Source organism: Corylus avellana, chromosome 1, assembly GCF_965113065.1.
Source record: "Corylus avellana chromosome 1, dhCorAvel1.hap1.2, whole genome shotgun sequence".
In the NCBI taxonomy this organism is placed as follows: Eukaryota; Viridiplantae; Streptophyta; class Magnoliopsida; order Fagales; family Betulaceae; genus Corylus; species Corylus avellana.
In genome coordinates, this window is record NC_142490.1 from 16,908,406 (window position 1) to 16,977,000 (window position 68,595).

The 68,595-nt window shown below is 35.8% G+C and overlaps 9 protein-coding genes and 6 non-coding genes across 24 annotated transcripts in view; 11 read left to right on the forward strand and 4 right to left on the reverse strand.

Moving 5' to 3' along the window:
• Positions 1–639: 639 nt before the first annotated feature.
• SUF4 (zinc finger (C2H2 type) family protein) lies at positions 640–8,862 on the reverse strand. The gene is made up of 7 exons (XM_059583238.2): positions 8,511–8,862; positions 6,671–6,771; positions 3,555–3,681; positions 2,901–3,325; positions 1,938–2,092; positions 1,804–1,857; positions 640–1,065 (listed from the first exon to the last, which is right to left on the reverse strand). Exons 1-7 carry the CDS (start codon positions 8,702–8,704, stop codon positions 994–996), a joined length of 1,128 nt encoding a protein of 375 aa, XP_059439221.2. The 5' UTR covers positions 8,705–8,862; the 3' UTR covers positions 640–993.
• A 231-nt stretch (positions 8,863–9,093) lies between these two features.
• SETH1 (phosphatidylinositolglycan synthase family protein) lies at positions 9,094–15,619 on the forward strand. Of its 4 annotated transcripts, none has more exons than XM_059584651.2 (2): positions 9,094–9,172; positions 14,437–15,619. In XM_059584651.2, exon 2 carries the CDS (start codon positions 14,629–14,631, stop codon positions 15,538–15,540), a length of 912 nt encoding a protein of 303 aa, XP_059440634.1. In that variant the 5' UTR covers positions 9,094–9,172; positions 14,437–14,628; the 3' UTR covers positions 15,541–15,619. The 4 variants fall into 4 exon arrangements, with proteins under 4 accessions (XP_059440634.1, XP_059440638.1, XP_059440637.1 ...); XM_059584655.2 differs by having other exon boundaries at positions 9,110–9,172; positions 14,517–15,619; XM_059584654.2 differs by lacking the exon at positions 9,094–9,172 and adding an exon at positions 12,274–12,383.
• On the forward strand, positions 9,792–9,883 carry LOC132173186 (small nucleolar RNA snoR69Y). Its single transcript, XR_009439277.1, has one exon. It is a non-coding gene; the product is annotated as a small nucleolar RNA snoR69Y (small nucleolar RNA).
• Positions 10,339–10,432, forward strand: LOC132173188 (small nucleolar RNA snoR69Y). The gene has a single exon (XR_009439279.2). It is a non-coding gene; the product is annotated as a small nucleolar RNA snoR69Y (small nucleolar RNA).
• On the forward strand, positions 10,894–10,985 carry LOC132173187 (small nucleolar RNA snoR69Y). The gene has a single exon (XR_009439278.1). It is a non-coding gene; the product is annotated as a small nucleolar RNA snoR69Y (small nucleolar RNA).
• Positions 11,441–11,534, forward strand: LOC132173189 (small nucleolar RNA snoR69Y). The gene has a single exon (XR_009439280.1). It is a non-coding gene; the product is annotated as a small nucleolar RNA snoR69Y (small nucleolar RNA).
• On the forward strand, positions 12,002–12,093 carry LOC132173191 (small nucleolar RNA snoR69Y). Its single transcript, XR_009439282.1, has one exon. It is a non-coding gene; the product is annotated as a small nucleolar RNA snoR69Y (small nucleolar RNA).
• LOC132173192 (small nucleolar RNA snoR69Y) lies at positions 12,542–12,633 on the forward strand. Its single transcript, XR_009439283.2, has one exon. It is a non-coding gene; the product is annotated as a small nucleolar RNA snoR69Y (small nucleolar RNA).
• A 479-nt stretch (positions 15,620–16,098) lies between the features above and the next one.
• On the reverse strand, positions 16,099–19,255 carry LOC132171664 (uncharacterized). Its single transcript, XM_059583037.2, has 3 exons — positions 18,946–19,255; positions 18,506–18,615; positions 16,099–16,418 (listed from the first exon to the last, which is right to left on the reverse strand). Exons 2-3 carry the CDS (start codon positions 18,600–18,602, stop codon positions 16,198–16,200), a joined length of 318 nt encoding a protein of 105 aa, XP_059439020.1. The 5' UTR covers positions 18,603–18,615; positions 18,946–19,255; the 3' UTR covers positions 16,099–16,197.
• Positions 19,256–23,290: 4,035 nt separating this feature from the next.
• LOC148588007 (uncharacterized) lies at positions 23,291–27,985 on the reverse strand. Its single transcript, XM_088513773.1, has 3 exons — positions 27,319–27,985; positions 25,857–26,011; positions 23,291–23,566 (listed from the first exon to the last, which is right to left on the reverse strand). The coding sequence occupies exons 1-3, from the start codon at positions 27,860–27,862 to the stop codon at positions 23,291–23,293; spliced, it is 975 nt and encodes a 324-aa protein (XP_088369899.1). The 5' UTR covers positions 27,863–27,985.
• Positions 27,986–30,712: 2,727 nt separating this feature from the next.
• On the forward strand, positions 30,713–39,514 carry LOC132171206 (GTP-binding family protein). The gene is made up of 8 exons (XM_059582464.2): positions 30,713–31,381; positions 32,727–32,816; positions 34,565–34,710; positions 37,668–37,823; positions 37,939–38,005; positions 38,253–38,360; positions 38,476–38,615; positions 39,055–39,514. Exons 1-8 carry the CDS (start codon positions 30,875–30,877, stop codon positions 39,137–39,139), a joined length of 1,299 nt encoding a protein of 432 aa, XP_059438447.1. The 5' UTR covers positions 30,713–30,874; the 3' UTR covers positions 39,140–39,514.
• Positions 39,515–41,388: 1,874 nt separating this feature from the next.
• UFO (F-box family protein) lies at positions 41,389–43,216 on the reverse strand. The gene has a single exon (XM_059583947.2). The coding sequence runs from the start codon at positions 42,882–42,884 to the stop codon at positions 41,562–41,564; it is 1,323 nt and encodes a 440-aa protein (XP_059439930.1). The 5' UTR covers positions 42,885–43,216; the 3' UTR covers positions 41,389–41,561.
• A 9,284-nt stretch (positions 43,217–52,500) lies between these two features.
• On the forward strand, positions 52,501–54,073 carry LOC132168509 (UDP-glycosyltransferase 43-like). Its single transcript, XM_059579504.2, has one exon. The coding sequence runs from the start codon at positions 52,569–52,571 to the stop codon at positions 53,994–53,996; it is 1,428 nt and encodes a 475-aa protein (XP_059435487.2). The 5' UTR covers positions 52,501–52,568; the 3' UTR covers positions 53,997–54,073.
• A 618-nt stretch (positions 54,074–54,691) lies between these two features.
• POLH (Y-family DNA polymerase H) lies at positions 54,692–62,101 on the forward strand. 6 transcript variants are annotated; one of them, XM_088512334.1, is made up of 15 exons: positions 54,692–54,919; positions 55,646–55,766; positions 55,858–55,969; positions 56,079–56,249; positions 56,975–57,139; positions 57,236–57,339; positions 57,572–57,691; positions 58,084–58,207; positions 59,547–59,660; positions 59,742–59,957; positions 60,334–60,442; positions 60,526–60,656; positions 60,935–61,234; positions 61,389–61,497; positions 61,604–62,101. In XM_088512334.1, the coding sequence occupies exons 1-15, from the start codon at positions 54,844–54,846 to the stop codon at positions 61,891–61,893; spliced, it is 2,262 nt and encodes a 753-aa protein (XP_088368460.1). In that variant the 5' UTR covers positions 54,692–54,843; the 3' UTR covers positions 61,894–62,101. The 6 variants fall into 6 exon arrangements, with proteins under 6 accessions (XP_088368460.1, XP_088368462.1, XP_088368461.1 ...); XM_088512336.1 differs by having other exon boundaries at positions 54,693–54,879; positions 61,604–62,100; XM_088512335.1 differs by having other exon boundaries at positions 54,886–54,969; positions 61,604–62,100.
• A 2,464-nt stretch (positions 62,102–64,565) lies between these two features.
• LOC132168510 (Haloacid dehalogenase-like hydrolase (HAD) superfamily protein) overlaps positions 64,566–68,595 on the forward strand; it is a 5,344-nt gene continuing 1,314 nt past the window's right edge. The window contains exons 1-2 of one of the 2 annotated variants that reach the window (XM_059579505.2): positions 64,566–64,759; positions 68,001–68,394. In XM_059579505.2, the coding sequence (XP_059435488.1) occupies positions 68,137–68,394 (258 nt within the window). In that variant the 5' untranslated portion in view covers positions 64,566–64,759; positions 68,001–68,136. The remainder of the gene's footprint in view (positions 64,760–68,000; positions 68,395–68,595) is intronic. The other variant, XM_059579506.2, reaches the window with a different exon arrangement.

The window sequence follows — 68,595 nt, forward strand, 5'->3', positions numbered from 1 at the left end:
CAATAGTGATTTTAATAGGCATATCATTCTTAGTAAGACACAAATAAGCCTCCTAAAATTACTCAAATGCATCGGCTAGGAAATTATATTAAGAAGTCAAGCTATTTCTACATCCATTTTAATTCATTTCTTTGTATCTTCATTTACTCAGTTGAAATTCACATAATTCATTTTTGGAAAATCATTCAAGTTTAGTAGAATGAAATAGGGAAACACAATTATCACCCTTGAACTTTGATGTAAGTATCAATTTAGTCTGAATAATTTAGCCCCTTCACATTATATTTATGACAACCCAATGTTTTATCAAGTTCATAAAATAAAAAATAAACAATAAAGACCCTCTTCTGTGCTCAGATTGAATTGAAACAGATACTCCTCAAGACCAATCTCTATGCCCAGATCTAAAATATATTCCTTTAAGCAACCGGCAATCCCATTGTTCTATTAATCTATTTTCTTGGGTATTTTTTCTTTTCCAGCCGCATGTATTCTTTTGAAGAAATTTTTATTTTTATTTTTTCTTTCTACACAAATAGCATTAATGAAGATCTAAGTAGAAAGATGATAGAAATCCTACTACTAACATTAGACTAACAAAAAACAATGCCAAGACCACAGAAGAGAGAGAGAGAGAGAGAGAGAGAAGGCTATCTCTTCATTAATATTAAACGACAAGGGGGCAAGTAATTGTTTACAAAGATCCAATAATACATATGTATTCAGAGGGCTTAATTAGATGCGATGTCAAGAGGGGTTCAAGACTAGATCCTAAAACGTTTAACCCAAAATTAAAGAGAAAAAATTGTTATTGCAACTTCTCTGGAGACCCCTCCCATTTCATAATTAACAAAATTTACTGCTCCAACCTCTCTTGCAAAGAATACAGCACAAATAAATGTTGAGCGGGTGAGAATGAAGACCAGGGCTGCGTCTTGTACTTCAATGCATCGACAGAAATGTTCCAAGAATTCACCATGGCCTCCATTTCATCTAAAAGGCCATTCGACCAGCAAGCCTGCTTTCCGATATTCTTCTGTCTATGGCTGCATCAATTGAGCTCATCTGCAACATAAAATCACAATAGGGTTGATCAGAAAGGAACCCTCACTGTCAACCACTTGGACAAACCAGATAGGTCATAAAGCTTGGTCCTAAGCAAGATATACCAAACTTTGCAGAAGAAGCTGACCTGGCCAAGTCTGAATTCACTGTTCGATCATAAAACAAATTGTACGAATAGGCAAAAATCTGATGGGTAAGATCTTGTTCCACCCAAAACCCCACATTTCGGAATCAAGCATAGGGAGAATGAATAACAACAGGTAAATTCAAATTTTAAAAGAGAAAATACATACAAATTGTTCTTAACTGACTACAAATGCTAGTTGAAGAATCCTGGAGTTGATTCCAGCAAGCTTGACAAAATTGTTTTTTTGATAAGTAGCTAGCTTGACAAAATTGTAATTACTAATTACCAGCAAAAATAATGTAAGTACCTACTTGCATTTTTCGATGCCCAACAAGGGTGGTGTCATTGCGTGCAAACCGAAGATGGCAGTTTATATGCCCATCAACCGAATGGGTGGGAAGAAGAAAAATGGAACAATTAAATGGTTTAACATATTCTTAACCAAGTGTGTTGTTCTTTTAAAGAGGAAGCAATTGAAGATTCATACAGAAAATACCTCTAAATAGGAAAGAAAGCGTAAAGAATTGAATCTGAAAACACGAAAAGTAAAGCCTACCCATTGGGTTAGATGCGAAACCAACTCCATATATGAAAGAGGTAGTATAACTTACCTGGCTAGTTTCATCATGCACCTGATACTTCGTTAGGGACATTCTTCTTTCCTCCTGCAATAACCAGATGTACCAATTTAGCAATGATAATAGTCAAAAGCATCCATAATGGGCATTTGGAGAAAACAACTAACCATGGACATTGCCTCATCATCCCAAACTAGATAGACTTCATTAGTGGCTGGCTGGGTAGCAGGAGCTTTGTTTGCAATTACTGGGGGTGGTCCAATTGAAGGACCACCAGTATTTGGACCAGATGCATAAGAATGTGAATTGCTCAACGGCCCACCTAATGTAAGTTCAAAAAAATACATTAAATTACAGAGATTCACAAAATCAACATAATTATAAACTATGAAGACACCAATTAGGAGTGAGATGTATTTTTGGGCAAGTCCACACCAAAGCAGCCAAACACCTAATTATCAAAGTTCAACTTCTTGACATGGAATCCGGTGAAAATTACCAGCCACCTTATAACCAAAACAAACCAAATTGAAGTAGCATTGTGGCCCAACTAATGCACAACAGCAGCAAAGTTATTCCTATCGTAATAGTTGGTTGATTTCACATTTAATAGGTGATGATTTTGTAGGTATATGTGTAGACACATGCACACGCATGTGCACAGGCGCGCGCGCACACACACACATATATACAGAGAGAGAGAGAGTCAAACTCATAATGGAATAACAGTATTTAGATAGATTTCTTGTAGATATAATTAAATAAAACAAAGGAGATACCAATTTTTGACTCCTATGTATGGCATTGTTAAGTCTCCAAACTAAGAGATACAAGGTAGCGGTTCAATTAAACATGATTGAATACACACGATTGTTTCCACCAATGTAAATTAACATCTAGCCATGCCAATACCACTCAAACCACATGCCTATATATTATGACATAATTTCATGATTAATCGTTTATTTTCAATTTATTTTAATCACAACCTAACAATTTATTACAGTATTCTGAAATTTTTGTAAAACTCAATTCGAGACCTATTTCCAAAATCAACCACTATGAGAATCGATAGAAAGCCAGAATTGAAAAAACCAATTTGCAGAAATCAATTGTAAAACATATCCAACCTGGAATGTTAGGTGCTTGGTAGTTACTTGTCACCAAAGCATTAGCACCTGAATGTGGATCAATTGAGCCTTTATGTTCTGCTGGAGAGCTTGACATAATACTTGTTGAAAGCATAGGAGCAGAAAAAGGTGAACTTTGAGTAGGTATATTATTGTTCACAATAACAGGGAACAATGGTTGTGATACAGGGGCAGAAGGGGTGGACACGGGCAGTCCTGGAGGAGTTATCTGTGAAGGCTGTAGTGCAGATGATGCGGGTGACTGCAAAGGAGGCCTCGCATTCTGCACAGGAAACAATGGTTGTTGTGCGTAACCCAATGGGGGAGGAGGAGGAACTGAAACTGCTGGATGCTGTGGGTACCAGGGCTGGGGACGAGGTGGAATTGGCCAAGCAGCAGGAGGCACTGGCATTGCAGAACTGTAACTGTAACCAAAGCCCCCAAAGAAAAGAAAAATAATCAAAATGTGAGCTAATCATGTATGCATTAATCACATATCTTGCAAAGCACAGAACACTGTTTTTTGCTTTTTTTCTACAAACCACCATGAAAAGTGAAAATTTTGAGAATGCGGGATCTACTTCACTAGAGACCAAATGCAGCATAATTGTGTAGCATAAAAATCTTGGGAGAAAAATCTAATAGAAAACATACATTGGCTGAATTAATCCCAAAGTAGATTGAGGAGGATATCCAATGCCCAATGATCCTGGCACAACACCGCCAACGAGTGGGGTGGATGGGATATCCAATTTAGCTGCTTTTGATGCAGCCTCTTCTTCTGCAAAAAAGTCATGAATGTCAGAAGGTAATCATAGTCTATTACTGGGTTTAACTTCCTAAATGCAACATCTTCAAACTCACCGCTAATGTGTAAAAAGAACCTCACTATTTGGAACATTTTAATACTGGATGTAATTTGACGAAAAGGAAAGATACACATGGTAATAACTAATCAAATGCACAAAAGAATTATTTCCTCTGAAACCACAACTGCAAACTATAGGGTCATTTTGCCTGAGAGCAAATGAACTGATCTGTAGTTTGGGAGTTGCAATTTCTTATAATTTTCCCGTCTTTTTATTGCGCATGTTGGTGTACACTGGGATAGGCTACTACTAAAATAGAGGAGAAGGGAAGGAGATGAAGCTCCCATCAACCTTTAGTGTCACCAATTGTTTAGCAGGTGCTTCCCTACCACCATCCTCTTAAAAATTTCACCACCCCCACATGAATGGATTCATGAGTTGATAGTTGGAGTACCGTTTGCCCCTTTCAAAATGCATCCTCCTTTCAAACTGAGCAGCTGACCAAGACATGCTTCCTAATCTTTCAGCCCAATAAACTGAAGGGTCATTCCAATTTAAATGTTATATAGGACCTGGAACACCAAACTACGGCATGCTCCTTCTACATATATGGGGATGAGTTCTTCGGCTGGTTAACATACCCACCTTTTAACCCAAAAACACATTACTCAATCATTTATATTCGCATAACCTAGGACCAGACCGGACCTTTCAATACCCACACAAAATCACACATCTCAAGTAGGGTCAGCTCAGTTATTGAATTGCCCTTGACTAGATTTTGCGCTAAACGTAAACCACATGCTATGTTCAGATGTGACCCCTTACTGCCTAATTTCTAACGTAATAAGGCCTCCCACAACCAAGCCACAACAATAACAATTATCAAAGAAGTATTTTGAGAATAGAGAAGAAAACTGAGAGAGAGAGAGAGAGAGAGAGAGAGAGAACAAGAACATTATGTTTCAGATGGAAAACCAAGCACTGTGGAAGAAATTTTTTTTTTTTTTTGATAACGTAGGAGAACTTTACTCAGATTAATTGCACGTCGCAAACGCATACTATACAACAATCCTCACCATTAATCAAACTCCTACGTGTAACTGACCCCACCCGCCAGAACCAGTTACCAGGTAATCCAGGAACTTTCACCCCTAACGGGTTAAGCAGTTTATCCTCATGCCCAGGAGGAAAACAACAACAACAATGTGTACAAGTCTGCCAAGCTAACAAAAGCTTTCTGCGAAAGAATTATTTGCCAATGGGCTACAGAGAACCAAGAAAAGATTTTGCAGTGCAACGATCCCATGTAAATGGGAAAAAAAAAGTATCAAAACTCAAGCAATAAATATCAATTTCAACCATCTTACAGAAGTTCCAAGATACAGAAACATCACAGAATATAGCAATTGTGTTAATACTGGAATTTACATAAAGAAATAATTACAGAAATTGTGAATAAAACAAGGAAATTCTTGAATTAACTTTTTCAGCTCTTAAATTACATTATAGAGCATGCTTTAGTATCATATTCCTAAAAATTGTTATATCTATGATAATTCACAATGTTATATAGTACATGCAAAAATAAAATAAAACTGTTGATTAATATATTGATGATATAACTCAATAACATTTCACTAATACATTCAACCATTCATGATTGGATATCATATTTAGATATAAACCATTACTATTAGAAATCAGTGTCAGTGATCTTATTAGATGACGGCACTACCACATAGGCAATCCTAATTAAGAATAACCAAAATCAGAGCTATAACCACAAAGTGCTATTGCAACTATTTAAATGGGCTTTATCAAGGTATAAGATTATTTCAATTGGCTCTAACCTACAAGGCGGACTTTTTTTTTTTTTGATAAGTAAAAAGATGAATTAAAGAGCGCAGAGGGGCGCAACCCAAGTACACAGGGTGTATACAAGAGAGCGACTAAGAGGAAGAAAAAGAAGAAGAAAACATAAAAAGAAAGTCAGGGAAGCTAATCACTATAGGCGCTAGCCATCCAGCAGTCCAAGTGAAAAGAGTGTACAAGAAAAAGTGTACAATGTCCTCTATATTCCTAGATGAGTCCTCGAAACATCTAGCATTTCTCTCACTCCAGATGCACCACATGAGGCAAAGAGGAACCATCTTCCACACAACAGCACTGCGAGACTTGCCACCCACCCACCAAGAAGCATACAACTCCCTAACACAACCAGGCATCACCCAACACAAACCAAACCGAGAGAACACGGCATTCCACAAGATACGCGCAACCCCACAATGAAGAAAGAGATGATCAACTGACTCCCCATCCGATTCACACATGCAACAACGATTTACCACTACAATACCTCTCTTCCGAACATTATCCAATGTTAGAGTCTTCCCAAGCACGGCCGTCCAAACAAAGAAAGCCACTCTTGAAGGAACCTTAGTGCGCCAAATACTTTTCCATGGGAAAGGGATGGGATTTGTAGAAGCAAGGATCTTGTAATAAGATCTTACCTACAAGGCGGACTTATAACACAAGGCCTGCGAAACTGTGCTAAAAGCAAGCAGCAAACAAAACAGGAAAGCTACCCTATTCTTACGCAGAAATAGGAGATTTAAGTACTAAACCCAATCCATTCAATTGGAGACTTGAGCAATTCCTATTTTTGATAAACGACTTGAGCAATCCCTATTACATATCAAATGCTTGCCCTTGATTTTGCAACCCATGAATCCAGTTTGAAAACCCAAGTATTCCAAAGAAAATGCTTAACATTTCATAGGCTTAATCAGCCAACAGCTAAGTTCCAAATTTAAGATTTGATGGTACAACATAAGAGGAAAATATAGGAGAAAGAATAGGTTTCCCAATCACTATAATTATGATAATGCAAAGTACACTAAAAATGTAGAAAGCAACGAGATAATAACATATTTTTCCACGTTTTTAAAGGATCCTCACCTTCCTCTCCATAGTGAGCAGCCAAGACATCAGGTGGGATTCCTTGCATTCCATATATTTCAATATCTGTGGACTCTCTACCAGGTTTTGCATTGGGAACTCTGCAAAAAACAACATTATCATCACAAAAAGGATCAGTAGAATGGCAACATAATTGACCAGAGACAGCTTAACAGTTTCAAAAGATAACTAAAAAACCAATGTAAGGTATCTTCATAGAAATACTCAAACCTTTACCAACAAAAACCTATGGTGGCCATCTCCAGTTCTATTCCTCAATTCCACAAAACACCCATTCACAACTACCATAAGTGTTAATTTCTGAAGCAACCCATTGTTCTTGGTTGTTTCATACTAATTTAATGTTACTTCCTCCTCTCCAATGCATGCCCCAGATACATATTTAAACAAACAATGTCGAAGCAGCCAATACCAGCCCACGTACAACCAACAATTAACCATAAAAATATTCCTACTTCCCTAGATAATTAAATAACTTCCGACTGTACCCCTTTTTTTTTATACAAGTAATCGAAGTGTGATGAAAAATGGAGATTGGAATTGGCTGCCAGCTAGGCCGGAAGAGCTGGTTGCAATTCAAAGCCGTTTGTCTCTAGCGGATTTGGGTGTTCATGATATGCCAATTTGGCAGCCTTTAAAGAACCACAAATATTCTTGTAGGGACACATGGGAGGCTCTTAGAGAGAAGTTTCCTAAAGTTGGATGGCATAAACTGGTATGGTTTTCTTTTGCTATTCATAGACACTCTTTCTTCCTATGGCTGGCTATTATAGGGGGCTTATGTACTGGGGATAGGTTGCTAAGTTAGGGTATGGTGGAGGATATGAAGTGCGTATTTTGTCACCATACTATTGAAAGTAGGGAGCATTTATTTTTTGAGTGTGATTGGAGTAAGAGGTTATGGAAAGAAGTGATGCTTAAAAGTTTGGTTAGTCCTATTTGGCTCGATTGGGATGAGGTGGTGAGGGAAGGCATGGAAGGGGAAAATTTTGCAATGCACTGTGTGTAAATTGGCTTTTGGGGGCAACTGTGTATCACATATGGAAGCACCAGAATAGTATTAAATTTTGCAACAGGGTGAATTCTGAGGAGCACATATTACAGCTTATTTGTTGGGAGATTAGTACAAGAATCATGGGGAAGGGCAAAGGAAATTTTAAGCATACTATTGAAAATGTCAAGATTTGTGAGAATTGGAGCAGTCCTCTAAGTATCTTGGTTCAAAATGGGTGACAAAACTCTTTTTTTTCTTTAATGGGTGGTAGTATTTTTTTTAGCTTGTGATTTTTTTGTAGGAGACCATTTGTAATTGTTTGAGTTGGGTTTGGTTTTTCGTTGTTTGATGTAAAGAACTGAGTTTCCAGCTAAACAAAAAAAGAAGTATCATTAAAAGCGAATAGCACTACTCAGGTACACGGACAAACACCTAGGTAGGAGGAGGAAAAAGAACAGGAAATATGAAAACTAAGCACCAAAGGAGCTACAATTGCAGCTGTCCAAAGATAAACAATAGAAAAGATAAAAGAATCCCGCTTTCATTATCTTGCACCCAAGACTAATCGAGTTAAAAGCTACAATTTTGACAAACACAACTTGATCGATTAAAACCCCCAATAACTCGTACAACCAAGAAAAATAAAACTTTACAAAAAATCAACTAATAGGGCAGTTCAACACCGATTCCAAGAGACCCCAAATCAATTAGAGCCCAAATTTTCTCGTTAAAGGCACTATTTGGCCATTCAAATAAAACCCTTTTTAGAGCAGATCATGTGTGTGCGTGTGTAATTAGGGTTTGGTAAGAAAGAATGGAATTTACTTGGTGACGGACTCCTTGTGAACCTGGAGGACGTGTATGGCCATGCCCCCGGCGGTGGAGAGCTTCTTGTGACAGACATGGCACTTGAAGTGCTTGGCCTTCTGGTGCTGCACCAGAATCTTCTCGTCCTCAAACTCCCTGTCGCAGTAGTAACACCACACCTTCGACGACGCTCTCTTCTTCTTCTTTCCCATTTTGTTCCTTCCCTTCTCTTCTCTTCTCCTTCTCCTTCTCCGATTTCAATGATCAACGCGTCCAATTTAGGGATTTGGGGTGCGTCTCTGAGTCCCTCTCTCTGCTATTCGCCCTTCGGCAAAGACAAACTAGTTGATGTATCTACAATAGCAAGGGATTTATGGAGGTGATTTTATTTTATACTCTATTTTATTTCCTTACTTTTTACTATTCCATCTCTGACCCGGAGAAGGATTTCTCGCTGGAGCTGCGTTTCATGGGTCCCAGTTTAGAGTACATGTATACTTTATAACAGGATTCTGCCACGTCAGCATGTTCAACCTTGTCCCACGTAGATTTATCATATTTTTATTTTATTTATTCTTTAAAGTTCCAAAATTAGGTTAAGTTTTCACACAAAATTCATTTGGCTATAAGTTCTCTGCAAATCATTCAGCCCGCCGCTCATCAGGAAGAGGAAGAGTGAGGTAATTCTCCTCTTCCTCCACTCTCATCGCTCTCTCTCTCTCTCATGTTCTTTTCAATTTCTTCCTCTTATTTGTCAATTTTCTGTTCCAAATCTGCTGCCATTGGATCTGTGCAGTTGTGTAGTTGCTGATTTAGCAATTGTGTACCGGTTTTTTTTCTGGAGTCTTGTAATGGTTTGAGTGTTTGATATAAAATCAGCCGATTCATCGAAAAGTAAAGGAATGGTTGAGAGTGCATACTTGATTGTTGTGTGTTCTGTTCTGGAAATTTATGGTTGTTGCAAAATGGGATAATGTAGTCGAAAGGATTAGTATTTCTAGTTTTTCATTCTACAGTAGCTTAAGAAACCATCTATTTGCTTGCCGAGGCATATGAGTGTATGAACAATAGCTAGTGCAACTTGGTAGCAGACTAACCATTAATGCTTCTTTACTAGACAGTAACCTAGCATTTAGCATAGGTACAAACTAGCGCAATTTGGTTGCTTTACTTTGTCAAAATATATTAAAGTGTTTGTATATGATATCAAACAATTAAAGTTCTCTAATTGTATTTTTGTACCTATAATAAAAACTCCTCAAGTGTTTTATAGTTTTAATGGTAATTTATTTCTGGGTATTTCTGGGATGATGACCAATGTTTAATCCCAGCTCTATGAGACCTTTTCAAGGTCTGGGAATAGAACTATGAACATGTATCTGATCCGGAAACTATTTTTTATCTTACTTCTCAGTTTTTATTTTTCTAGTTTTATATGTTTAAATTTACCAAGTATTACATTAGAGTCTACCCCTTCACTTGAATGCTTATGGTGCGTTTGTCCAGATGTTTTTGACAAGTTTATCTTTAATTCTTTATCTTGTTGATTCTTGTAAAATTTATTTTCTTGATTTTCCTCGGCTGAAGTTTTAAAAGGGTGTCATTTGCATCTGCTTCAAAACTTCTTTGGACAAATTTTTTTTTAAATCATGACCATTCGGAAGAGACAAATGTTCAAAATTGACCATAGGTACAAACTAGCGCAATTTGATTGCACTAGTTTGTCAAAATATATAAACGTGTTTGTATATGTTATCAAACAATGAAAGTTCTCTAATTGCATGTTTGTACCTATAATAAAAACCCCTCAAGTGTTTTATTGTTCTAATGGTAATCTATGTGTGGGTATCTCTGGGATGATGACCAATGTTTAATCCCAGCTCTATGAGACCCTTTCAAGGTCTGGGAATGGAACTATGAACATGTATCTGATCCGGAAACTATTTTTTATCTTACTTCTCAGTTTCTATTTTTCTAGTTTTATATGTTTAAATTAACCAAGTATTACATTAGAGTCTACCCCTTCACTTGAATGCTTATGGCATGTTTATCCAGTTGTTTTTGACTTCATCTTTAATTCTCTATCTTGTTGATTCTTGTAAACTTTATTTTCTTGCTTTTCCTCAGCTGAAGTTTTAAAAGGGTGTCATTTGCATGTGCTTCAAAACTTCTTTTGACAAATTTTTTTTTTTTTTTTTAAATCATGACTATTGGGAGGTGACGAATGTTCAAAATTGACCATAGGTACAAACTAGCGCAATTTGGTTGCACTACTTTGTCAAAATATATAAATGTGTTTGTATATGATATCAAACAATGAAAGTTCTCTAATTGTATTTTGTACCTATAATAAAAACTCCTTAAGTGTTTTATTGTTTTAATGGTAATCTATGTGTGGGTATTTCTGGGATGATGACCAATGTTTAATCCCAGCTCTATGAGACCTTTTCAAGGTCTGGGAATGGAACTATGAACATGTATCTGATCCGGAAACTATTTTTTATCTTACTTCTCAGTTTCTATTTTTCTAGTTTTATATGTTTAAATTAACCAAGTATTACATCAGAGTCTACCCCTTCACTTGAATGCTTATGGCATGTTTATCCAGATGTTTTTCACAAGTTTATCTTTAATTCTCTATCTTGTTGATTCTTGTAAAATTTATTTTCTTGCTTTTCCTCAGCTGATGTTTCAAAAGGGTGTCATTTGCATCTGCTTCAAAACTTCTTTGGACAAATTTTTTTTTAAATCATGACCATTCGGAAGAGACAAATGTTCAAAATTGACCATAGGTACAAACTAGCGCAATTTGATTGCACTAGTTTGTCAAAATATATAAACGTGTTTGTATATGATATCAAACAATGAAAGTTCTCTAATTGCATGTTTGTACCTATAATAAAAACCCCTCAAGTGTTTTATTGTTCTAATGGTAATCTATGTGTGGGTATCTCTGGGATGATGACCAATGTTTAATCCCAGCTCTATGAGACCTTTTCAAGGTCTGGGAATGGAACTATGAACATGTATCTGATCCGGAAACTATTTTTTATCATACTTCTCAGTTTCTATTTTTCTAGTTTTATATGTTTAAATTAACCAAGTATTACATCAGAGTCTACCCCTTCACTTGAATGCTTATGGCATGTTTATCCAGATGTTTTTGACAAGTTTATCTTTAATTCTCTATCTTGTTGATTCTTGTAAAATTTATTTTCTTGCTTTTCCTCAGCTGAAGTTTTAAAAGGGTGTCATTTGCATGTGCTTCAAAACTTCTTTTGACAAATTTTTTTTTTTTTTTTTTTAAAATCATGACTATTGGGAGGTGACGAATGTTCAAAATTGACCATAGGTACAAACTAGTGCAATTTGGTTGCACTACTTTGTCAAAATATATAAATGTGTTTGTATATGATATCAAACAATGAAAGTTCTCTAATTGTATTTTGTACCTATAATAAAAACTCCTTAAGTGTTTTATTGTTTTAATGGTAATCTATGTGTGGGTATTTCTGGGATGATGACCAATGTTTAATCCCAGCTCTATGAGACCTTTTCAAGGTCTGGGAATGGAACTATGAACATGTATCTGATCCGGTAACTATTTTTTATCTTACTTCTCAATTTCTATTTTTCTAGTTTTATATGTTTAAATTAACCAAGTATTACATTAGAGTCTACCCCTTTACTTGAATGCTTATGTCGTGTTTGTCCAGATGTTTTTGACAAGTTTATCTTTAATTCTCTATCTCGTAAAATTTCTGTTCTTGCTTTTCCTCAGCTGAAGTTTTAGAAGGGTGTCATTTGGATGTGCTTCAAAACTTCTTTGGACAAATTGTTTTTTTAAATCATGACCATTGGGAAGAGACAAATGTTCAAAATTGACCATAGGTACAAACGAGCGCAATTTGGTTGCACTACTTTGTCAAAATGTATAAACGTGTTTGTATATGATGTCAAACAATGAAAGTTCTCTAATTGTATGTTTGTACCTATAATAAAAACTCCTCAAGTGTTTCATTGTTTTAATTGTAATCTATGTGTGGGTATTTCTGGGATGATGACCAATGTTTAATCCCAGCTCTATGAGACCTTTTCAAGGTCTGGGAATGGAACTATGAACATGTATCTGATCCGGAAACTATTTTCTATCTTACTTCTCAGTTTCTATTTTTCTAGTTTTATATGTTTAAATTAACCAAGTATTACATTAGAGTCTACCCCTTCACTTGAATGCTTATGGCATGTTTATCCAGATGTTTTTGACAAGTTTATCTATAATTCTCTATCTTGTTGATTCTTGTAAAATTTCTTTATTTAAATAGAGTAGCGAAAGTGGGTAGCTAAAATTGCGAGTGGGATATATGGTACTTCCGAAAAGTGGGTAGCTAAAATAAAATTAAAAAAAATATATATATATGGAAAAATGGGACTCTTTAATTGAAATTTAGCTAAACTTTGGCTAGTGAATGGTGTTATATTAGATTAACAGTCATTTTAATTGTGGGATGATTTAATTATGTAATTTTTTTTTGCATGTGCATACAAACTCTCCTTATTAATGATAGCTAGAGTTAGAGTATCAATATTCAAACTAAGCGTCATATGCTCTAATCCTACGTTCCATTTATTAATTATTATACAAATTGTTTAAGTTAATCGTTAAAATCTTATTTTAATATTCTCATCAAGTGTTGATCTATATTTTCTCTCAATAAATAAGACTTGAATATGGGATTTTAACTTTTAGATGGGAGGTAGACAATAGAATTAGGATTTAAACCTAAGAATGTGTGCTTTGATATAACGTATAAATGTGTATTTAGGGTGTTCTTTTGGACGTTTTACGGATACAATCCCCTTGCCCGGATTGCAGGGATTCCCTGCAATTGTGAGATTTCGAGCGGTGCTCAAGCATTAGGGCCTCTCATAATTGTGGGATCTCGATCACGTTTTACGGGGTTAAGTTTGGTAATTTGTCAATCACAAATTCTTGAATGGTAAAAACGACTAGCCTAGTCGGCCAAACATGACTGGAACTGTTCTGGTACACAGTTTGAGAATTTTTCTGTCGGCTGATTCGGAGGCCCTGTTCAAACACGAGAGCTCAGTTCTCCTCTTCCTCGATTTTGGGGTATATCTAAGATTTTGAGTTTTTCTTCTGTTATCTTTTCAGTTTCTATGATGGATCATTTCTTAGTAGCTTTTCTTGAGTTCGTCTGCTTTTCAAATTGTCAAAAATAAAACCCAATAATTGCTCTGTTTGGCTGCCCACAAAGTTTTAGGAAAGAGAAAAAAATCAGGAAGTAAAAAATTTCTCTGCAAAATAGAAACTTTCACTTGTTTGATGTGAGTTTATACTTTCTTGATAATCCATACAACCCAAAACGTAAGATAGCGAAATTCTGATTTCTTCAGTCCTCTTTTTTGCTTCTATTATATTTTCTTGGCTACCAAACATAGGGTAACCACTTTGTTTCTTTGAAGTGGCAAATTTTGGGTTTGTTTCATTGACAAATAATCACATTTATCTCTTTGTGGTGTAACCAAACTGGGTCTAGGAAATTGGTTTTCCGCTGGTTCTGGTTCATGCATTTATGAGACCATTTGTGGTTGGATGGATTCTGGGTCTCTCTTAACCATCTATACTATGCATATCAATTGCTTCATACTGTAAGGAGGAGCTCTTTTCTATTCATTTTGTTTTTTGGCAATCAGTTTTGCATGATCAGATGGATGATTGCATGATATCAGGAATAGGAGATTTGTATATGCCCATCATGTATAATCGGCTTGAAAAAGGAAATTCCACTGTATTCTCGATCACTTTGAGCACTTTATTCCTTATCTTTGTGCTTTAGTTTCCAAGTAATGGTTTCTGGTTGACCTTCAATTATTAATGCTGTACATGGTTATGGATCTGATCGCTTTCATGCTTGTGCAGGTTTTCTTTTCATTTCATAATGAGCCCAACAGCAGTGAACATTCCTTTTTTAAGATGTCTTTTACTATGCATACCTGCAGATTGCAAGACCACCATCTGTGAGAGCAGGATATATGTGATATAGGATGAATTATTCTTTGCTGAGAACTTTGAACTTAAGGAGTTAGGTCTGCAATTGAGCATTAGATTGCAATGGATAATGACAATGCTGAACACCCGTCTCCAACTCGACCCAAATGGAGAAAAGTGGCATATGGAGGGATGCAACCTGGATTTGATGACAATCACACTGGTGAGTCATTCCTTGAAGACATGGTCATGAATGCCAATGTCGTCAAACGGGACATGCTAAAAGTGATGCAAGACTCGGTTTCCATTTCCGAGTATCTATGCATTGTTGCCCTCGTTGGCTTGGTTTGGACTTATACCCTCAGATCAAATCTTAATGAAACTTCCCTCTTGTATCTTGATGTGAGCCTTCTTGGATCAGGCTTTCTAGTTCTGCTTTTAACCGAAGAAATGCTTTCCCTCAATCTCCTCTTGCATTATTTCCTTAACATTTCGTTTTTCACAACTGGGTTATTTGTTTTGGCTCCCATCTACCAAACTCTGACAAGATCCATTAGCTCGGACTCTATTTCGGCGGTAACCGTTTCGCTTCTCGTACTCCATCTATTCCTTCATGACTACGCAGGATCAACTGTAAGAGCTCCTGGGGCACTGAAGAATCCAACCTTGACCAGTTTTATTTCTCTAAATGCTTCTATTGTGGCCTCGGTTTTCATGGCCTCTCGCCTTCCTTCGAGGCTACATGTTTTTGCTATCATGTTATTCTCCTTGCAAGTCTTCCTTTTTGCTCCACTGGTCACTTACTGTATCAAGAAATACTCCTTCCGGTTGCACCTTTGCTTTTCTTTCAGTTTGATGGCTGTGACCCTGGCTTTTGTTTACACGCTGCATGGGTTGCTTTTTGTGCTGCTGTTGGGTCTATTGGTTTTTGTGACTGTAGTGTGTCCTTATTGCCTTATACGACTTCAAGAATACAAGTTTGAGATTAATGGCCCTTGGGATGAGGCTAAGCTTTGTTTTGATATAACGGATTGAGATCATTAACGCTAACCTTTGTATGGTGGACTTTCTCACGACTTATTTGAATAATGACTATCCTGATTTCTTCTCTTCATTTTATAAGATTTACTATCAAATCTAGTCAAATTTTGTTCCAAATATCAGTATCTGCATTTCCGTTTAGTTAAATTTCACTTTCTCGTGCAATAGGACAATAGAACTCAATACCCAATTCGGATTTGACTGATTGCATATCGAACACAAGAGGCATCAATTCGGGTCAATGTTAGTTTAACAAAAAGTCTTTAGGCTTGCAAAAGCTTGCACATTTACAATGGTTAAATGTACTGGATTGAGATTGCTTGTTATTAATCTTTAAAATTATTGAATTTCATAAAAAATTTGAACAAAAAGGGAGTTGTGGAGCTTACCTGCCCTTGGAAGGTAAGTCCCACATCCTAAACTACCCAGATAGGTAAGTCTCAAAAACAAAATTTCAGGCAGCTAATTAACACGTGTGGTATCTACCCCCCCCATGAATCCCCTTGCAGTGTGAGGGATTTTGCATATAACGGAGGATAATTTCACAACATAAAACATGAGGATAATTTCATCAAGAGGAATCTGAACAATTATCTAGTCAATCCACATTTTCACTTCTTTTTGGTACATGAAAAAGGCGTAAGCTTAAAACTAATCTTGTTTCTTTTCGGACTGTGAAGAATCCTCAGCTTGATTTGTGGGCCGACTGACACTAGCTTTGGCTTCAGCAAGGAACGCAGGATCCGGCTCATGTTTATCTAATGGTTCCTTCATCGCCATATATATATAGAACGCAATAACCACGTTGACTGAGATGACAGCAAGGAAGCCACTCACCAGTGTCAAAGAATAGGGAGACAAATGGGTTGAACCTGTTCAAGATAAGTAAATACTAATTGAGGTCATCTGACTGTAATACCTAGAGAAGAAACTCCATAAACTAATTGCATAGGCCCCCTACAAAATCTTGGCACAGAATCTGATCAAGTGAAACCAAAGCACAATGAAAATTAATATGAAAATGACATTTTGCTCTTTGAAAGAAAGGGGAAGAAGTACATCCAAACAAAACTGTAAAAGCTACGATTGGAAGAAGAGCTATACTTTGCCACTGAAGAGTTCAGCTAGCAATATCTTAGAGGTCACAAGAACAGATTTACAACTTGCCTGAAAGGGGCTCTGGACAGCCTTTAAAAGTCACATAAATGTCTTTGCATTGGTCAATGTAACTATCAGTTTTCCTAGTGATCATAATATGAGAAATCTGACTTGCAAAAACATTGGAGTAACTCCATGGAAAGGTGGATTTAACTCAAGGGTCCAAATTAGGTGTTGGTTAGAAAATATTTCAGACTATTTATTTTTTAGAAGAAAATGTCCATCCCAGTAAAATACTTATGAATAACATAATAATCTTGCAATCCTTTAAGGATATTGAGATCATTTACAGTTCTAGTTGATAGCCAATATCCACTTCCATGATTCTACTGCGAGTGTGTGCTGCATTATCTGACTTTAACACAAGAAAGAGAGACATAAACCTGATAATAATAAATCAAAAATGTGTGTTTTAGACAAAATAAACCATCCAGGTTATGGAAAAATGATTAATCAGCCCCTAAAGAATAAGATGCTACGTTCTAATATGTAAAAATTGTCAAGAAAACAGATCCAAAATAGAATGCGCTCACATAGAGAATCAAAATTTTGCATGATCCTTTACCGTTTCTTAAGTAGATTTTTTTAACAGTCCAGAAGAACTTCTCATCAACATCAAGTGCTAATTATTTAAAGTTTAGCGCAATTATTTAAAGTTTAACGAGAAAAGGCACAAGAATATGCTACACGCAAACCATAACATGGAACATTAAGGTTGCCAAGCACATTTAATTAACTACAAAAATAGGCTTAAAGTAGAAACCTTCTACATTACCATAGAATGTCGATGATGGAGGAGAAACCCAATAAATTCCCATAAATGTTATAATAACAGGATATACTAGGAACTATAGGTGAAAAGACGTTCTCTCCCTCTTTTCTTTTCGTTTCTATTTGATTAGAGAGCAATCGGAGAGGTGCATAAAGTTTTGCATTTCTGCATTATTAATGGGTCTGTTTTCCTATTTTCTCTTGCCTGGCTATACTTTGTAGCCAAGACATCTTTAAACCATGTACTAGTACTCATCATGCTAAATAAAATCTTATAATTCAACCTTCTTAGGAAATGGAAAGAAATTTTTTATCCTAGAAGCTCATACAGAAACAATAAGTTATCAGCAGGATTCTGGGACAAGATCACATAAACCTAAACCAGCCAATGAAATTAAATGGTTTTGGAGTAAGATTGTTCTACATCAACTTCAACAGCTAGGAGTTCTCTTTTCCATTGATCTCTAGTTTCAACATAGAGAAACAGAACTCAAATTCAGTAATTAACAAATCTGTGAGAGAACCTCAATCTCATAACCGGCATCATCATGAATCCTTAGTAACTACTTCAACTAAGTTAGCCACAATATACAATTTCCAGCACCTCTTTCTTCCAATTCCTGAACCTTGTTTGACTCTATTGTTGTAGATACTTGGCAAAGCTTTTTTTATTCCCCCAAACTATTTGAAGTTGAGGTCCTATGATGAATTGCCCACATTCCAAGTCTGATTCAAGATATTTGCATACTCAATTTGATTATGTTTTCTTGTTAAATATGCTAGCAAGCCAACAGCGCCATAAGTGCAGTTGCCAATTATAGTCATTTGTTGATTTATGTTAACTAGGACTCTTAGCCTTCCCAGGCAAGTATCTTCAAAAACATGGGAAAAAGAATTCATTTCTGAAATATAACATGGGAAAAAGAATTCATTTCTAAAACATAACAAAAGCCTATATACATTGTCATTAACTTAGCCATATTTGAAAACAAAAATGTATGGTATAGATATTAACACAAGATAATCTTACCAGGAAGCAAATTATGGTTAAAACCATACAAAATTGCAACAGGAGCAATCCACATAAACATTGACGCAACGAAAAACTTCTTTATCACCCCACCCATTGTTGCCTGCAACCTAGAAAGAATAAATCACAAGCAATAATGTCACAAAGAATATCTGTAAACATAAATTGCTCAAGGAACGAATAATGCTGTGTCTACTTGTATTGTTGAAATATGTACGTTAGTTTGAAACAAAAGATTCAATTTTGTCAATAATATATCATTAATTTTGTCAATAATATGTTGGGCCTTCCTTAGTTTAATAACATTTCCCATATTTTAACAACCAACCTTGTAGAAACGATTCATCGAACAGGTGGTGTGCAGAATTCTAAAATTCACTACTTTAGAGAAAAGCCAAATTTAAAGCACGGATGAGGAAAAGAAATAGAACCCAACTTACCGTATTCCGCTGTGGAAGTAAGCGCGTTCAGCTATGGAAGAAAGGTTTTTGATGAGAGAAAACCCAACTTCTCCAACTTTGCTTCAGGAGCTGCTTGAGACTGGAAATTCAAGTCAAAAAACAAAACGGTCAGTGAAAAACCAATGCCAGAGAACCAGAAAGGGTTTTTTCCTTTTTTAATGAAATCGAGAACCACACATATTAATGTATTTAATTGTTTTTTGTAGCAAAAAATAGGTGTTTCATTTTTATCTATATATGCTAGGTACTTTCGTTTTATGAGTGCTCTACAGTTTGACTGATTCTATTACTCAAAACAGATCTAGAAAACATTTATTTATACTGCTTATAAATTTATTTGAACATTAACAAGCGATCTTATATATATTTGCTTTCTCCAAAAAAAAAAAAAAAATTGTTTTATTTGCTTGACAGAGTTGGAGAAGTTGCTAGGAGTAGATAATGATAAATAAATGGGTTAATAACTTTTTTTAGTAAATGGGTTTGCAGTTTTTTTATTTTTTTCCTTAAGTTTCTAAAACAGTCAAAAATGCTACATGGGAAAAGACAAAATTGATATCTCCATTAGATTATGTGAGACAAAATTAACAATTTGCCATGTGTCACTTCCAAAATATACCCCATGTCCTAAAAATTAAAAATAAATAATAATAATAATAACTAAACCTAAAAAAATTGAAAAATTGCATAGGGTGGCCAACTACCCCTGCAACCCCTTTGGAGGTGACCGAACCACCTCAAGGGCCTTGGGGGTGGTTCGGCCACCCTCAAGGGCCAAAAAGGGGGTGGCCGAAACCACCCCCTTTGGCCTTGGTCAACCACCCCCAATAGCCAAAAGGGGGTGAGCCAACCCCAATGGCTAAAATGGGGATAGCCGGCCACCCCCATTGGCCAAAATGGGGTGGCATGCAATTTTCAATTTATTTCTTTTTTTAGGTTTTTTTATTTTTAGAACACGTGGCATATTTTGGGAGTGACACGTGGCAGATCATTAATTTTCTTTCACGAAAGTATCAATTTCGTCTTTTCCCATAGGTTAAGTACCATTTTTGACTGTTTTGGAAACCTAAGGGAAAAAAATAAAAAATTACGAACTCGGCTACTAAAAAAGTTATTAACCCTAAATAAATTGTTGAAAAAAAAAATGATAAATAAATAAATCCTAACAAATAATTTGAATTTTTAACTTTGACAATTAAAGGCATTAATAAGTATTTTCGTCAAAATTATTAACAAATGCTTATGCTCTCAGCCACCTCATGCCATTACAAAAAATCGGGATTTAGTGACGTGTTTACAATGTATTTTTTATTTTCACATGTCACCAATTGGTGACGTGTGATTTTATCACACGCCACTATTTTTTTTTTTAGTGACGTGTCAAAGTTCACACGTCGCTAATTAGTGATGTGTAGACAAAGGCATATCATATGAGAGTCATACATTCGTTGAATAAAATGCAACAAACAACCGGATCGAGGAGCTTTGCCAATACTTTTCATATTACAGTATGTGTGTCATTTACCATATATATATATAAAGATTGTAACATATATGTCAACATTTGTTAATATTGTTTATTTTTGTAGACCGTCCGTGAGGGCATGGCTCCTACACGGGCACATATGTGCATAACGACCCATACAAAGAAATACGGTATCTACCCCAATCAATATGTTTAGGAGAGAGTGGTATGCTACCTACTATGATCTTGCTTATTATTTGTATATTTAGGGTTTAGGGTTAACACTCTCATATATTTTATACCGTTCTATATATCGTACAGGAAATAATGAAGGAGCTACTGCCAAATGACACTGCGGCAACCTCGAGCATCATAGAGGGGATGGTAAGGAGGGCACTGGACGACGCATATGCACAGGGTATGGGCAATAAGCAAGAATATGTTGGCTAAGTTCGAAGGGTTGGACCTGGGATTCTACCAGTACACGGAAGCATCCACTCCTATCATAGGCCTTCCAGATCACGCTCACAGTACACTCAACAGGAGGAGACAGAACAACTAATTCAGAAAACACTAGAAGTTGAGCGGGAAAAACACAAGGAAAAAATGGCTACATAGCGGGCAGAGATGAATACACAGATGGAGGCGCAACTGGCTGAATATGAGGCCCGTATGAGTATGCTTGAGCCCATGGTGCAGGCGAGCACTAAGACGACTCAACTTCATGTTGTGCCAGACCCTGAGTCATCGGACCATCCCAGGGTGAGACCCTCAGTTGGGGGCCGACCAGGTAACGCAATATACTTTTTGATTTTTTTGTTTTTTCTTAATGACATGAGCATGTGCACCACTTCTCATTTATGTAATCGATCATATATATATATATATATACCTCCATCTGTGTATTCATATCTGCCCACCGTGTAGCCATCTCTTCCTTGTGTATGCTTGAGCCCATGGTGCAGGTGAGCACTAAAACGACTCAACTTCATGTTGTGCCAAACCCTGAGTCCTTGGACCATCCCAGGGTGAGACCCTCAGTTGGGGGCCGACCAGGTAACATAATATACTTTTTGATTTTCTTGTTTTTTCTTAATGACAGAAGCATGTGCACCACTTCTCATTTATGTAATCGATCATATATATATATATATATATATATATATATATATATATATATATATATATATATATATATATAAACACAGTTGCAACGTAATATGCATAGGAGAAGTAATAGTAGACACTGAGGACGAAGATGCAACCGAACCCTAATGCTCCATAATTCAAAGTTGTCTCGTGGATCAGCATAACCGTAAGTATATGTGCACCACTACACTTATGTAATCATATGAGTACAACTCAAAAACTACATGTTCAAATGCGTCATGTTTGGTATAGTTACAATTTGTTAATTATATGTTATGTTTAATATTGATCCAATTATATATAGTTAAAGTTTTTTCTTAGATCTATATATTACTGATTCAATCTATAACTTGTCAAACCAATTATATATGCATTCATATGATCCCGGTGAAGCAACTAATTAGTTAAAAATCCTACAAATAATAGATTTACAAATAATAAAAAGAAAAAAAAAAAAAGATAATTCTATGTTATAATAGACAACTAGAAGAAATTTTGTGTGTGTATATATATATATATATATATATATATCCTTCATGATCTGATGCCTACAAGAAGCACATCTATGTGATTACTTGTGCTGTAAGTTTAGCATATAAGCTTAATTGATAATTACTTGTCAATAAATACACCTTTAGTATATATATTGTAGGGTTACAATAGGGTTTATGATAGGTTGAGTAATGTTTGAGTCTCTTTTTTTAGGTTTTAATTTGGTAAACATAATATAATTTACAAAAAAAGAATTAAAAAGACAACCATAACTACATCCAATATTTATCCATAAAACTTTCCATAAAACCTAGTTTACAAAAGATCCATACAGACCACATGCAGTAACATTATATATTCTCGTTTACATTTTCACGTACCATTCTCCATTTCTCCACCAAAAGATCCATGCACCTATATGTATTTATGCACTCAAAACTATACATTAAGGTTTTGCTCATTGATTAGTGACCTAGACTTGATAAAGTGTTATCATGTTTGCTGATGGCTGATTTTTTTCATTTGCAGTTGTTGCGGAGATGCAAAGCCCCGTATCATTTGCAGTTGTATCACATGATCCATTATGTAGCTTTTTTCTATATGTTATTGCTTTTGTACATGGATATAAAGATCCATGCACCTATATGTATTTGTGCACTCAAAACTATACATTAAGGTTTTGCTCATTGATTAGTGACCTAGACTTGATAAAGTGTTATCATGTTTGCTGATGGCTGATTTTTTTCATTTGCAGTTGTTGCGGAGATGCAAAGCCCCGTATCATTTGCAGTTGTATCACATGATCCATTATGTAGCTTTTTTCTATATGTTATTGCTTTTGTACATGGATATGGACATTGTTGATATATAGTGTTGGTAATGGATAATTTTGATACATTGTTGATGTATAATTTTTGTAATGGATTATTTGTGGATAGTTGATGTTTAGTTGGTGGATATTTGATGAATATTTGTAATTATTTGTAATGGATTATGTGTAATGGATTATCAGGTAAAACGCCCCGTATAATTTGGGTAAAACGACCCAAAAAAACTTAAAAAAATAAATATGGGCTAGGAAAAAAAAATTATGAAAATACCAAATTTAGTGACATGTCAACTGACCACATCACCAAATTTGGTGACATGGTTAATCTACACACTTTAGACTCCCCCTTAGTACTAAAACCAGGTGGCATGGTCATATATACTTTTTCATCAAGATCTCCATGAAGGAAACATTACAGATGGCATTGGAGAATATTGTTTCAGCATGCTCATCAATTGTTGGCATTGATTAGATGTGATTGGCAGTTGTGGAGAAAAATGTTGAGGAGAAAACTCTTCTATATTGGTAGCTTCTTGAACATAATTGGCTGAATGTGAAGCTATCTTGTTTCTTGTAAACTTGAAGCCGGGAGGATAGCCATGAAGTTTGTAACACTTGTCTACAGTGTGTCCAAGAATCTTACAATGAGAGCATACTGGACGTTCCTTCTTGATAAAGCTTTATTTTGCAGGTTGAATAAACCTATTTCCAACTAAGGCTGGGCACGGGTCGGGGCGGGTATCGGGTTTTTTCCCACCTGACCCGCACCTTGCGGGTTTGGGATTTTCCAACCCGCCACCCGAGCCCAATGACCAAGATCCGCACGGGTTCGGGTATTGCGGTGCAGGTTTGTAGGGAGGGTCGGGTTTATTGGCATGGCATTTTTGTAATTTATTTTATTCAATTTTTTGGGCTAGGCCTAAAAGGCCACACTTATATGGGATTTTTTATTATTTTCGAATCAGAATATGGACTTTTTGTTGGGTCTAAGCCTAAAAGGCTACACCTATAATGATATTTTGGCTTTTTTTTGGGCTTTCAATCTTTTATAAAATGATATTTTGGCTTTCATAAAAGTATGGTTAGCTTTCTTTTTTTTATCAAAATGATGGGGAAAAAAACAAACCAAAAAATTACTTAACACCCGTAATTTATAGTTACATCAAAGCAACAAAAATTCATTACTTCAAACTCTAAGCAACAAAACTCAACAGAATGCAACTTCAAGTAAAATAACTAATCATCCAGAATGCAACTTCAACTTCAAGTAAAGTCCCGAATGCAACTTCAACTTCAAGTCACTAATCATCCTTAAGTAAAATGCTGATGTTCTTCAAAGTTACTTCTACAAAGAATGAAAAAGAAAAACATTACAATATCAATTGAAACCGATAAATGAAATTTGTAAATAGCAAAATATATTAAGCAAACTAAAATGAATAAATGATCAAAAGACTGACATGAATCGAGCTTATAACTTTCAGTATCATCAACCATATCTAAGTCAGAACTTAAGGGCTTTGATCTTAACCAATTTTGCGAACATATCAATGCTTCAACCGTACTTGAGCCAATGAATTTCGAAAAGGATCCAACACACGTCCTTTGATGCTAAAAGCCGACTTTGAAGCAACTATTGTAATGGGAATAGCCAACACATCTCGTACTATTTTAGCAACTATTGGGAATTTGGTTGAGTTCACCTTCCACCAATTTAAAATATCAAAATTTGCATTCGCTTTTTCAATACCCTCCATCAAATAGAGATCCATCTCCGATTTGCTTTCAATATCACTTTTATAAGTTAGGTACTTATAAAAACCTATTTATGAAGTAGAGGTTAGCATTCTCACTTTCTTCTATTTTCATTGAGGAACCTTGAGGCAATCCACTACTATGTGGAACTTGAGATGAACTCTCTCAGGAGTTGTAGTGATCATATAATTTTTTAAGGATGTGCTTCAATTTTTTCTTCATTTCATTACATTTATCAACACCAAGAACATCTTTGAACCAATATTCTAATGACACCAATTTGGTTCATGGATCAAGTATAACCACAACAAACATCATCAAGTTAACCCTATCATTGTTCTCAAGATCCCCCCCAATATTTATTGTACTTCGTCACCATCTTCTATGCTATAGCACTCAATACATAATCATCATTATCAATATACTCTTGTAAATGCATTTGAATGCCACAAATTTCTTAAAAGTACATATTATATGTACAATACAATGACCCAGAAATTCGAATTGTGGCATCATAAAAAAGTTTGAGAAACTTGAGAAAAATTTTAATACGACTCCAATCAGCACAAGTAGGAGGTTCCAAACCATTTTTCTTATTCTTTTCCTCGGTCAATGTAGGCATAAAGTTCTTATCAAGCTCTTCCATAAGTTGGAAAGTAGCTTGACATTTTTCAGCACCTTCCAACATAAAAAATGTAGAGTTCCATCTAGTGGGTACATCAAGACACAACAAACCCTTGAAATCAAGTTGTTCTCTTTTAATACAAGCCTTAAACTTGTCAAATCTTGCAGGTGAAGACTTCACATACTTCACCGCACTTCTAACCCTCACAATTGAGTCATCAACCTCTTTTAACCATCAGTCACAATAAGATTTAGTATGTGTGCACAACACTTAATATGCATAAACTGACTCTCTAATATGGCGCCTTCCTTATTACTAGTTCTTCTCTTCACAAAATTCAAAGTAGCATCATTGGCAATAGCATTGTCAACTATGATAGTGAAAATGTTACGAATTCCCTACTCAAGCATACACGACAAAATCTTCTCCCCAATGGTATTAGCTTTGTGATTAGGAATTAAACAATAGTTTAAAATTCTTTTGTGTAAGTTCAAATCACTATCAATAAAATGAGAGGTGATTACCATGTAATTAAGGTTTTGAACCGAAGTCCACGTATCAGTGGTAAGACAAACCCAAACCCCAGTTGTCATAAACGTTGCCCTCAATTTTTCCTTCTCAGGCAAGAAGAGCTTAACATAATCTTTCATCACAATATAACGAGAATGAATTGAAAACCTAGGCTCAACTATATTCTTGAAATCCAGAAACCCTTCACCTTCCCACAAACCTAAATGGCAATTCATCCTTAATTATCATCTTAGCAATTGCTTCCCTTATTTTCGCAGCATTGTACTTAGTAATTACCAAATTACCAACATATCCTTCTCTCACTGCTATTTGGCGTTCTCTCTTACCCTCAAAACTTAACTTTGATTGTGACTTATAATCTTTATCAAACCTACCGGGATATTTTTTGCAAGTATTCCTCAAATGCCCAAGCATGGCATTTGTACCATGCTTTCTAGTGTAACAACTAAACAATTTGTTACAATACTTGCATTGTGTTTAGGATCCTTAAGATCACCCCCCTCTAACTTGGTAAAATGTTCCCAAATCATTGATGTTTACTCATATTTTATAGGTTTTGGTGGGAGAGCTGAACTAGGGTTATGAATAGGTGACACTGAACTAGAACCAACATCACTACATGAATGACCATCCATGAATCTACAATAAGTGGAAAAAAAAAAAATCAATACTGCATAATATTAGTATTTTTCAACATGAAATCAGTACTGCATAATCATGTCATTAGCATCTCATTTTTCAACATGAAATGAGAATCAGTACTGCATAATCAATCGGCATACAGTAAAGACAAGACTAAATAATCAATTGGCATACAAAAATCCAACACAACATAATCAGACCAGAAGGCACAAACGAAACTTCTTTACCTAAGGCTGAGGGGTGAGAGAATCAGCTTGATTCGGTACTTCAACAAAAACCTTAACAAGACGCAAAACTGAAATCAATACTTCAACAAAAAATTGAACCCAACATAATCAGACCATAAATTATTAACAACTAACAAGAATCCTTAACAAAAATTGCTTATCAAAATAAAATCCTAACAAGAAAATCAAACCTTAATAAAAAGTAGAAGCGACAGTGAGAGAAGAACGGCGACATATAGATGAGCGGCGAGAGAGAGAGGAGAGGAGACAGTGAGCTGTGAGGACTGAGGAGAGAGGAGAAGCAACGGTGAGAGAGACTCCAACAGTGAGAGAGATGAGAGTCGCGAGTGAGATGAGAGATCGAGAGGCGAGAGTAGAGCAGGCTGAGCAACTGAGTGCCGGAGATCGTGAGAAACTCAGAGAGTGAGAGACTGAAAGTCGAGAGTGAGATGAGAGATCAAGAGGCGCGGCTATGTTGAGTGCTGGGTCTCTAGGGTTTTTGGTGTTTTAGGTTAAGTGCGGGTAAGAGCGGGTCGGGGCAGGTACCCGCATAGGAAAAATTGGTAAACCCGAAACCCGCCCCGCCCCGCATGGGTTGGAGATTCCCAACCCGAACTCGCGAAAATAAACACAAAACCCGCACGGGGTGGGGTGAGCAGGGGCAGGTCTGCGAGTTGGGAGGGTTTTTGCCCAGCCCTATTTCCAATTTGTGGAGTTCTTGTCATGAGTGCGACAGTCTCATGAGACAATGAACTAAGAGAAATTTCTCTCTGTTTTGCTTCTTGAACAATCAAAGATAAAACTTTGGTTATAGAAGGAATTGGATCATTAAGAAGAATTTGGCCTCGAATCTGAGAATATGAGTCATTGAGACCCATAAGGAATGGAATTGTATATTTTTGGCTTCGAAGATCAAGAATTTTCTTCATCTTTCCACAATGACAACAATCACACAAATCCAGAGGTTTGAAATTATTCAATTCATCCCATAATGCCTTAAGACGAGTAAAATATTGACTTACTGACATGTTGTCTTGAGTGAGCATGGAAAGAGACTTCTGCAATTGGAAAATTCTTGGACCATTTTTCTGTGAAAACATTTCTTTCAAATCCAACCAAATAGCTTCAGCATTGGTCGTGTAGATGAGAGAATTTGCAATCTCCTTCGAGATGGAATTCATAATCCATCATGCAACCAAATCATTGCAATGAGTCCAAATTCTAAACTCAGCACTAGTTGTGTTCATTGGTTTCCTCAAAGTACCATCTACAAATCCAATCTTGTTCTTGGCACTAAGAGCCATGAGTATGAAGACTCCAAGAATTGTAGTTATCTCCAGATAGAGGTGTGCATACTAGCATAATGCCTGCATTATCAGCATTGGTGAGGAAGAATGGACTGGATTTAGGTGAAGAAGGGTCAAAAGAAGGAATAGAAGGAATGCCACTTGAGGATGATGGAATAGACTCCATTGATGAATCTTCACAAACTCGTGAGGGGCTTTGATACCATAACAAGAACAGAAACTTAACAAAATGAAAAGTTTGTAAACTCAATAATTGAGAGAGAATTTTATGTTCGTATTGAATGAATGAGAATTACATTTACAAAGGAGCTTATATAATACATAAACTAAGCTAACTAACTAGCTATAAGTCAAACTAACAGTTAACTAAATGCAACTAAGTTAACTGAATTAGTTTGTTAGTTAGAAGTTTATACAAAGTTCCTGAAAGTTACTGGATTTGGGGTCTGGTTAAGGCAATAAAAAATATTGGATCTTAAGCTATACACAGTTTGTGACTGTAGAATGTGTGAAAACAATAATTAATTTAACTTTAAGGTCCAATGAAAAATTAGTCAAATACCATAATTTTCAATTCTTTTGTTCTCGTGCTGATTTTGATTGTTTGATATAATTATAGTAGTTAATATATGCACATATTTTTGATTATGAGTAGGTGTAAAATCTTTCATATACCCAATAATTTAACGTCGGACCTTTGACCACCATGGGTCTTGCATTCACTAGTTAATTGGTTCGGAATTTGGATTGTCCGAAATCCCAAACCTTGGCCACTTATTTCTCATACAAGAGAATATTTATATATCGTCTTTCACGTCTGTGTGGAGGTATTGCATAACAAAGCTAGCCATGCTTGGTTGTGAAGTGTAGTGGGAGAAGAGACAACAGGTTGGAGAGGAATTGCACGAGGCCTCGTGAGAAAGAGAGAGAGAGAGAAAGAGAGAGAGAGAGAGAGAGAGAGGAGAAGCTGGGTGTTGCATGCAAGAGAAGAATTGAGTACAAATGACTCCAATTATATATAATAAAATATTTATTTAAACTAAATGCGGCTGTAAAAGTAAAACTTTAGCCACAAAAGAAAACCTTCACAGACGTAAAATAATTTATGATCCATGTTGCCCGATATGTGGTCTGGAACCAGAAACTATGGGGCATATACTATGGAGCTGTGGATAGGCGCTGGAGTGTACAAAGAAGCTGCAGAAGTGCAGGAGTGCTGAAGCAGATTTCGTTGCCATTTTTAGAGACTTATCGAGCAAGTTGGATCCGGATGAGATCAAGCTGTTTGCAGTCATTGCACGCCAACTGTGGCTTTAGGCGGAATATTTTCGTTTTTGGAGGACCCTTGACAGCACCAGCAGTGATAATACGGCAGGCAAAGGATCAAATGGAAGCTTTTGATAAAGCGGAAGCAGGTCGCAATCTGGGTAGGGCTGTTGCACGACAAAATCCCATCTCTGTCATGTGGAACAAACCACCAGTAGGCTTTCTTAAAATTAATTGGGACGCCTCAGTGGATGTTTCATAGAAGAGGATGGGTATGGGGATAGCAATACGAGATCATGATGGAGTGCTGCTAGCTGCTTACTGTGCAACCAGGGATTTTATTACAGATGCTGCTACTGCTGAGGCCTTAACAGCTTGGCAAGTTGTGGACCTTAGCCAAAGCTTGGGTCTGGGGAAAGTAGTGCTGGAGGGGGATGCCTTGGAGGTTGTCAATGTCCTAATGAACGAGGAGACTTGGCTGGGGATCTATGGGCATATTCTGCAGGAGGCAAAACAGAAGCTACGTCAATGTATGGAATGGAAAGTCTCGCACGTGCATCGCCAGGGTAATAGTGTGGCACATAGTCTAGCAAAGTTGGCTCTTATTATGCAACAAGAGACTCTATGGACCGAAAATTTCCCTTTATGCATTACGGATCTTGTAACCGTTGAACAAGGCTCTTCTTAAGTAATGAAAATTTCCTAATATTCTCAAAAAAAAAAAAAAAAGAAGCTAATTAGGGTAATGGAGATGGGCCAACGAGTAGGGTTATAAACTTGCTAAGGCCCGGCCCAATTTGCTAATTATGTCTTTTGTAAAAAAAGTGGGCCAATATATCCACTTGGTTCAGCCCAATGCAAATAAATCCATTAGGGTTCACGGGTTGACACAAACAGGTCTTCTAATAATTCGGGCCATGAGATGGGCCAACTAGTAGGGTTATTAACCCGTTACGGCCCGGTCCACTTTACAAGTTAAGTCTTTTGTAAAAAATCCAACCTCAAATGAAAAGAATGTGTTTTTAGTGTTCTTTCAAATTATGAACAAATATAAACCTCAATGAAACCTAAACTCTATTCCAAGTTTAACATTACCTAAGAGCAAATCTTATGCTGTGAAGCAAGTGTGATATGACATGCTAACAAAAGTTTTGGTAGTTTTTTTTTTAATGTTTGCTAAAATTTAATTTTGACGGTCCTCAAAACAGTCATTTTTTTTTTTCTTTTTTTAAATGTTCCCCATATTTGACTTTGGAAAAAAGATTATTGATCAGGATAATTTGTTTTTTTTCATATTTATTATCCAAGCTTTTCCTATGCTCTATATGTATTTTCACTGAATATTTGTGATTTCATTTTCTAATGTTATTGTAAAAAAATAAAAAGGAAAGAAATAAGGTAAATTACATAAACAAATTATCTTCCTTGTTTTTTATGGCAAGGAAAAAGAAGGTTTTTATGTTCAAAATAAACGAACGAACAGACATGGCCTTAAAACCCCTAAAACCCCAGAACCGAGCGGTCTGCAACACACCTCCGCAAAACCAAAAGGATACACTTCCACAGCTCCAGGAAACCCATTTTCTCTCTTCTCTATGTTGAGTCAATAGAAGCCGAGAGATGAAAGCTTTGAGAGCTCTAAGAACCCTGACAATCCTCTCTCCAAAGCCCTGCAAAACCCGGCTTTACCCAACCTTTCTTTATCGATTTTACTCAGCGCAGCCACAAGAAGACGAACCCACAAACAACCCCACCTTCTCAGACTCTGAAGATGGTTCAGATTCGGTCTTCGACAGCACCCATTACACAATACCAAGCATTGGTTCGGAACCCAGTACTCAAGTCCCTCAGCAACCCACTTGGGATAAGAAATACAGGCAAAAAGCTGATAAGTTAATCTTTGGGGAAGAAGCCCAGAAAAGGAAATTGAAGATTTTGGAGGAAGAGGAGGAGAGGAGGAGGAGAGTGCTCGCTAAGGCGCTGCTCGAGGCGGCGTTGGAGGCGGCGGATGATGATGATGAGGATGAGGAGGAGGATATGGTGGTGAAGGAGGAGGACCAGAAGTCACTGTCGGTTGGGATAATCGGTGTCCCAAATGCTGGGAAGTCTGCACTGACCAACACTATGGTTGGTTTTCTGGCAATTGATACAACATTTAGATGTTGGGTTTTTTTTTTTGTTTTCAAGATAATTATTTGTGTGATAGTTTAGTTTTTGAATGTGTTGGATTATTATTTGGTTATATTGTTTTGGAGGATGGAATTGGTGATGTGAAATAGGGACTGGTAATTTATTTCTATTGTTGGTAATCTGGTACAGAGTAGTTTTAGATTTGCCCAATGGTCTAAAGGGAAAGTTTTTGGTAAGATATTGAGTTTGAAACTCAGTGAAGTGTCTTACTGTTGATAGTGAGATGTAGGCGTTCTTTGATATTTGACTTTATCAAATATTTTGTGATGAAGATGGGTACCTTCCCTTCATATTCTGCAAACCTGCATTCATGGATGTTTAATTTACCTTGTTGTGGAGAATAAGCACACTCTTGGTCAAATGGAAAATGAGTTTTTGGTAAGATATTGAGGTTGGAACTAAGTGACGTGTCTTATTGTTGATTGTGAGATGTAGCTGTTCTTTAATATTTGACTTTATTGAATATTTTGAGATGGGTACCATCCGTTCATATTCTGCAAATCTGTATTCATGGATGTGTCAAATGGGCCATTTGTGTCCTCTATTTACGATGTTACATGGTAATTTTGGCAAGGAATGTCATTGAGTATTTGCTGGTGTTCAATGATGTCTATACCTTATTTTGGGTCTGTAAAATTGTTCTTTCATATTCTATAATCAGTTTGGTTCTAATATAGACATGTTCTGAGACGCCAGTTTTTGTATAAGGTTGAACTTTCTGAAGTGTTTTGACAGTGAATTGTGCCCGATGAATTATAGTTTGGCCATTCAAAGGTGTCTAAACAACAAGTCTTATCTTGATATGTAGCTCATTTCCCAAAATTTGGTGCTGCCTATTTGGTGTCTGTCATGTTATTTTCTGAAACGTGTGGTTTAATAACATGTCTGCTTCCAAAAATGTATAAGATAATGAATGCATGGATGTTATAGTGTATATCAGTGCTAAAAACTTGTGAAAAAGGTCAGCCTTTTTAGTACCTTGGTATTGTCTTTTCTTTTTCTTCTTGTCTGAGAGTACTATCTATGTCACGTGGAGTGTATTTAATGAATTACAAGGGCACAACTGCCTAGTTTATCAAAGTCTTTGGTACCTGGATGATGTATTTTATTGCCTTCCCTTGGTGGCTGGATGATGTTCTTTATTGCCTTTTCAGTAATTAGTTTTTCTTTTCTATTATTCTGTTTAGCATTTTTTATGATCTTTGCCTGCTTCTTTGATTGTTAGCTGTTTTATCTGATGACCACATACAGATGTGTTATATCTTTAGTACATTTGTTGTAGGTTGGGACCAAGGTTTCTGCTGTTTCCCGCAAGACAAATACCACTACTCACGAAGTGTTAGGAGTGATGACAAAAGAAAACACCCAAATTGTATGTTTCTTGTTTTGATATATTACCTATTCTCTTCTTTGTGTGTAAATACATGAATTATATTGTATTATGTCTGTCTGCTTCCAAAACTAAATACTTATAATCCATTTTACCATGGCATGCGGATAATTTCTACATCCTACGGGACAAATGAACATATGAATTTAATAAATATTCTAAGTTTTCTACCTGAAAATTTTTTCCATCCAAGATTGGGCTTCATATGCATAAAAAAAAAAAAATAATGATGGATTTTAAAATTTAGGAGAACATATGAATTAATAAATATTCTAAGTTTTCTACCTGAAATTTTTTTCCATCCAAGATTGGGCTTCATATGCACAAAAAAAAAAAAATAATGATGGGTTTTAAAATTTAGGATAAAAGAATTTTTGTGTAAGGAATAATTCCTCTTGCATTTGCTTCTAGTGTGAATGATTAAATTGGTGAAACTTAATCTGTTCAGATCTTCTTTTCTGTTATAACTTAGGCTAAATTCCATCTTAAGGGATAAATCTACTGATGTCACAATTCCAAAGCTTTAAATCTTGTAAAACACTTTCATAAAGATTTTTTTAAAAAGGGTAATATACTAGGAATACATGTCTTGCCCCCATGAACACACAGGTAATTATACCTACTTACTTTATAAGTAAAAACAGAAAATATTTAGTTAGTAAATCTAAAACGAAAATTAAAATTGTTTTCCTATGCATCTAATTTTTTAAAAAAAGATGCATATCTTTTTTGATAAGTAATATTGTATAAATAATAATAATTAAAAAAAAAAAAAACGCAATGCGCCTCTAAGTACACAGATAGTATGCATAGGAAAACCCGCAAAATCCCACAAAAAGAAGACCCTATACCAACCCTAAAAAACCAAAGAGTCCTAAAGAATCCTGATACCCCAAAACCCACAAAAACCCTAAGCTCAATAGGCAAACCTACATCACCCTGCCAATGACCCTACTTGAGCCGTGGCCTCTAGCCTCAAAATTAATGGAGCATTCCAAATTTTTGAGCTCCCTCTTCCCCTTAGCCTTTGGAGTAGAAACGTCATTTTTGGGCTCCCGCTCCTCTTCAATGATTGAAAAAAGATCCAAGAATCTTTTCTCGTCACCTCCCACAAGACAACGACACAATGGGAGCGAACTTCAACGCAAAAAAAAATGCATATCGCGTGGGTGAGCTTTGGTTTTCTTGTGTACTTAGGGGTGCATTATGCATTTTTTTTGTAAATGTTTATTACTTATCAAAAATAAAAAAATGCAGTCCTTTCATATGTGTATCTCTTATGCTTAAGTACTTTTTCAGTTATATTGATGCCCCATCTCAAAGCTTTGGGAATTTCTTCTCATAAAATCGTGGCAGATTTATGCTTGTAATTTTATGATGGAGAAAAGATATTCTTCTTCCATTTTTCTATGATTTTTAATACTATACCTAATTATATCCTTTGGAATGCATTGCAGTTAAAATGGAATGTTACAAATTTCCTGGTTTAGATTATGTTTTTCTATTGCAAAGAGAAGCATTCTATTGTTGGAAATGTTTTTTATCTTGTTTTTATTTCTTACTATTCAAAAGCACATAAAGTCGAAGCTTACAACATGACTTGAATGATATTTTCACTGTCTTTAAGTTTTCTAGTGAGAAAGAACTTTTTGGAATGCACATTCATTATTGTAATTGTTTTTCTTTGAGGTTTGATATAATTTTACAAATTTCCTGTGCATCCTATGCAGTGTATTTTTGATACACCAGGAATTACGTTGAATAAAAGTGGATTTCCTCACAAGGATATGAAGGTTCGTGTGGACAGTGTTTGGAGTGCTGTTAGTCTCTACGATGTGCTCATTGTTATTTTTGATGTCCATAGGCATCTTACCAGGTCAGTGAGCATTTGATCACTAGTAGACTTATCCTTCTTTTTTGTTCTTTAATTATGTTAAATCTCTTCTTTCTTTCTTTTTTCAAGAAAATTATCTTAAAGCGGTTACTTTATGGGTGTGTTGTCTCATTTAGGTCATACTGATTATGTACAGCTTAAGATACATAGAAAATTAAACAGAAGTTTGACACCTTGATGCATTTGCCATCTATTTTCCATTAAGCAAAAAATTTCATACAGCTTAGATTCCCATTAAAGACTTACTTTTTTTTTTTTATTATTATTCCAGAACATCGTCACTGTAGGGAGCTTAGTTTTCATTTTAGTATGTGTGCATGTGTGTATCTGCATGCATTTAATGTATGTGTTTACGTGTGTATGTGGTGTGTGTTTTAAATGTCACTCTTCGTGCTAATCTGTTATGAAGATAGTCTGCCCTTGTTATTACACAATACAATCTTTTTAATCTTATAAGTTGGCATAGCATTCTTGGTGCACAACCGATCTCATCTTGTCACTGTTTAGAGAAGTTTCTGTCTGAACCTTTATTTTTTGAATTACAAAAAGCTATCATAGGAAACTAATCTGTTATAGTTCTCTTGATATTTAATAAAAAATTTGCAAAAGAAAAAAGAAGAGTACACAGGTGTAAACTATATCCTCACGAGACGTTAGTATTTAAAATTTAAGAGCAACAAAGTCCAAAGAAGAATTGGAGGCTTTTCAAGACTCATCATTTTTGTGGTAGGGGGTGGTAGAAGATTGCACTTGTGGCATGATGTGTGGTTTGAGTCCATTGCCCTAAAAAAGATATTTCTTAATTTATTCCTAGTAGCTGAAGACAAAGATGCTTGGACTTGGAGGTGTATTAGGGTGGGGTGCAAATGCTTTTCAGGATATATCAAGTTTGCGTTGGGAGATGGTAGAAGCATACAATTTTGGCATGATGATTGGTGTGAGGAAACTACTTGAAAGGAGCTGCATTTGTAGCTCCCTAGGTGCTTAGTTTTCATAATTTCTATTTTTTTTTCTCCTCTTAGCTAGGTGTTTCTCCTGTGTACCTGGATAGTGCTTTTCACTTTTAATTTTATCTCAATTACTTCTATATATATATATATATATATTTCCTGATCTATTTGTGATAGATGAAGATAAAGAAGCCTTGGTGCATTCCTATTTATACCATCTCAGGATTGGGAATACGTTCTTGGAATCTAATATTTATCCATGCTTTTCATAATTGAGAGTTAGATTTGCTTGATTCGCTCCTTAATTTTCTGTATTTGAGTTTGCCGAGGGGTCAAGGTCTGATCATATTGGAAGTTGAATTGCCTTAATCCTAATTAATTGGGGTTGGTTACATGGATATTTATCTGCCTCTTAGCCCTATCTAGAGCCATATTGCCATTTACTCTCTGAAGACTATCTTTTGTTATAACTTCCACCGACATCATCTTTTTGGTCTCCTTTTTGCCCTATTTGCTCCAACTTCTGTAGATTTTAAGATTTTCTAAATGTTAGATTGTAAGTTCTGTAGTTGAACTTCTTGTATGCATCCTTTATGCAGTAAGCATATCCTCTATCTAATAAAATTATTACTCATCATTCGGTTCTTGAAAAGAAAGAATTTGTCTAAAAGACCATTATTCAAGTTATGTTGTGATCAATTTAATTTAACTTCCGAGAGTGCGGTGCATGGGACCGGGGTTTACTCTGCAGGGGTGGGTCCGAAGGGCCCTGCCTTGGAGAGGTTCCCCGAAATAAAAAAAAAAAAAAAAAAAAAATTAACTTGACTGCTACATTTCCACCTACTTCCATCTGCTAAGCATACATTTTGGCCAAAAAATTTCCACTTTTGTATACTGATTTTATTTACTAGAGTTTGTTATCTTAAATTTTAAAATCTTCCTTGAGCTTTTTCTTTTTCTCCTCAATTCTCTGCAATAAGAAGCAAAAGAGACTCGATGGTTTTACCTCAGCAATTCACCAAATGGAAGATAAAAGAATTACAAAAGAGATACCCTTTGAAACCCTTAGTCATGCCTCTCTCAAGGCCTTTTATAGCGTCTCGGATGTTCTATGCTTATTCTTGATACCAATATCTCACACTGCCTTTACCAAAAATGATGAAATTTACTTGCTTTCTATATTAACCCTTAAAACTTAAGATCCTATTGCATTGCCACTTTGGATTTTATTGCTGATTTGCATGGACACTGTTCATAAATAATAAAATCGTTGATTTATGAGATAATGGTTTAAAGGAACACATAAAGGGGAGAAGCCCAATTATAAAGGATGTATACAAACAATTTTTACTTAGAAATTGTAGCAAGTGGTATGTGTACGGCAAGTGAAAAATTTTAAGCAGGGTAAGGAGCTGACAAAGTGATTGTCAGTAAGGAATAAGACGAGAACGTCAATTGTTTTGGTAAACAAATATCAACATTTGTCAGTACAAGAGTGTTTCTTGGTTGTCTTCTTATTATCAAATTGTATCTTTTGTAGGATGTACATAATATCCATGTGTCATTTAGTATACAGTGCTGATGAGCTGTCTCTTGAGATGCTAATGCCTCCACTCATCCAGGAGAAGAGAGCATTGGAAGTCGCCGAGAAAATTGTATAAAAAATGAAGGCGACAAGGAATATCTTGCTTTTTTTTTTTTTTTCTTCAACTAAATTAACTATCAAACTCATCTGTAGTACTCCATGTAATTGAAGAAAATGGTGGCTCACCTTGTTATCTGATTTATTGAAGAGATTAAGTTGTGTGTAAACTTAACAAACAAAAAATGGCTCCTAGTCCTCTGTATGATGCTTTTTTTTTTTTTTCTTTTTATTATTATTGTTTCTTTATGCTCCTTTTGGTATATAAATGCTCGTGAATGCATGGTTATTTTAATCATAGTTCAGTCTTTCACTACTTGAACCTTTTCATGCTTCCATACATATAGGCCTGATAGTAGGGTGACAAGATTGATTAAACGTATGGGAGCACCACACCCAGAACAAAAACGCATCTTATGTATGAATAAGGTTGATTTGGTTGAGAAAAAGAAAGATCTATTAAAGGTTGCTGAGCAATTCAAAGACCTTCCTGGATTTGACAGGTGAGTGTTTCTTTTGTGAAATAAGGAAGATTAGGTTGTGACCTTTCTGAAAATTGTCTGCGGTGCTTAGAACAGCCCCTGATTGCATTTTTTTTAAAAAAATTTTATTTTGTAGGCATTTCATGATTTCAGGACTGAAGGGCTATGGAGTGAAAGATCTTACTAAATATTTGATGGAGCAGGTATGTAGTTTTATCCCCATTATAATATTTTTTCTGGTTGAATTTACTGTTCTGTAATAAGAGATTCTGGACTTCATTTTGTTGTTAGATGTCTTTTAGAACGTTAAGAAAGGTGGATGTGGTACATGGTGAATGGATTGTGAAAGAAACCTGATGAAAATAGCATTACTATTTCTGTTTCATTTTTTTCTTTACTCAATCAAGTTGCACTCCTAACTCTGACTCTTCAACGGCTTTTTATGCTTAGGCAGTTAAAAGACCATGGGACGAAGATCCTTTCACTATGACTGAAGAAGTTATGAAGAACATATCATTAGAAGTTGTCCGTGAAAGGCTATTGGACCATGTTCATCAGGTAGAGCTTGAGATTTTTTCATTTATCTACTTTAAGGCCATGGTATTTATCTACCAATACGACCATTGCTTATTTCACAAATTATCATAAATAATGACTCTTCTGCTCATTTCAGGAAATCCCATATGATATTGAACATCGTTTAATGGACTGGAAGGATTTACGAGACGGTTCTCTAAGGATTGAACAGCACTTTATAACCCACAAGACAAGCCAGCGCAAGATTCTCGTGGGAAAGGGTGGCTCCAAAATAGGGTAATCTGCCAAACTCCTGTTTTCAAGATATGTATATGTTATGTGTATATATGTAATATATACATATATATTATATACTTAATGAGTCGAGTTGAGGTTATACAAGCTTAAACCGAGCCTTACCGAGTTTAAGTTTATTTGAGTATGGCTTGTTTAATATTTGAGCAATAATTATTTTTTGAGCTTGACTCGTTCATTAAACAAACCAAGCTCGAGCTGTTCGTGAACACCTCAGTTCATTTACAGCCCAACTTGTATTGGTCTCCCCATAATATATCCTCTTAGGTTCTTATAAGAAGACCCTGTTTGTATTGGCACTTCAGCCCTTTTGCTTTACAGTTTTATTCCTCTTTCTGCGGTTGACCAATAAACAGCATCTGTTTTTAGATCTTTACTTTACACAATCCTAATTAGAATCACAAGCTTGTTACTTGCACAGGAGAATTGGCGTTGAAGCTAACGAAGAGCTAAGGTCCATCTTCAAGAGGGAAGTACATCTCATCCTCCAGGTTAGACTGAAATGATGTGTTTAACAAGTTGAATCGAATGTCAAGAATGCACCCTCTCTGCGTACCTTCTGGAAGTGTACATAAAAAGGCCTGTTAGGTGCACTTATACGATACTTAATCTTCCAAAGGCGATGTGGAGCTGAGCTTCAAAGTGGCAAGTTATTCTTAAGAGATCTGGGTTTGGGGCTGAGATGGGCTCGGGAGACTCCATATTTGCCAGAAGGATTCCCATCATTCTGCATCTAGTTTGTTAATCTTGGAAAATTTTTGAGAATATATATTGTCCACTCTTTTGATAGTTCTCTTTCATTTTGTCTCAATGTACCAATGTATGAAATCTTAATAATGAGGTCCATTCATTTATAATTTATACACCATTGTTGTCTTTGATGTTCTGCTCTCTGTTGTTGAAATCAGATCTTGGATTCTCCAAGTCTTATTTACTCGTTACCCCCACACATCTCCCACATCCTCAAAGCTTAACTTTAACGAATTTTCAAACGGACTTGCTTGTCTTTAACTTCTACGATGATGGTTTTGAACACAATACAAAAGAAGACGTGCAAAGTTTAACAATTTAGGTAGAGTATTTTCAGATGGTGTAATCATTGGAATCTAGAGTGCTTGCTTGTTTTAACTTTTTGGATGATGGTTTTGGACGCAATATAGAAAAAAATATGCAAGGGTCAACAATGTATGTAAGATATTTTCAAATGGAATTTGCTTTGGAATTTAGAGGATCTACTTGTCTTAACTTTTCCCATGATAATTTTAAACGCAATACAAAAGCAAATGTTCCAAGTTTAACAATGTAGGTAAAGTATTTCGGATAGAGCCAACATTGGAATTTGGAGTGCCTTCTTACCAACTATTTTGATGATGGTTTTGAACGTGATACAAAACTACATATAAAAAGTTTAATAATGTAGATAAAGTATCTTGCGATAGAGTTAGACGGGTGAACCTTGTTCAATAAGAATCTTATTGCTTCTATTTTTCTTTTGTCGTTTCCAATGTTCCTTGCTTTTTTTTTTTTTCTTTATTGTTACCTTGCTTTTGTCTTTTTTGTTTTTTTCTACCATTAATTATATTATATAAAGGTAAAATCAACTTACAATAAAAGAAAAAAAAAAAAGAAGGTAAAATCAGATTCTTTGGTGTGAGTATTGATTAGTGCTTAGAGCATCCTCCTATTGGAGATGCTCCTATGAGTGGCCTATGAGCTAAACTCAACAGTCAGCCAGAAGCTGGATGGTGTAGCCTATGTTGGGATCCCTAAATTATATATAGCAGCCATTCTTCATCGTTTTCAACTCTACTTTTCTCTACAAATTATGCCTACGTTTGGGATCCCTAAATTTAGCTCTGACACGCGTGTGAACTCATCCCATCCATGTGGATCCACTTCCCCAAAACACAAAAGAAACCTCAAAAGAAATGGAACCATTCGGGTTTTTGACTATATATGTAAGCTATTCCAAACTGAAACTGGATTTAGTTAACGTTGGACCATGTTTGGTGCAACCCCAAAATAACAACAGTATTAATTAATACGCTGTCGGGAAACTCACAAAAGTTGTTGGAGAATCTTCGCTTCACTTGAGGTGTTTTTGTTTTTTTCCTTTCAATTTCATCCATTCATTAGGTTTAAAGTTAAGGGTTAGGTGCGTTTAAAATTGTGATTTTGTAAGAATAATTTGTGTTTTTAAAAATTATTGTAAAATGTAAAGCGTTTAGTATTGCGATTTTAAAAATTACTAAATTTTTAAATAAGAAAAAAAACTTATAATTTCTATAAGCAGACTAGAGAATGCTTATTTGAAAAGTCACAAATTTAAATCAAAATCACAATTTCTCATAACAAATATTTCATAAAAAAATATATTTTTTAATATGTTTTACCAAATGTCTTTGCGATATTAAAAAATTGCAATTTAAAAAACGCACTTATTAAAACCGCAATTCCAAACAAAACCTAAATCAATAAGTAAACATGTGAAAATCTCTTATACTCCTATAAAATTTATAAAAATACAAATTTATCCTTAACTTAAAAACACAAATGTTCTATGGCCTTTGGGTAAATGTTCTATTTTTTATATTTTTAGAAAGGGTATTTTGAAGATTTTGACATCTTGATTAGGACTTAACAAGAAAATTGTTGGAATACCGATGTTAAACTTCGAGAGTAGTTGTAGTTCTTGTTCTAGTGTCAACCAAGCTTGAAGTTCATGCATGCCAGAATCAATTAATTAAACAGATTAAAGACATAAATAGAGTGATTAGAGCATTACATAACCGCATACAAAACATGTAGATAATTAATTAACCCTAAACATATATATGCGAAAATTAGTAGCTCCTCCCCCCCTCGTACATTTACTACGACTACAACAAAAGTGCATGCAACCATTGCTTTTGCTACTACTACTAATATTTAACCGGTGAAAGGCTGAAATGGGAGGGTGGTCAGCTGATCCAGAAGTCCGGTGACCGGAGTAGCAAGTCTAGGCTCATAAGCAAAACCATGCAACTCACCACCTCGTCCACCGCCGCCGCCTTGAGAGTAAGGACACGGCGGAATCCACTGCCAAATCTTCCTATAAATATCCAACAGCAAAGCCTTGTCGGACGACCCTCGAATCATAATGACAATAAACTCCCCATGCCCGACACAATCGAACCCATTTCCGCCTTCCAGCTCCTCAAACTGGATATACAGTTGCTGCGGCATTCTCTCAACTTCCACCCACGTGGTCCCACAAGCCTGCAAGCTCCACAGCCTGAAGCTCTTTGGAACATTCAGCTTGCTTTTCTCCACTGCTGCAACTAGGAGAAGATTTCCCCTGCTCTCAACCAGGCTTGGCGATCGTAGGAATCTGCGCATGGGGGCTTGAATCTTGCACCAGGTGTTTGTTGAAATGTCATGAGCTAAAACGCTGAAAGGGCTGTAGTTCATGCAGTAGAATTTTCCTCCCATGTAAACCATTCTGCCTGATTCAAGGCTGCAAAGCCTTGGGAGAGAAGAAGTTGTTCCCCATATTGAATAAAACCCACCCCCATCAATATGAAAGTTCTCTGCCGTCAGATTCTTGACGGCGTAAGGAGAAATCATGTCATCCCCGGCGACGATGACGTCGATTGATGAAGGGCTTACAGTTAACCCAATGGAAGGGAAGAGCCGGGGAATTAGCGTGGGAGGCAGTTGAGTAAGAGAGCCAAGAACAGGGTTGCAGAGGATTATACTTTTCGGACCGGCCTCGTCGGAAACCCAGCAAACCAAGCCACCGGAGGAAGAAGCTGGCGAGAAGCCGGCAGGAACCAAAGCAAAGGAAAGGCGGTACCATGTGATGTCATAAGGATCAAAGAGATATCCTTCACAAGGTGAGCTATTGTCAACATCTCCACCAAGGCCTCTGTTTCTATAAATGTAGCTCTTGAGGGTTTTGTGTTTGAAGAAAAGGAACCAATTGTGGCGAGGAGATAGTTGGAGATATATTTCAAGAAAGGTGTCTGAAAACAAGAGCGCATACCATCTTTTACAGACAGCACGTGCGCGGAAGAAGGCAGGGGGTGGAAGAAAAGCAAGCACACGATCAAGCAGCCTCTGTGGAAGCTTGCTCCAAATCCTTCTGTCCATCCATGGAGTAGTGATAGGATGATTTGCAGTGTTACTACTACTACTACTACTTCCAGTGAATGTAGTAGCGAAAGTGTAGGAAAAGGGTAAGGTCGTCATAGAGGAGTGAAAAGCTTCCATGTGTATGGAACAGAATGCCTTGCTTTTAGTGTTAACAGTTAGAGTGAAAGGTGCATGGCTGATGTATATGTTTTGCTGAGAGCTTTGGAAGGCGACATAAAAATAGAAATCTCTATCCCAGGTGGGGTTGGAGAGAGAAGTGGAAGAAGGAGAAGGAGAAGGAGAAGGAGAAGGACATAAAAGACAACTAGAACTCAAGAAGTTTGGTTGGCCTTGGATTGATTTGGTGGACAAGTGTTTATATAAGACGGGTTGGTCCTAGTTTTTCTTATTTCTCTTTGGTTTCTTTTGTGTTGTGTTCTTCAAGTGATGATAAAATTAATGGCAGTGATTCTGATTGATGCATCTATCATTTCAGTGTTGTTATGTCAAGGCCGAGGAAGGACAGAGTGCAGATATCAGAGAGATATCAGAGAGAGACAGAGAGAGAATGCAAACACGAGTGTCCTTCCACTTATCATTAACACGACACACACACCCTCCAAGCTCAAACTCTCACAAGTTGAAGGACCAAGCAACATGAAGAATATTTTTTTCTTTTTGGAGCAAAAAGGCCAGAGTGACTATTAGCTTGATCATGACAGCGCATTTGATAGCTGGAAACTGCATAAAGAAGAGTCTACATCATTAAAATTGCAAACACTCTCTTAAGTTTAATTAAGTTGACGTTGTTCAATGCTGAAAGGATATCACTTATGAAGACATCACCAATTCTGTCGTTTTTGTAAGTGAAAATTCAAAATGGATAATACTAATTAGATTTAGATTTAGAGATTTTCATTGCAAGACTCGAAATATCTGAACGTGAACAAAAATGAATAGCGGAGATTTTGTTCGTTACTGTAGATGTATCATCTTAACTGAAGGACAACAAAATCAGAGAACCTCCCCGGCCATGAACTGTACATGTTGCAACTTGCAAAGATTGTAAAACTAATCTGTTTTTTCATAGAGATGGCCAGAGATATTGTAGATAACGCATTAATTGACAGCAATATTTGATGTGTATAGTAGCTTTTCGCTACAAAACTTCAAAGTCTATCTTGTATGAGTGGCAGCACGCCTTCATAAACTGCCAATGCTGGGGATCTTTTTGCGCCTCCCAATAATTGTCACCCCAGATATTTTTGCTCTCTCCTTAACAAATTGAACATATCATGCGAGCCCTTTGGGAGTTCTGCTTGTCTGTTTTGATGCCTTGAAAAAGATTCCTAAGTGCCTGTATGCTATATGATCCCCAAGAATATATGCCCTACTGTGCCTATATATATATAGAGAGAGACAGACTGCAATGGTAGAGAGCTATGGCATTTTCATCAATATTGAATGTGGTGAATAACCCAATTTGTTATTAAAGAGGAGATCATATTATGAATATATAACAACTACTCCACGATAATTGTCTCAGAAATAGGTATTAATTCTTTTTTCTTTTATTTTTTAGACGGGAAAAATGAGTCAAGGGCAATTGATAATGAAACAATCATGTAATAATCTAGGAAATGATCAAGATGGATCAACACAATCATGTAATAATTTAGGAAATGATCAAGACGGATCAACGTAATAATCATGTGTAGTATCTAAAGGTTAGTTAAAACTAGCCCATCATTAATATTGCGAAATGGTTGTGAAATAAAATTTTGATTTCTATCATTACTCAATAAGTAAATATGTACATGCATGCACGTGATTCGATATTTTTTGCTATTATGACCTATTATTAATCATCATAATATACAAATTTCTAATTTCTAATTAAGTGTGTATATAAGCACTGTTAATTATTATTATTATTATTAGAATATTAATTAAATTTATTATTTGTTGTTGTCTTAAAATTTTAAAATAATTGATGATTTAAGTACCGTTACTATTGAGTAAAATTAAGTTAGAAACCTGAAGCATGTAGAAATTATAGAAGAATAAAAAGGAAAAGAAAGAGGCTAATAAATCTTGCTCGAAAATGGAGGAGCTCAAGTTGTAATCATTCATCATTTCAACTTCGTTAATAATTATGAGCCTTAAGGACCCGATCGGTATCTTTTTATGACAAAGGAAGCTGACTTGATTGAATAGTGACTGGTCAACCTCTAAAGGCATTATAATAACTATTAACTGCAATAAATTGAAGTTATTATTATTTTTAAAAATAAAAATAAAATTGAAGTTTTTGGTCTAAATCTGTCTTATTATATAAATGTTAACGTTGTGACTAGCTAGCTAGCTAGAAAGTCTATTTTTATAGATGGACACAAAATAATCATAAAACAAAAAACAAAAAATGAGCAGCTAGCTAGAAAGTCTATCACAAATGTAAACGTATGGTAATTTTAGTTGTAATAACATCATGGCAATATGAGCAATGTCAATTTAATATTTTAAAAATACATGGAAATTCTTCAAAACCAGGAAGATTGGATTTAGCTACGAGTATTTTCATCCCAGCAACATGCATCCCACAACCAACTATTCCCCTAAAAAAAAAAAAAAAAATCTACATGTATTGTTAACATTGCTTGGATTTAGTAAAAAAAAAAAAAGACTACTGTTAACATACAAAAAAAAAATTCTATGTATAGTTAACATAAAAATTATCTACATTTAAGAATAAATAATATTTAAATAGTATAAAGAAAGAATATGAAAGTCAATGAAGAGTATATTTCAATAATGAAGCAAAAAAGAAGTTTGATTATCTAAATTTTGATTGAAATTTAAGGAAACCATTGTGAGTGCAATAAGCAATAACTCATTATAGATCATGTTGTGGCTGAGGCAATTACAATACTGAAGGCAGAGTGTTCTATGGGGTTACCACATGTCATTCTTGAAGAAGAAGCCATGCAGAAAGTTCATACTTTAATTTGTTTTTTTTTTGTGAGTACGAAAGTTCATATTTTGAATCATAATAAAGAAGGAAATTGGAGCAAATGGAGTAGTTGATTGAAGATACAAGGGTCTTTTGACTCTTTTTGGATAGTTTGCATACTTAAAAAACAAAAAGGAAACAAGGGCAGCTCACCCCTCTCTCTTTCTCTCACAAAAAACCTCTCTCCCTCCTAAAAGCTCTCCCAAAAAACCTCACTCCTCTCCTTTATTTTTCACCATCTCTAGATTCTCTACTTTGTTACTATCCTTTTTCTGTGTTTTTGCTTATCCTTTAATTTTTCCAGTCTTCTGTTTGCGTTATTAAAGGTTAGATGTACTGAAAACCCACAACTTCCACCACCCACAAATGCCTCCTTCCTCAAGTGTCACACGCCCTTGTGGCACACGTGGGTTCATGTGCCCTCGCTCATTTTGATATTCTATAACAGATCTCTTCTATCACAGTACCTTTGGCTCTCTTCTGTAGAGCCCTCTTGGTCAACTAAAATTTTAGGTATGAATTTAGACCTAAAAAATATTCGATCTTTGTGATTCTCTGCCCCCATCACCCTTGATGATGTCTCTTGCACCGCAGCATAACTACCTCTTAATCTCCCCACTTCCCTCATAAGTGGATCAGAAGTTAAGTTAAAAATGAGTTTCATTTGTTGATATCGGTAATGATAAACACAACGCCGGCGTGCATGAACAGTTTATGCACGCCAAACAATTTTTTTTTTTTAATATTAAAATATTATAAAAAAAGAAATTGTCAGGCGTGCATGAACTGTTCATGCACGCCGGCGTTGTGTGAATCACGACTCTTGTTGATATATACCCACAATGTCTACTATTAGCCGTTACAACTACCTTTACTAGTAGCATTTATTTTTGGTTGCCTTCTCTGTCTTTGAATATCCTCTCTGGAGCTATGGCTAGGTTACTATCAATTAATATTGGATTTTTGTTTTGGTCATTATACTTTTTATTTTTTATTTTTTGTAATTGTATTGTTGTCGTTCTTAGAGCATTCCCAATGGAGTAGCCAAATTTTTATGCAAAATGGCTCCTAAAAACTTGCTTTTATCTAGTTTAGCTAATGAATTTTAAAATGCATCAACATCTGATTAGTTATATTTTTATCTATATTATTTAAATATTATTAAAAGTGAGAAAAGTTTTGGGAAAAATAGAACATGTGAGAGGAAAAATAGAAAAAGTTTGGGAAAAAGAGAACATGTAGAGAAATAGTAGAAAAAGATTTGGAAAAAAGAGAAAACATGTGAGAGAAATAATAAAAAATAAAATGACTCTCTTAAAAAATGTTGCTACATTTAGTTTTTTTTTTAGCTCTTTCAATCAAATATCTATTTTACATTTTATTTTGGCTAATCCAATGTAGGAGTTTTTTAAACATTTAAAGAGTCATTTTAGATAAAAGTAACATTTGGCTCTTCCATCTGGAATGCTCTTACTCATCTATTAAAAAAAAAAAAAAAAAAAAGGAAGGTAGCTCACAATTTAGTAAAATAAGTGATGCATGTCAAAAGTGTGAGCATGTGATTGAAGACACATATGTCACTTAAAAAGATTTAACACCCTCTAATCACACGCCGACACATATATGTCAAAAATTGTAAAATAATTGTAATTAAGTTTTACATTTTTTTTTGGGAAAAATATAAAAAAGCCCCCCAAACTACCAGCCGTTTTCGATTTAGCCCCCTGATGTTCCAAAAGTCATAAAGTAGCCCCCTAAACTACCAAACTGTCGCATTTTGGCCACTCCGTTAGTCAAAACCGTCAGTCTGGACGGAAACTACAAAACGACGTCGTTTGGTTATGGGTAAGTTACAAAAATGCCCTTCTATGTATTATTATTATTATTATTTTTTAAGAAGGAGCAAAACGGCGCCGTTTTGCTCCCAAAAGGGTTCACTTACCCTAAGCAAAACGGCGCCGTTTTGCTTAGGTTAATTAAACCCTTGTTCAGCGTTTTCCCTCCACGCTTGAACAAACCTTCTTCTCGGCTCAGACTTCATCTTGTCTCAGATGTTGGGTTCAACTCCTCTGGAGAGAAATATGGTTTCATCTCCTTCTCAATCGCTTAGGTTCAAATCTTAGCCTCTAACTATTGGACAATCCTAAGAGAACCCAAAGAAAAAAATAAAATAAAATAAAAAATACTCCAGGGCAGAAAACAACACCCAAACCCATCTATGGGAATTGAATTTGGTTTTCTCTGCAGTAGCCATGAAATCAAAGAACGTGAATGTTACAGATCAACAACCCGGCCAGTGGGTTTTGACAAAATGATTTCTAGGTTGGACGGAATGATTTTTGGACGGAATGATTTCTGGGTTTTTGGGTTTTGCAGGACGACGGCGTGAAGACGGGACGACGACGATCGGCGTGAGGGGGACCACCGGCGCGATGGGCTGGATCACCGGAGCTGTGCGTGTGGAGAAGAGAATCGGCCATGGCTGTGCGTGAGGGGGAGGGGGGGAGCTGTGCTGCGTGGGATTGATTGAGAATGGGGAAAAGGGTTTAATTAACCTAAGCAAAACGGCGCCGTTTTGCTTAGGGTAAGTAAACCCTTTTGGGAGCAAAACGGCGCCGTTTTGCTCCTTCTTAAAAAAAAAAAAAAAAAAAACATAGAAGGGCATTTTTGTAACTTACCTGTAACCAAACGACGTCGTTTTGTAGTTTCCGTCCAAACTGACGGTTTTGACTAACGGAGTGGCCAAAATGCGACAGTTTGGTAGTTTAGGGGGCTACTTTATGACTTTTGGAACATCAGGGGGCTAAATCGAAAACGGCTGGTAGTTTGGAGGGCTTTTTTATATTTTTCCCTTTTTTTTTTTAATTATGTTTGGATTGAATTTTCTCAAAACTACGTTAGATAAATTTTCTCCAATCCAATTTATAAAAATGTCACGTGTTTCATAAAAATGTGAAAAATACATATTATTTTACTAGCACGTAAGAGGTACATATATTTTTTACTCGATGTAAAGAAAATCTTTGTCCATTTTTGTGTGTGTATAGTAACTCATGAATTGGATTTAGCACTTTATAACTAGCATTTTCCAAAGATTTTCATATATGTGATTAATTTCTTGCCACCTCTTGCCTTTTATTTTAATCACTATCGTAATTGTTCTAATGATTTTTTAATGGGATATTAATATTATTTGATTTGGAGTTGAGAGTGGAGAGAAGCATCATTTCCTAAAGCAGTGTGTATTATATCACACACAGTTTGTCAGATCATACGTCCAATCCCAAATCTCATTGATGGGTTTTTAGCGCAGTTTGGCGTGAACAACAAAAAGCTTTCAAGATTCAGACTTCAGATGCACTTCTTTTATAATTCACTGCCTGTAAAGAAGCTGTCTTTCCACTTCTTTCTCTGACTCCTCCATCCTCCTTTCTCTGATCTCTCCGACTCATTATAATTTATATTTATTTATTTATTCATTCATTCTCTTTCTATTGGCTTTTGTTTTGTTTTAAGGGAAGCAAAATCTAAGTCAGAAACAAATAATCGCCATGTCCAATGTCCATGTCCATGTCTTTGTCTTGTAAGTGTCAATGCTTTTAGTCTTAGCACTTGTCTCAGACTTAACCCTTCCAAAATGGAAAAAGTGTGCTGCTTACATTGGGAAATACTTGTCTTCCTTCAAGAAACCTCCACATTTGGAAAAAGGTTAACCGATCATATTAGGGAATTAGTGTTTCCTACAAGCAACCTCTCTATCAGATGTGATCTTTTATTTTTTATTTTTTATTTCTATTTTAACGTGGGTTTCTTTTTGTTTATTTTTTACTGTCCTATCACCCACGTGCCCCCAATTTTTTTTTTTTTTTTTCTTTTCTACTCTCCATTTACTTGGAGAGATGATCATTCTGATTATTGGTTCGAGTTCTTCACTGAATTAATAAAAGAAAAAAGTTGAATTAAATCAACGTACAGATTGGGGGAAAAAGGTCACAAAAAAAAAAACTTGGTGTAAGGAAGCTTCAAGCCTTCCAAGAAAACTTGGTGCAAGTGGATCTTAAAAAGTTCTTTAATTTCCAAGAAAATGTGTGCAGCTGGAATCAGTACTCATCCCTTTATTGTCCGTTGAACAGATGTTTAGGGTAATCTTTTTGACGGGAAAATAAAAATATAGTATATATATAAAAAAAAGAGACTTTTTTAGGGAAAAAAAATAATATTCCATTGGAATAATTTTGATTTGGGGGGGTGGGTGGGGAATGTTAAGCAACCTTCAGTTCTCTCTCTCTCTAAAAAAAAAAAAATGGCAACCATCAGGGTTTTATAGAGCCATATATAGATGGCTTGCCTTGCCTTTTCACTAATTAATACGATTAGCCAACTTTAACATGTTGAGTTTTATAATAATAATAATAATAATTAGACAAGGGAGCTTAAATTGTTGGTCTTTTGTCACACAAATATTTTTATTATTATTTTTCAAACTTCTTCCGCATCTTGTTTTCATAATATAATATATATATGATGCAGGCCAGTGTCCTCTAGGCAGGGAGGGATGGACGGATGGACCGAAGGAGGCCTGGGAGGGGGGCCCTCTTCCCACAAAAAAAAAAAAAATGTTACAAAAAAATTATTTAAACAATCTATTATGATAGTTTTTTTTATTATTATTATTATTTACTTTATTATGATATTTCTCTTAAAAGAAATTTCAAAGCATGCGGCCCGACCCTTCTAAAATTAAATTCTTAGTTTTGTCCGACGACATGTTTGTTTTAAAAATGGTAATTAATAAAAATGATAATGTAAAGAAAGTACAAGTATTTATAAAGCCATGAAAGTATAGCATGAGAAAATCATTTTATACATCTTGACGAACATTCATATTAAATAACTTCTAAAAGATGATGAATATATCGTGAATATAATGCTGATATTCTGACAAATTCAAATCAAAATTACCAAGCAAAGACTTTGTTGGGGATTGGGCCTACTGCTTCTAGGCCCATCTTACAGAAGGAGGATTCAGCCCACATAAGTCGATTAAGTTTGACGACCACGAACGTCACTCACGAGTCTTGACCACGATCGAGGCTTGGCGATCATATCTTTGACAAATGACTCTCATCGATTGATTCATCCTAAGTGTTCAACATGTCAATCTTCCCAAGAATCCGCAATTCAATGGATAGCAGCTCCTATATGTTCAACATGGTCAGGTGAAAGAAACGGCGACTTGACAAGCTAAAAAAACTAACATCGCATCAGTAATACCAACGAAGAGGTGCTAGATCTCTCCATGTGTCGACACCTGATGCTCAGCTCGGACGACGCGCTCCCTAACCTAAAGGTCTTTACAAAGCAAGAACTAGCCATCATAACAACATTTGATGTTCGACTACTTTATAAACAACTCAAGGTCCAAGTACATGGATCTCTAGCAGAATTTACTATATGAATTGTTTATTTAGTCATTATCTATATCTATAGGAATAATTGACTTAAGCATCAAACCTATATCCCGCCAACCTACTCCGACTAACACTTTGCCTTATTTATGTTTCTTTTACATGACTCAATCAACATCGATTGGAGTGGATTCTTGGAGAAGAAAGGCCCATATAAACCTGACTAAAATTGTCCTATTAGAGTTAAAATGAAAGAAAATAGATGCTACCGCATGATATTGTAACAAACATAGATAGATATTAAGAAATAGTAGGGGTGTCAAAAATTACCGGGAAACCGGAACCGGAACCGGAAAACCGGGAAACCGGGAAACTGGAAATTGGGAAATCGGGGTCCCAGTTCTGGTTCCGGTTTGAAAAATTCAAAAACCGGGTACCCCGGTTCTGGTACCGATTTTTGGTACCCGGTTTTTACCGGGAATACCGGAACCGGGTTTCCATTTTATTTAATAATATTTATATATTATTATATTTACATATTAATATATATATTATATATATTAATATTTTTTACACTTAGGTTTAGGTTTAGGGTATTTGAAAAAATTAAATTCTTATTTCTAAGGCCCAAATAGGCAAAAACATTAATTTTTTAGGATTTTTGGACCTTTTTAGATTTATTTTTTAATTATTTGGAACAATCACAACAAAGCCCCTTTAATTTAAACAAAGAAACTAATAGATTTTTTTAAAAATGGGCCAGCTTATAAAAAAAAAATTGGCTTCATTTAGGCCCAATACCTAAATAAGCCCAAAAACAAATTTTTTTTAAAAAACCGGTTATCAGACCGAGTAAAACTGGTTTCGATTTTGAAAAAAAATCGAAAAATCGGACCGGATTGACACCCCTAATAAATAGAGCTACCATATATATATATATATATATTACAAAATATATTATTTTAATATTAAAAAATATTAAAAAACATGGGCATCACACCCGTGTTATCTCTATCATCACACACACACACACACACACACACATATATATATATATATATATATATATATAAAATTAAAATATTAAAAAATATATTATTTTAATATTAAAAAATATTAAAAAACACGGACATCACGCCGGTGTTCTCTCTATCTCACACACACACACACACACACACATATATATATATATATATATATATATATATATATATATATATATATATATATATATATAGTGCCATACAATTGGTGAAGTCTAGGTGGTGGGTTTGTTTATGTATATATTCTAATATTCCCATTTCTATAAATAATGTCAATATATAGGACCACTTCCATGTGTATCTTCTTGATACACACAACCCAAAAGTAAAGCCAAAAAAGATTAGAGGCTCAAAGAAAGCCATGGCCATGGCGGCTAGAAAATATGAGGTGGTGTTCATTTCAACGCCAGGGATCGGAAACATGGTCCCACTTGTTGAATTTGCGCAACGCCTCATCGATCATGACCGTCGGTTTTCCGCCACCATACTCATCATCACCATGCCCGAAAGACCCCTCGTCAACACCTACGTCCAATCACACGCCACCTCACCTGCAACCAACACCGTCCGATTCCTCCACCTCCCTACTGTGGAGGATCTTCCCTCACCCGATCAGTTCCAATCTTCCATCGGCTTCGTTTGCTGTCTCATTGAAAAACACAAACCCCACGTGAAGCAGGCGATCACCAACCTCATGGCGGCAACCGAGTCAAACCCCAACTCGCCTGTTCTACTCGCCGGGTTGTTCGTTGATATGTTTTGTACTTCCATGATTGATGTAGCCAAGGAGCTCAGCATCGCTTGCTACCTTTTCTTTGCGTCTCCAGCGACTTTTCTCAGCTTCATGCTTCATCTTCCGGTATTAGACATCGAACGTCTCACCGCCGAGATAGTCATCCCGGCGTTCGTGAAACCCGTGCCTCCGACCGTGTTGCCTCCGTCGGTGCTGAAGAAAGAGGGGTACGCTTTGTTTTTGCACAATGCACTCCGGTACTCGGAAACAAAGGGTATTATTGTAAACACGTGCGTGGAGCTTGAGCCTCATGCGGTTAACTCGGTCTCCACGGGCCCATTGCCACCGGTTTACCCAGTTGGACCAATTCTGGACCTTGCTGGGCCGGCTCAATGGCATCCAGACAGGGCCCACAATGAGAGTATAATGAGGTGGCTTGATGGCCAGCCTCCATCATCGGTTGTGTTCTTGTGCTTTGGTAGTATGGGAAGTCTCAGTGGGTCCCAAGTGAGAGAGATAGCATTTGGGCTTGAACGGGCCGGACTTCGGTTCTTATGGGCCATACGGGAGAAACCGAAGGCCTACTTACATCTTCCGAATGAGTACGCAAATCTCGAGGAGGTTTTACCAGATGGGTTCTTGGAACGTACGGCTGGATTTGGCTTGGTCTGCGGGTGGGTCCCGCAGGTGACAATCTTGGCCCACAAGGCGATCGGAGGGTTCGTGTCGCACTGTGGGTGGAACTCAATCTTGGAGAGCTTGTGGCACGGTGTGCCGATTGCCACGTGGCCGATTTACGCCGAGCAACAAATGAATGCCTTTGAGATGGTGAAGGAATTGGGATTGGCGGTTGAGATTACGTTGGATTATAAGGAGGGGAGTGATTTGGTGCGGGCGGAGGAGGTTGAGAGAGGGATAAAGCGTTTGATGGACGGCGAGGATGAGGTGAGGAGAAAGGTGAAGGAAATGAGCAAGAAAAGTAAGATGGCTGTGATGGAAAATGGGTCATCATATAGGTCATTAGGAGTGCTGATTGAGGAATTAGTACTTAATTAGCAGCAGTGATTTGAGAATCTAAGATGGGACCTACTTGTCATTTGATGAAATATATTTATTTGCAATTTGCTCCTTCATCACTCTTTCTTCTTCTTCTTCTTCCCTTTTTTTTTTTAAAAAAAATAATTTTAAGCATTTGCTATTTGCCTTAATCCCCCCTTCTTTTAAGTAGCCTTTAGGGGTTGGTAGAATATCCCCTGCCTTATCGATTGCTTAACAACGACCATCGATGGCTACTGACAGTGAACCGACTTTTGTTGATAAAATTTTTATTTCGCGGGTTAACCAAACCAAACCGACTTAATTGACTTTAACTTTCAATAATTTTTTGCATCACTTGTTTAGCCAAAAAAAAAAAAAAAAACCCCATTTGAGCCCAAAAGCAATCCGTTTTGGCCCATTAAAGTATGTTTGATCTAATTTAAAAAATGTATGACTAACCAACTTATTCGACCAACATGTAACCAAGTTCATCGAATTAACCGACTTAATCAAAATAGTCAAAATTTATTCATATCAGTATGAATTTGGTTAATTAACTAACTTTTTTAGATCAACAGGCGAAAATACCCCTAGCCCCCTCCTGCGGCCATTGATTTAATAGATAGGAGCCCTATTAGCCTTAATCCCCTAGATGGATATACAAATAAATTTCAAAGGTCACTATGGTGAAAGATAAAAAAATGAAGAAAAAAAAACGCCAATAGGCGTACTATAGAATCTAGATAATTCATTTGCTTCTACACTAAGCTACGCCCGGCCCCTTAAATAAAGTTCGCTGTCGCTCGATCTTGGGATTTGGATTTGGAGGGAAAGAAAAGAAAGGATCAAAGAAAATAGAAAAGAAATGCCTGTGGCCAAACCCGAATCATCTGATGCTAGAGTAATTGCTCACATCGACATAGACTGCTTCTACGTTCAGGGTTTCCGACTTTCTCTCTGTCTCTCTTTTATCAGTTTTATGTAAACATGGGTAATGCATATATGTGAGTATGTGAGTATGTAGATATGTTATTTGGTAGGTTATATTAGGATGTGATGGTTAAGAATGCAAATATAGAGATACATTTTTGAATTTTTATGTTTTATTTTTGTGTAATTGGGCTCATATTGTTTTTTCTGACCAATCCCAAGCATGCCCATTTGGTTATTTTGATATAAAGTTATGCCCTTTGTTAAAGAGGATTGAGTACAGTTGCTTACTCCCTTCCATGTTTCTGAGAAGAAACAGTACTGCAAGATGCTCTTATCCAATTGAATTTTGATTTCAGTTCAAACTAAGGTGTTGTTTTTGTTTATATTCAATATTTATAGAATGCCCCTTTTCTGTTCAGACAGAAAATGGCTTGAATATGCATACACATGGTTGACATGTTCCAAGGAGTGCATGAGTTTGTAGTTTTGCATTTAAAAGAAGCATACGAAAGTGAGGAATTCAGAATTGGATATACAGGAAAAGTCTGTTTTTTTACTTGTGATTAGGCACTCGGCATGATATCTGTTGATAGTTTTGCATTTGCTACACTTTTAGGAACCTCTTTCGTGTCAAAAATATTGAACATGAATGTCCTCTTGTGGTTGCCTTATGTTAGTAGTGGCACAAAATTATAGTCGTACCCCGGCTAACTACTATGTGTTATTCTTTGTAGTGGAGCAGCGGAAACAGCCCAATTTAAGAGGTTTACCCTCTGCTGTGGTACAATATAACTCCTGGAAAGGTGGGAGCTTGATTGCTGTTAGCTATGAGGCCCGTAAATATGGTGTGAAGCGGTACTAAGAATGTTTTTGCTTATTCTATTAGTACATGTTTACCAATAACTGAATAGTTTTAGACTATGAAAATTAAATGCATGATTATCAGTTCAATGCGAGGAGATGAGGCAAAGCAAGTCTGCCCACAAATTCAGTTGGTCAAAGTCCCGGTCGCTCGTGGTAAAGCTGATCTGAACACTTACCGCAATGCGGGTTCAGAGGTAAGTAGATTCAAAACACTCCTAATAACTTTATATTTATTTTTGTCATTATACTCATTAAGAGTGGAACTTATGGTAGTATTTTTTTTTTTCCTTTTCAAATTTTCAGGTGGTTTCTGTTCTTGCAAGGAAGGGTCGATGTGAGAGGGCTTCTATTGATGAAGTGTATCTTGACCTTACTGATGCAGCAGAAACAATGTTAGCAGAAAATCCTCCAGAAGGCTTGGAAGTAATTGATGAGGAAGCTGTTAAGTCACACATTTTGGGACTTAATAATGAGGTCAGAGACAGTGCATTGAAATCTCCCGATCATTTATATTTTTATCAATGCTAAGATGATAGAAGTTAATTGTATGACTAAAGGTCAACGTTGATATGGATGTCAATTCAGATTTCAGTTTCTAGCTAAAATTTTCTGGAAGTTTGATGGAGTAAAGCATATTAAACTATTTAAATTACTGAATATTTCCACAAACTTTTATCCAGCAACTGCCTCCTGATCCGTTGGTATCTTCTGTGTATAAGCATCTGCTTTTGAAGAGAGCATCAAGAATTAATCTCTACTTGTCAAAGTAAATTTGGATCATAATGTGGAGCACAAAAATGTAAAGTTATAGGGTACTTTTCCTAGAAATTTTCTTTTGGGAGGTGCTGAGAAGGAGGGGGGGTTGTGTTTATCAATATGCAGCTTTTGGATTTCTTGCACTGTGTGGAACAATAAATGTATTCCTTAAGATCAAAAGGATATTAGACATGGGCTTTGGGGAAAAGGTATAACGGTGGATTATCCCTGGAGGCCAAAACTTACCTATTATCTCAATTTGGCAACATTCGTCAGCACTTATTTATGTTAAATTTGAGATTTAAAATGTACCATATCAAGGTTCTTTTTCCTCTGCACATATTTTAAGAGTTCACCTAATGACAGGGCTGAATTGCTAAGTTCTGAACTTCCTAGTGTTGTGTTAGGGGGAATCATTAGACTGAAATTGGTTTTGAATTCAGGATGGAAATGATGCCAAAGAAAATGTGAGGGAATGGCTTTGTAGGAGTGATGCTGGTCGCCGTGATAAGCTACTGGCTTGTGGGGCCTTGATTGTTGCAGAACTTAGGATGCAAGTGTTGAGGGAGACTGAATTTACATGTTCTGCTGGCGTTGCTCATAATAAGGTGGGTAGTGGTCCTCAATTTTTAAAATTGTTCTTCACTGAACACTTCATGGCTTGATTTTTTCATAATCAGCTTATCTATGAATTTTGTTAGCAGATGCTGGCCAAACATGCAAGTGCTATGAATAAACCTGCACAACAAACTGTTGTTCCCTTCTCATCTGTGAAAGGATTACTTGAGTCCTTGCCAATTAAGAAAATGTGAGTGCTTGTTTGGATTTTTATACTCTTGTCTTCAATTAGACATTTTAGTCAAAATCCTATGTGCATGAGGTGACTGCCATATTTTGCTACTACGATTGCTTCAAAAAGAAAGTAAAAGTCGATCTTATATTATTTGTTTGTTTTGTATTCTTCTTATGGTTCAAAAGCTTATTGCTTGTAAGATTTTGTGACAGGCAATGCCTAGTGTTGAAGCAAACATGTTTTGCAGGAAACAGCTTGGAGGAAAGCTTGGAACTGCTTTACAAAGTGACTTGGGTGTGAACACTGTGGGTGATCTGCTGCAATTTTCAGAAGAGAAGCTACAAGAGCATTATGGCATCAACACAGGGTCAGTACCTATCCTTGAACAATATTCTCTGAATGTTTTGAACCTTTAGATGATAGACAGCTTTTCTATTAAACGTATCATGGTGAAATTTTCTATTTCAAAAATTTCGAAATTTGACTGAGCATTGTGATTTTCCCAAGTCAAATCATGGTTATTTTCTCAATTATCTCCAGATGTTATCTTCTTCTTCTTTTTTTTTTTTTTTTAAATTTCATTATGCTTTATCCCATTATTATCTGATATATATATACACAGTAATTTCTATGCTGAATGGTATCTGGAAAAATGCCATTTTTTGTTTGTGTTAGTTGCTGTTGTTTATCCATTTGAATATTCATCTAATAATTGCCCAAATGTACTTCCTGATTTATACTTTTTTACATGCATTCCAGTACTTGGTTATGGAATATTGCAAGAGGAATCAGTGGCGAAGAAGTTCAGGGGCGCCTTCTTCCCAAGAGTCATGGTTCTGGGAAGACATTTCCTGGTCCTCGGGCTCTGAAGACAATTTCTTCTGTAAGAATTATTCTCCCAACCAGATGAATGCCTCTGTTCATGATGCCGTATAATCTTGTCATCCCATGTACAGAGTCATTAAATGATATTTATTTGATTAAGGCATTAGTCTTACTCTGTGTAAAATGCTTTTCATGTACCAAATCCCAAAATATAGAAAAATTTTAAGACTATTTTGGGTAAATTACAATTTCCCACCCTAAACTATAGGATTCATTTTCAATGTTCTCCCTAAAATTTAAATCTAATTAATCAACCCTCTAAACTGCGTGATTAGTTCTAATGTCCCTAGACAATTAAAGCTTCTTCAATTTCTGACATCTTTAACCTTAATTTTGATGTGCTTATCATGTGGTCACCAAAAATGTCTAAAGTAAAGACATTCCCAGCTTTTTGGTAGTCTCTATTTTATGGTTTGTTTGTTTAATAAGGCCTAAAGTTGGACATTTCATGCCAGATATGAGCCTTGTATTAGTTGTGGCTATATATTCTATGCATAATACAATGTATCACCCTAGAATCTATAAGTCATCTTAAGTGTTGAAAAGCATGATAGTATATGATATTCCCAAGAGTGTTGCCTTGTAGCCTTCAAATTTTGACTAGGATATGGTAGTTGAGCAGGCCCAATGGCTGTATTTATAAGCACCGCCACTACTACTTTGGGTTTTAATAGAGTATCTGGTTTCTGAGAATAATATTGACTTGTTGTTGGACCCTTGAAGTGAACCATGATGCTGTTGGAGAAATTATCTAATTGGACAAATATCTCTTTCAATCTCCATGTAGATCAAAATTGCCATGCTGAAGAAATCAATTTTGGAACTAAGAAACAAATATATTTTTCCCAATAATCTCTCCTAGGTCTTTCAAAACATCAGTATTTTCAGTTATGCAAGCAATTTGGAAAGAGAAAATGGCTTGTGTTTGTAATCTAGTGATTTTTTTTTTTTTTTTGTGTAATTTGAAACTTCTCATATTATGATTAGATGAATCTGTTCCCTTTTTTTTTGTTCCTTTTGAAAATCTAATTTGATGACTGTTTTTGCATGCCAAAGAGAACCATTGCTATTTTGATTTGTTAGAAGGGACCATCAATTGAGAAAACTCTACTGGGTGCTGAGAAACTATTACTCTACCCAGCTTTTCCTACATGATCAGTTATAGAGGGAGTCTCTAAATAGATATGAAATTCCAGAATGAATTTGAAATCCACATCTTTCTAAATATTACTACCCCTGTCTGGTTCTTGTTCCGACATAATATTTCTTGAAGTTCTTATCCCTCTAATGCTGAATTTTAAATGTTTCTCTTAACCAGCCTGTGGCTCTTCCTCCAGGTTCAACACTGGCTCAATGAACTTTGTGAAGAACTCGGTGAACGCCTTCGCTCCGACTTGGATCAAAATAAACGGATTGCTCACACACTAACTCTGCATGCTAGAGCATACAAAGTAGTTGTTTTCCATCAATCAATCTGGATTTTAGTTTCTGTATACTCCTTGTTTCCATTCTGATTATGAGTTATCCTGCAGTCCAATGACTCAGATTCACATAAGAAGTTCCCTTCCAAGTCTTGTCCCCTAAGGTATGGGACTGTCAAGATCCAAGAAGATGCCCTCAACTTATTTCAAGCTGGACTACGTGAATATGTGGGCTCATACAAATCTAAGACTCAAGGAAGTCAATACAATGGTTGGGGTATAACATCCCTTTCTGTTTCAGCGAGTAAAATCGTTGCCATACCATCTGTAAGTTTTTCTTGGGTCTAGGTTTTTTGTGTCTTTCTGGTCTATCTTTTCCCTTAGGAAGTTAGCTCTCAACACATCAGGGTATCATTGCCAGCTTGGTTGGTGATCAAACCTTTGTAGGATTTCTCAAATACTGATAATATTCTGCTTTTCTTTTTCTCTCAATACCTAACTAATATATGTTTAGCAGGCCATGGAGTTGTTATTCGTATTGTAGATGCTTCTTAATATGAAGCAATCAAGAAGTATTTGAATTAAATCAGTTTCAAAATGAATTAATCCAGCTGCTGAAAGAAATGTTATGTTCAGCTAATTATTCAGGCTTAGATTTGCTTGTCCTCTACTATAATTTTAATGGTGCATATACTTTTGCTAGGGAACATCTTCAATTATGAAGTACTTTCATGGCCAGTACTCATCCAACTCTTTGTCAAAGCAATCACAGGATAACTTCATCCATGATGCTGCACCCTTGTCACCCTCAGGTACATTGGTCTCAAATGTGCTTCTTGTTCATTCTTGGTTTCCTAATATTCTCTTGTGTCTTAATGAGGCTGTTTTTTGTTAGGAAGTGAAAGCTATTCGGATTTGACTTTAACTGAGCCACAGATTGAGTTCCATGGAGAAGAAACTAAGATTAAGTATGATGTTACTAGTCTGGATGAACAGGAAGACAAAAAGAATATTTGGAAAGAACAGGTTTTACTCTACACAGATTCATTATTTTTACCATGCTATGAGAAAATTTTTAACCCTTTGAGATGTTTATACACCAGCTCTTGCATATTTAGCATGGGTAGTTAGATATTACAAGGCTTTAACAGGTTAGATGGAGTTTGGGCAGAAATTTACCCCTTTTTCTAAAGCATGATTTGTGTTATATGATGCACGATGTGTGTCTTGATTCTTGAATGAAAAATTTGGGCAAATGCTTCCTGTGGTAAATAGGTCCAATCGTGAGACCCTTTGATGTGCAGGATCCATCTTGTTTGTCACCACAACGGATGCAAAATGGTATTATCCAAGAAACTTTGCAGTCGTTTGCTTCAGGTAGTATCATGTGCTGGTTATCGCTTTTGGTTGCCTCACTTAACTCTTTAGTTTTCCTTTACCGCATCATAATAAAGGCATGTATTTGTCTAGGAGGTGCAAGTGGTTTGGAGATTATAAGTCAAAGTGAGCAACAAAGAGAAATCCCTGAGGAAGAACCTGGGGTTAAATATTCCATGCCTAGTTTTGATCAAGTTGTGCAGAAAAGAAACACATCAAAAGAGAAGGTACATATGTGCACTTCCATTATCTCTGCACAAACATTGCTCTGCCAAATGCCCGAGCCATAACTGCAACATAAGTGAAGTTTTTGTTCTGTTTGATCCATTGAGTACTGATTAGAGCTGAACATTAACTTATTTCTTAATTATTTTGTGGCAGGGAGCAACTTCAATATTGAGGTTCTTTAAGAGTTGTGATCCCTCTTGTTCCTCAAGGAAGCAGGAGCATGTTGAAGCTGTCCAAAATGTTGAAGCAGCATCGTCTGTCGGTAATTTTCAAACCCAACCTTTATAGGCTTTACATTTATGCCAATTCCTTTCTGCATTTCCCCTTCTCTCTCTCTCTCTCTCTCTCAACTTTGAAGTATACTTCAGGCTTTCAGTCTACAAGTAGTATCCGTTCAGACCCGAATCAAGTCGAACCAAAAGAAATTGTTCTCGAGGTGACCGGGACTAACAGTAGCAGGTCTAGTTCAGCTCATATTGAACAACAAAGGGAAGCATGGGGTTACAAAGTTGATGAGATTGATCCCTCTGTGGTTGATGAATTACCACCAGATATTCAGGAAGAAGTTCGGGCCTGGATCAGGCCTCATAAGCGGCCTAATGTAGTCAAAAGGGGCTCCAGTATAGCTCATTATTTCTTACCAGCCAAAAATAGATGAGAGTACTAATGACACCATACTGTACATAGGTGCGTTATCTATCAAGCTAGAAAAACATAGTGTTTATTGATTTTATGGATTTATTAAATAGCTTGGGAAACCTGAAAATGTCATGCATTCAAGGCTAGCCCTAGAAGTGCTCTTTGTAGACTGTGTACATATACAATTTTATCATTCTTACGATGAGTAGTGTTACTTTTCATGCTCATTTATCACACCCATTTCATATAGGCTGACGTGACGCGTTTTAAGTGTTATTCAAAACACACAGCCATGTGAAATGGGTGTGAAGAGAATCATTACTCTTCTACAGATAGATTGTATGTAAATGAGCTAGAATGGCAGTTGACTCTGTACATAGAAAAAACTGATACAAATGAAAAATATGAAATGGTATATGTAAACTATTTTTGTTGCTTCAATTTGAGTTAATAACTTGCATGTTGGGCGGACAGGTTTTAAATTTTTGAGACCTACAAAATTTTGACCAATTTATTTATTCTCCAGAATGATCAGGGAATTTATCATCAGCTTGAACATACATATATATACAAAACAGAACATGAAATGTTTGCTTTGGAGGAATATAATCAAATTTTGGCAGCTATGCAATTTGCCAGTGAACATAAACAGAAACATTTAGAGATGAAACATGAAGAGAGCAATCATACCTCACATGATGCTTAAAAAGACCAACAATTGGGGGGGGGGGGGGGGGGGGGGGTGGGTGGGGGTGGTGGTGGTGTGGGGGGGTGTCATTCATCGTCTGATTTATTAGGCATATCAACTTGAAAAAGTAAGCAACTACTGGGGCTTTGATGATCAACTCATGTGCTAATCTAGAGATCCTTGTCCCCTCATCTCTTTCAAAAAAAAGTCATTGTTGAGGAGTGATTCAAGGAGAGCACTGTCTCAAGAAATAGATTCTAGTCTGTAGAGGGGTCCACTAAACTCGATTAATTTGACTACAAGCATCATAGTGTAGCCGTGTAGGGATAATTAATGTGGTGTTGCTTAAAAGATTGCCGTTTACTTTTTATCATTAGAAATGCAATAATTTTTTATTTTTTATTTTAGGTTAAAATTCTCTATAGTTTGTTAGTTTCTATAATATAAAACTTATTAAATTCAATCATTTTTTTTTTAAAAAAAAAAATTAAATAATTGTGATTTTTATAACAATATGCATGCCATTAATCTCTTCACATCACTTATCAAGTATATTTTATAATGTATTTTACGTAATTTTTTTTTTTTATATGAGCCACTTTAAAAGAATAATAATAAAAAAAAATCACTTAAAACTCGTACATGAAAAATAATTAAAATAAATAAATGTGAATAATAGCGTTACTTTTCCGAGAGCACTGCAAGTAACACGTGTTTGCATTTGTGGCTCATTTTTTTCACGAATCACATCTGTGCTCATGGTTTTGGTGATTATAATACCACGGCCAAGAGTACATAGTTTTGGATGCTTCTCATGTTTTCAACCAAAAGCAACTTCACCTTGGTACCCTTTTCTTTTTGGTGTATTTACACTTATGCAATGGTATTTAATATTTATACAAAGATATTGGTTTAATTTTCTATTAAATATGACCACTCTAAAACAAATTGACTCTTATCCATCTACCATATGTGCTAGATATGCTAGACCATGCAAAAGATATGAAATGAATTAAACTGTTTTCTTCTCTTGTCTTATACAAATGTGTTTCATGCATGAAACCCAATTATTGTCACTCTTAAAGTTATAATGCAATAAGTTTTTCTTTCTATTCAAGATGATTAGAACAAAGTGATTGAGATTTTCTGAATTTGGCTTAGGTAATTTAAGAGCCTAACATGTGAAACAACTTTAGCCAGATCCTATCGCGGTGTAAAAGAGGTACTGAATTCTTATTTCGCGTTATTTTTTTTAATAAAAAGGAAAGGAAAAAAGAAAGTGCTTCAACTTTCATTATACTTTTTTTGTTTAAATAATGATGAAGTTATAATCCTCATTTTAGAGCTCTAAATAAATATTGGTTGCATGACTTTTTTACTTCTAAGAATTGACTATTAGGTGAATCATTGACTTCATGAACTTAAGATCTCATACTTTTAAATTTGTTTATGGGCTTCTTATAAAAAAATGCTTTTTAATGGCATCCATTTTCGCAAGTCAGATTACTCCTCCTGAAGTCATGTGTTATAACTAACTTCATTTTTTTTTTGCTGCACAATTATGTTATCATGTATAACTCCAAGATGTAACCTATAACATTCTTTTTTGTCTAAATGCCTGCTGCTCCTCACACTTGTCTTATAATGACTCAACATGGCTCAAATATTATTTCTAAAGTCCAAAAATTTTGGCTCAATTATTTCTAAAAGTACACGAGTTGTGATACAAGAACGACTAGAGTTTTTTCGGAGTCTTCTCGAATGTAATGTAGCTTTTAAAATTATCAATAGATTGGAATTCAATAATGACTATCTCAAATTCAATGGTAATTTTAAAAGCTACATCATATTCGGGAGGATTATAATTCTCCTTATATCATTAGTTTAAAAAAAAAAAAAATGAAAAAAGTTTAATAAGGAAAGGGTATTACAGAAAACCCCAAAAGAGGGGGAAACTAAAACAGACACCAAAATCCTGCGACGCCCACATAATTAATGTCCCCATATCGCTGGTTGTTTTGGCAAAACGTTTTCTTTTCACTTACCTTGTCAAAAACGAAACGTTTTTGTTTCTTTTCTCTTTTATATAATTATAAGCCTGCCAGCTTCTGTCCTATGAGTGTGCAGCTGAAGCTAACTTCTCAAGACCTGCGATTTCTGCGAAGCAACTCGGATTCTCGTCCATTCCGACATCTGGGTATGTCGCAAAATCCCCCTTTTTTTTTTCCCCGATGAATTTAATTTTTTTTTGTTTGTCTCCTGAAATTTGTATTTGTCTGTATATTGCAGTATTAGTTTGAGTTAAATACAGCTAATATCTGATCTTGCAATCACATTTCTCTATTTCTCTGCTCTTATTTCATTTTTGTTAATGATTTTTTTTTTTTGTAAGTGCTTCGGGTCTGAATATTTGGTTCTGTTTAATTCGCTAGATGTGAACTGTGGTATCAACATTGTTTAGTTTGTTGATCTTCAATTGAACTTTTGATGTTATTTTCTGATTGGGTTTTCTTGGAAGTTGGAAATGATGGTCCTGTTTGATTTATTTGACTGAGATTTGATGTTCTTTGAGCATCTTCAGTGTTGGGTGTGTTCTCTTTGGTACTCAACAGATTGGTAATGGAGACTTGGATGACAAAGGTGGTACTGTTGCGAGTCAAATTGATCTAGAATGGGAAAAGCTTCACTTTTTTTATTAGTTTAGCTATAAAAATTTGATAATGTTGGTATTCAAAGATTGAGTTGAAGATTAGTAGTTCATTCCTGGGATATAATCTTTTACCTAGTTCACAAGCTTTTTTTAGATTTATTGATCTGAAAGGTATTCCATTTTTTTTCTATACAAGTTTTAGCATGCTTCTACTGCATCTTCATTTGCTTCTCTTTGTGTACATTGTTGTTATCAGTGAATTGTGATGAATTAAAAATTAGAAGCTGCAAGAGCATTCTCAAGGTTGAAACTCCTCACTCCTTTACTTGATCAGAAGAAGAAAATCTTTTTTGTGAAAGTCTCGTGCAACTAAAGGGACTTTGATACTGTTCTTGAAAGAAATAAAACGAGCTTTCTTATGAGACATCATCATATCCGTTAATGCAGCCAGCAACAAAAAAATAGCAAGAACTTGTTCGAAATACTGATTAAATAAAAAAAACATCTAGATTCCTTGATCCAGTACATCACTTAGGTGCTTATGCATTGAATGAAGATGCTTCAGAAAGATATCCAATGTATTTCTAAATATGGTGAGGGTTATTTTTGTTTGTAACTAGAAACTGCATGAGGCCGTACGTATATTCACTTCAAAGCAGTCTGTTGATTTTAGAACTGAAAACTAGAAAGAGTTTTAGTTTTGAAATGATATATTGGGATACTCAAATAATCTATAAAATGGGGTCAGTGGATTAATATCCCTGTGGCCAAGTCAATAACCTTCTAACACACTGATAGTAACTTTATCTATAGTGTTAAAACCCAACTCAATTAAGCGGCATTCTTAGTATGAGAATCTCAAAAAGATCAAAATAGTTTAAAAAGTTCTTTCTGGATGCCTAAAAGAGTTGATAAATGAAAGTTATCGAGACTGAAAGCAGATAGATGTTTGCTTCCTTTTTTTTTTTTTTTTTTTTTTTTTTTCAGCGTATCTGAAATATGCTGTAAATTTGTAAAGATTGTGCGACATGTGCCCAAGAAAACTTTGAAGGCTAATATCTTTCATTTTTATGTACATACTTAATCAAGGAATTATATCCCATCTTTCCCGCATTTTACACTTGCAATGTGTGTATAATTGGATATGGAATCTAATTGAAGAGGAAAGTATAGTTAGTTAGCATTGCTAAGTTTCTTATCCGGTGTTGTTTGAAAAGATTGGCAAGTCATGAATTTTCATGGGGTAGATGAGAGTTTGATAAGTGGCTATGAATTTCTCTCCTTTTCTTAGACTGTTTATGCTCGGGTAAGATGCTCATAATTTGTAATATTTGATGTTTCCTTAGTTGGTGATTGTAGATCTAAGTAGCTGCAACATGTTTACATGAGTTCTGTTTTCAATAGGACACTGCAACTCCCCAAAATATAGATCGTGGAAAATTCCTAACTGTATCTAACTTTATTGTTGATATATTCATGCGATTGTCACTGGTTGATGTCCCTTTTTTCGTAATTCTTTTTAAGCAATATGGACTACATAGTCATAAGTAGATTATAGAACCCCGTAGGTTTTGACATTAGTGTTTTCATTTGTTATTGATTTCGTTTTTAAGTTAATTTAGAAACCGAAGGGTTATAGACAGTTGGGAAAGGGTGACGATGTTGAAATACGTATGCATCTCATTCTCAGGTGAACTAGACTGATCTGTTCCTATTAAATGGTGCATGGGAATAAGTAATATCTTTTTCATGGGTGGGGTTGTATTCCCTCTGCTAGAACTGTTTTATATGACTAGGTCTTTAGCTAAATGTAACAATTCATTGATCCTGACAGACAATGTAAATTTATTCATTTTCCTTCATAACAGGATAAATAAATATGGTGAAAGAAAAGAAAATACATTTTATTTTAAATTTGCTGATTGTTCAGAAGTTAGGGAGCTGTGATTGACAACATATGTGGATTTAATACATCTTCTAAGAAGTAGACAGTGGAGAAACTAACAAACAAAGCTTAGTTGGGGGTAAACAGAGCAGGAATTCTAGTAAAGTGTTAAAAAGTGAGAACTGAAATGACAAGTTGGTGAAGTGGTGTATGAAAAGAAAGAAGTGAGAACTGAAATGACAAGTTGGTGGAGTGGTGTATGAAAAGAAAGAAACTAACCAACCTACTGCCTTGATGCATCCTATGAGCAGGGGTGGAACTAGGATTTTAGATGTGGGGGGACGAAACTTTAAAAAAAAAAAAAAAAAGAAATTAATGGGTGAAAATTTAATTTTAAAAGAATTATACAGGTATTTTCAAAAACATTTGGAGAACTTTTTGGGGCTTGGGGGGACCGGACTAGTTTGGCCCCTGCCTGTGAGGACCATTGTTGGGGTCAATGCTTTCAACTAAGTGATTAGACTATATCGCTTAACTGTGCAACAAGCGGAGAAGGTTAAAACGAAAGTATCTAAAGAGAGGGTTTTAGCGCATATAATTAGCTCAGAAGTAGGAGATTTTAGTGCAGACCATATTTTTCTCCTTCTACATTTTTCCATTTGGAGTGATTGAGCTACTTTGTCAAAAAGGACTTTCATGTTAGCATTATTGACAAAAACTAAAATTTTGAAAAGAAAATGCATGTTCACCAAGATTCTATTTTTGATGGAGAAGCCTTTGCATTTTAGATAATTTTGTCATTGATGTAGAGCAACTTAATCAAACAAAAAATGGAGATTTACCTTAACATTTTCATTGACTTGGTTGGGACATTTTTTTAATGCTACCTAAATGTTTAAATAGTGTAAATGCAGGATTTGTTGAAACCGCTGAAGGGGTTGGTTGATCCAAAGTATTGCTCTGGCTTTATTCAATAAGTGCTACACTGAAATTTTAAAGTCATTCTATTCCAAGAGTCAGCTTTGCAGTTGCTACTAAAATGTCAATATTGTCAAGATTACGTTGCATCACTGTGGATGTTACTGGTACTTTGATAGCTTACAAGGGAGAACTTGGTGACTACTATTGCATGGCAGCCAAATCTGTTGGGCTGCCATGCCCTGACTACAAGCGTGTGCATGAGGGCTTCAAACTTGCCTATAAAGACATGGCCAGAAATTATCCTTGTTTTGGGTATGCCGCTAAAATGCCCAACATAGTGTGGTGGAAGACTTGTGTGAGAGACTCCTTTACCAGGGTAAGAAAATCTGACGTAGCAAGTATAGCTTTAGGCATGGTGTATAGTGATGACTAGCTTGTTGGTAATCCTTGTGTATCAAATCATGGTATGGTGGTACCCACATTGTTCTCCAAAAAGGCAAGTCTAGTTCAATGTGTGAAAATTTATTTATTACTTTTATGAGTTATAAAACACACCCCTACTAACAAAGTAGAGTGA

What these genes read in the sequence shown, in the direction of transcription:
- UFO (XM_059583947.2), bottom strand. Translation starts at nt 42,884, where the DNA reads ATGGAAGCTTTTCACTCCTCTATGACGACCTTACCCTTTTCCTACACT.
- LOC132168509 (XM_059579504.2), top strand. Translation starts at nt 52,569, where the DNA reads ATGGCCATGGCGGCTAGAAAATATGAGGTGGTGTTCATTTCAACGCCA.
- SUF4 (XM_059583238.2), bottom strand. Translation starts at nt 8,704, where the DNA reads ATGGGAAAGAAGAAGAAGAGAGCGTCGTCGAAGGTGTGGTGTTACTAC. An exon ending in CACAAGGAGTCCGTCACCAA is followed by an intron (nt 6,772 to 8,510) that starts GTAAATTCCATT and finishes TGTTTTTTGCAG; the next exon opens with AGTTCCCAATGCAAAACCTG. An exon ending in TTGGGATTAATTCAGCCAAT is followed by an intron (nt 3,326 to 3,554) that starts GTATGTTTTCTA and finishes CTTTGGTTACAG; the next exon opens with TTACAGTTCTGCAATGCCAG.
- LOC132171664 (XM_059583037.2), bottom strand. Translation starts at nt 18,602, where the DNA reads ATGGGTGGGGTGATAAAGAAGTTTTTCGTTGCGTCAATGTTTATGTGG. An exon ending in TAACCATAATTTGCTTCCTG is followed by an intron (nt 16,419 to 18,505) that starts GTAAGATTATCT and finishes TATCTTGAACAG; the next exon opens with GTTCAACCCATTTGTCTCCC.
- LOC132171206 (XM_059582464.2), top strand. Translation starts at nt 30,875, where the DNA reads ATGAAAGCTTTGAGAGCTCTAAGAACCCTGACAATCCTCTCTCCAAAG. An exon ending in CTGCACTGACCAACACTATG is followed by an intron (nt 31,382 to 32,726) that starts GTTGGTTTTCTG and finishes CATTTGTTGTAG; the next exon opens with GTTGGGACCAAGGTTTCTGC. An exon ending in AAGGGTGGCTCCAAAATAGG is followed by an intron (nt 38,616 to 39,054) that starts GTAATCTGCCAA and finishes TTACTTGCACAG; the next exon opens with GAGAATTGGCGTTGAAGCTA.
- SETH1 (XM_059584651.2), top strand. Translation starts at nt 14,629, where the DNA reads ATGGATAATGACAATGCTGAACACCCGTCTCCAACTCGACCCAAATGG.
- LOC148588007 (XM_088513773.1), bottom strand. Translation starts at nt 27,862, where the DNA reads ATGAATTCCATCTCGAAGGAGATTGCAAATTCTCTCATCTACACGACC. An exon ending in GCTCACCCCACCCCGTGCGG is followed by an intron (nt 26,012 to 27,318) that starts GTTTTGTGTTTA and finishes ATTGCCATTTAG; the next exon opens with GTTTGTGGGAAGGTGAAGGG. An exon ending in TTATGACAACTGGGGTTTGG is followed by an intron (nt 23,567 to 25,856) that starts GTTTGTCTTACC and finishes TTTATCAAGAAG; the next exon opens with GAACGTCCAGTATGCTCTCA.
- POLH (XM_088512333.1), top strand. Translation starts at nt 55,561, where the DNA reads ATGTCCTCTTGTGGTTGCCTTATGTTAGTAGTGGCACAAAATTATAGT. An exon ending in TTTTGGGACTTAATAATGAG is followed by an intron (nt 56,250 to 56,974) that starts GTCAGAGACAGT and finishes TTTTGAATTCAG; the next exon opens with GATGGAAATGATGCCAAAGA. An exon ending in AGAATATTTGGAAAGAACAG is followed by an intron (nt 60,657 to 60,934) that starts GTTTTACTCTAC and finishes TTTGATGTGCAG; the next exon opens with GATCCATCTTGTTTGTCACC.